Here is a 70,749-nt window from a genome sequence, read left to right as displayed (position 1 = left end):
TGCATTGAAATTCGTAATCAATTGAACGGCGTGATTCCCCGCATGCCACAATTTTTTCTTCAAAGCTGACCATTCAACAAGAATACATCGTCACGGCGTAATTCCGCATCCACCTAACAAACAGAGGTTTCCAACAAATTCATGGAAAACGTAAACAGTATTATATTATTATTCCCTATAGGAATTCAAATTTTCAATTAGATTTTCTAATTCTAATTCTGCGCAGTGATTAAGCACGATTCTAATTATTTATAGAAAAGCCAAAGCTACGAAACGAGGAGAAAGGTAATAACAGAGCCTAACGGAAACAGATGCAGATCTATTAATCAGAGATTATGGAAAGTGCCTAGCTAGTTAATTCGAATCCAAAGCGCCTAATCTATATTATCTATTCGCCGTTGTTGGCATTAGCGCGGTTGTTGCTCATCATACGCTTGAACTCCGAGAAGTTGACGTTGCCGTCACCGTCGGAATCCACGGATTTGATCATGTTGTGGCATTCATCGACGGAGCACCTCATTCCGAGGCGGTTCAGCACTTGGTAGAGCTCGGTGGCGGAGATGAGGCCGTTCTTGTCCTGGTCGTAGAGGTTAAAGGCGTCGCGGAGCTCGGTGTCTCCGCCGTCGGTGGTGTCGGAGCGGCAGAAGGCGGCGAACTCGGAGAGGTTAATGAAGCCGTCGTGGTCGGTGTCGAGGTCGTCCATGACGCGCTGGAGTTCCTCCGGCGGGACGCCGGATCCGAGCGTGCGGAGGACGTTGTCCAACTCGTTGACGGAGATCTTGCCGTCGCCGTTGGCGTCGAAGCGGCTGAAGACGCGCTTGAGCTCGTCCATGTCTTGGAGGTAGACGGAGGATTTGGTGGTCGAGTCGGTGTTGGGGGCGGCGGTGGCGTCGCCGTTATCCACTGCGGTTTGATTGGCAGCCATTGTTAGATAGATAGAAGGATTTGGTTTTATCGGTGAACGGTAATCGAAATGCGTGAGGTGAATAGAACGGTGCCATTTGGGGATTTATATATACACCCCTCACCCGTGTTGTTTGGATTGATCGCGTGCAGAGTGGAGTGGACCCACTATTGTGAGGGAAAGAAAAAACGTTGATTTTTCTAATTAAATTTTATATATTTATTCAGTTGTTTTTATAGATTTTTTTTTTAAGTGTGTTGGAGACGTGTGGTAAGAAGATAAAAATTTCTTGTAAAAAAAAGGGTAAAAAATAGTTTTTTTTTTAATTAAACAGATATGAAAAAGGAAAATATAGTACAGGACTTAATTTAAGAATTTTAGTAACGTATATTTATTAGATTAGTGCTATTTTCTTTTTCAAATTTTAAAATTTATAATTAAAGTTACCTAATGTTATAAAATTTATAATTTTAATTCTATCGTTAAAAATCCACAAGCCAATCATGACTTAACATTAAATATATAATTATATTTAAAGTAAATTATATATTTTTAAAATTTTATTTTATTCAATAAAAATAATAAAGATAGATCAAAATTAGTTTTAAAAAATAATATATATATATATATAACATTATTTATTTAATGACAAATATGATTAATATTATAATTTTAATTATACATGATAAATATTTAACAATAAAATAAAAATTATAAATTTTATAAAGTTAAATTACAACTTAAATACATGAGAATTAAAATGCACAGTTTGAATATTATGAGAGGATTAAAAGTATAATTCAATTAAAATTTTATAGTTTTCAAAACTATTATAATATGCATAAAATACTTATTCCACCAATTATTTATTTATTAAATTAAGAAAAATAACCTTAGTTAAACATACTTTTTCAACAAAAATAAAAATTACAGACTTAAAGTTTTGGGAAAATTGTAGGTTGAATAAACATGTAATGTAATTAAATTAATATTTTTTTTGAAAACTATCATAACATTGATGAGATATTTATTCCACTAACTATTTATTAATTAAATTAAAAAAAATAACTTTAATTAAATTTAGACTTTGTAACAAAAATAATTAATATAATAAATACTTTAAAATATACTCATACAATGTATGAAGTATTTATTAAATTAAAAAAAAAATTGTTTAACATAGTTTTTGTAAAAAGAAAATAATTAATACAAAAATTATTTTGAAATATACCCATGTACGAAAAAAATTCATGTGTAGAAAATTATTTTTTAAATTATTTTAAAAATTAAAGATAAATTTTAATTATCCTTAAATGTAGTTTATTTAATTTTCACTAAATTTATTAAATTTTTCTAAACAAAATAATTAATTTCATTATTTTCTGTCAATATAAGATGATTAATTAAATTTTAACAAATTTATATAACACGATTAGTTCTTATAAAAATAATTTAAAAGATTTTAAGTATTATAAAAAGGACTGATTTTTTTTCATCTTTATGCTCAATCAAACATAGCATAACAACTATATTCTTACCAGATAAAAAAAAAATTATATCGTAATATTAATAATTGTACACCGACCGACAGGAAATCGATTTCAAGGAGGGATTTTATGCCACGCAAATCCAATGGAAAATAAAACGTGAACCACAACAAAAACATAAGTATCGATGTTGTTTTTAAAATAAACGTACCAATTTTTTAAAAACCTGATGGGTTAAATACTGGTTTAATTTTAAATGATAAAAAAAATTAAAGTTGATATTAATAAAATAGTAATAATATATATATATATAATATTAAATATGTAAAACCTTAATTTTATAACATTAAATTTTAAAATAAAAAGCATTTTATAAGCTTTTGAATACACTTTTTTTTTTGTAAAAAAAAAAAGGTTTAAGTGAGTTTAGTGACTAAGACAAGTTTCAAGGCTCTATGAACACTTATAAAGATACTTTCAAATGTTTTACATAAATCATTCTTACATTCTTCTAAAATACAAGTTTGTTCCTAACTAATTATACCAATCTTTGTTGATTTTTAAATATACATAAAAGTTCAAATCAAATATACATTTATATTTGTATTTAAGTTTTAATAAAAATATATTAAGTTTGTAACAACCCGATAAGTCATTGCATTTATTATTGAACAATTACTGCATAGCAGAAAACTAAACAATATGCATTAGATTTAGAGTTTATAATATCGTTAGTACCTAATATTATGTACACAACAATTATATACAAAATATAATACTCAGAGTAAAATAAACCCAAGTGTCGATTGATATCTATGCAAAACCTGATTACATAAGAGTAGCATATAACAAAAGTAAAACTAGCCACATCTAGCATGACTATCCTCCATCTCTACAAATTATTTAGCTAATCTTGTCATGCTTTCATACTGAGTATGATCATTGCAATTCCTACCACAAGAAAAACACAAGGTAAGCTAGCGAAAAGAATTCAACATAATAGCTTATAAAAACATCATCATGTTGTAACAATTCAACTTAAAACAAGACAACATCATCATCATAGCAACTTAACATCTCGCAGCCTGTTCATCACGTCAATATATATATATATAATCATCTAATGTGTCATCATGCATACCGACTATAGGGGTCTCTTACATTTTATGGTGAGTAATTCAATTGGGTTGACCCTATCAAATCATAATGACTAGTATAATACTAGAAACAACAGTTGATATTAAGGTCGGGAACAACGACTAGCACAAGGCTAGAAACAATGGCTAACATAAGTAAGATTGATTTCTTATGTTTCACCACTTAAATAAGAAAGTATGGTACTATTTCATGATAGAACAGTTTGGATATGGGTCTATCATGACATTAATCTCCAACACTAGGCCACCTTTGGGACTAACCCACTAATTATCCTCCAAATACTACAATCCTTCGATGTTAGGTTAGAGACTAAATTCTCGACCTAGTACTTTACTCGGTTGGTTGTTTTATATACGTGTGTCTTGACCTTGCCCAACACAAATACCATATAGCACCTATAGGAGACAACTAATAAACAATTTACCCATTTTGAGGCTAGCTTACCTACTAAAAGATTTCAACCGGATTCTAAGAGCACCGCAACATATATCCACACAATGGGATATTAAGTTAAAAAACATATTTAATTCCCCTCTAATTTTTATATATAGTAGTTAAGATATGTATATAATCCACATACATGTAGCTTATCAACTTAACAACTTTATCATCTTTCAACATTCAACTTCTCAACCTTAATAATGTACAACTAATACAACATTCCAATTTCAACTTCACAGCATGTAAACTTAAACAACATAAACATCATGCATCTTTGCAACATTCACAACTTTAAAGGAACAACATCAGAAAATTAACTTAAGCAATAACTTACTACACAACAACTCATATCATTTGACATCATCATTCATATAACTATGTCCTCATGATTCAATCGCCAGCAATTTAAGCAAAACAACTTTACATCATACCATTCATTCACAGTTGATCAACTTTTAAACAACACTAACTAACAATTTCTCATTATATAGTTTGCGTCCGACATCAGCAAGACAATGAGTTCATTGTCTCGTCCACGCCCAACATCACATCACATGCGCTTGGTGGGATTGAGGCAAAGTATACCCTCAGTCTCGCGCTTGGTTTGGCAACATCCAGGCCTAACCCTAATCAAGCATAAAGCTCTCTACCTGATTCACGTTTGGTGGCACATACTTAACACCCAAAGTGAACCCAGGCAAAGACGAGCCTCTCATCTCATGTCTGACGCCTTTCAACTTACGTCTGACATGATTCTAATCCTAGACAAGTATTTCTCCTCACGTTCGACGCCACCAATATTGTGTCTAATGTGAGTAAGACAAGGACCTCTCTTTTAAAACCACGCCTGGTGCCTTAAAGGCACACCCAATGCGATATCAAATTTTACACTTGTGCAAAACCTGATTTCGCCCAATTTCCTAAAAATCAACAAATTCTAACAATATGCAACACAATGAACAACATTTATACAACATAATTTCATCATAAAAAATAACATGCGATTGGAATCAATCCTGGCTTCGAGCATGAGCCTCCACGAACACCCATGAACAAGAAAATCCATGGAAAACCACTTTCAACATCATCATTCAATCACTCAACACCTTTAGGTAATTAATCCTAAACATCACAGCCACAAAATGCACCCTTAAATTTAAAATCACAGCTTCCCTTACCTCTCGGAGAATGAATCCGCAAGAGGAGAAGGAAAAGAAAATGACTCCATGCTCCGATTGCTAGAGCTTTAACCTCGAAAACTCAAATCTTCACCACCCTAACTGGAACTAGCTGAGAAAGGAAGGAAGGAGAAGAAGGAGAGGAGTTGAGTTATGTGGCTTCTCTCTTGTAGTTATAGAAAACATAAATTATGAGTTTCCTTTTGAAAAAATTTCCTTTTATACCTTTCATAAATCAATTTCACTTATTTTTGATCCAACCCTCCAAAAATTAACATGACCTAAAGGTCTTCCAATCCCAAAAATCTCAGTAGCAACTATTAAATCAACAACATGGTTATGAGATGATAGTGTTACAAAGTTCTCTAACAATGACAAACTTATCTAAAGTTAAAAAAAAAAAGACATAATTAAAGTTCATAAATTAACATAAATAACTAAATTATATTTTTATATATATAAAAAAAACAATGAACAATATTCAAAACTACGGAACGTGTAAACTCACTCCTCTCGATAACAAACACAGCTATACATTAATACATGGCAAATTTAGAATACTTTATAACAATCTGTTGAAGTCCTTCTACTACAAAAGAGCTGGCAAATAAACTTATGTTATTATTTAAATTGTTTTAAATATATCATGTAAATTAAATAAAAAAATTTATACCCTCTTAGAATACACCAAACATAAATTCGAAATTGGACTGAATATAGACTTAAAATTGAATTGGTTTACCTCTTTAGCAACAACACATGGAGTCTCTCAAAATGCATTTAGTTCGCTTCAATAATGCAACAAATTCAGGTGAAGGACCTTAATGAGAATGTTTGTACCGGCAGCGGATTATGATACATTGTTTTTTCAAAAGTTATATTTTTATTTTTGGAAAATGTTTTTTAAGTTTATCTAATTATTTAAAATTATAAACATATGTTTTAATGAGAGGATTTGTTCAAATTGAGTAAAGTGGTCATAAATCTTAAAGAGTTAATTATTGTTATTAAAGAATTTGTTAAGAATTTTAAAATAATTTTTTATTTTGTATATTGAAATACATAACTTATTACAAATATTTTAAATTTCAAACAGGAACTTGTTTGTTACCTACTAGACCCAATACTAATGTTATTCACAGTACAAAAATTGTCTTTTAACTTAATAGCAATAATCAAACACAAATTTCTTACTATATAAATTATTTTCAGGTTATTTAAGCACGCGATGCTTATTGACTTAGCTAACCAACCGGATTATTGTTAGCTCTTTGAACCAGTCATTGTCGAACACTAACTTTTACTTTGTCTTCATTATCAATGGTTGTTTTATTGTTTTTTCCGGTTGATTTGAAGAATTGTCGTTTTCTATCCTCTTTTATTTGATACTATTTGTAGCATTAACACTATACTGTTAGAACAGGGGCTGGATTAAAAAGTTTCACCAGGGCAATTTATTGTAATAACTAAATTGATTTTACTAATAAAGAATAACGTGTTTGGTTATAAAATTATGTTGGATAAAATTAATTTCTTAGTGAGGAAGATTTTGTTATACAATTATTTTTTTAGCACCCACTGGGCAGGGGTGAAATTAAAGGAGCATGCACAAAGTTATATATTCTAGTTTTAATGTGGTCATTGTACGAAAAAAGAATATTCAGTTAAAAAATATCATAAAATATATTAATATTAGGAGAAATTGAGTATTAAAAAGTGGTGTGAGAGTTTTTTTTGTTGTTGACATTTTTCTACTAAGGACCTTCGGTCTGGTAGTTACTTGGATTAGTAAGAAGTACAAAAAATAAAAAATTATCTTCATTATCACCGTCTTTATAATTTTTTCATATTAAAAAAATCTTCTACAATAATAAATAATTAAATAATAATATATTTTCATCATTATATTAATAATTATTGATCGACAAAGTATATAGATCAATTAGTATGAAATTATTTTATTTAAATAAATAGTCTTAATTTGAATTTTTAGTATACAACCGTAATAAATATTAAAAAAGGATTTTTTTCTGTAATAATTGCTTTAAATTATTCCAATAATAGATAATAATTGAATAAAAAAATTAAAGTAAAAATATTTACTTAAAAATATTATAGTACCGTAAACTTTATACACTTTAATAAAAAAATACTCTTAATTTTTAAGCAAGACCTTTATCTAATTTCCCTTTTGATATTAAATTTAATGAAGTGTTAGTGAGAATCGTAATGGGTTAGTATAAGGTATTGACTTGAGGCCAGCAAAAATTTGGTTTGATTGCTAAAAACAATACTCAAATTTTCATGTCTTCTTTATATGATATGAATTTGAATCCTTTGTTAATGTTAAAAAGAAAAATGTTGATAGGTAATAATTTATAAGTATTTTTTTAGCCTTAAAATCTACCCTTATCATCTTGCTAATTTTTTAAACTCAATTTACATAAATTTTTAAATATTTAATTATATATATAATTATTTTAAAAAATATTAAAAAAATAATTTAATTTTATAAAATAAAAATTATTCCTCATTTATATACACTATTATAATTTTATTTTTATATATCTTTAATAAATTTTAAAAAGATAAAACCATAAAAGGGACGAATAGCCGACAAAGGGTGATGTGTGCATCTACGTTTTAATTTTGGGGGCAAACCTCATATCATAGTCATAATCATTTGCAAAGCGGGGCACGCGGTGTAAACAACACGGCTTCAACGCGGTTCAAACTTTAATACGCGAAAAATAAATACTATCGCCACTTGTTTTATTTTCATATTATATTACAAAAGAGTAACATTTGTTCGGGTTTTCAAAATCCACACCTTTGTTCTTTTCTCCCTTGCTTCCTTGAATTAAAAATGAATGAAAACAGTGTAAATTCAGTACGGATTATAGGTGTCAGAAAATGGTCGAACATGTCCGAGCCAGTTGATGATCTGTTGTGTCCGATTTAGAAAATATGGTCTAAAGAAAATTGGGCTAGAATAGGTTAGGTATTTGTATAAAATTTAATAAGAGTTTCTTTAGACATGGTATAAGATTTTAAAGAAATTTTCTATTAATTTTTTTAAAAATATATAAAAACTTTTATTTTTTATTTGTATTTAAACATGCTTTATATCTATTTGGTCAAAAAATAAAATAAAAAATATGACTTGTCACTATGTTCAAAAAAATGCAATCTTTTGATCTAGAGTTTGATTCATTTGACAATTTTATTATAAATAATATTTTTAATTTAATTGTGTTTTTATGATACTAAAAAATATTTATAATAATTAGAGTAATATTTGCTCACTAAAAGTTTTTTCAATAAAAAAAAATTATCTACAAAATTTAATATAAGTCAAAGGCTTTTTGTCTTAATGATGCAGGGTATCGGATAATTATTATTGGGCGTGAATCACTAAATGAAAAACGTTGAACATTGTGTGTATAAGTAGGAACACTCACGTGTTATGTGTGTGTGTTGTGTGATTTTAATTCTTTGTATACGATGTACATTAATGATTAAATTGTGAAAACTTATAAGTTGTTGAATGATGGAATGTAGTGAGAGTTGTGTGTTATGTGTAATGTTGAGCTATGTTGATTGACTTAAGATTAGATGAAAGATATTATTTTAAAAGTTGCATATCACATTATTGATAAGATTGTCCTACCCTGACATGAATACCAGTCTTTCCTATTTTAAGTGACAAAATCTAAAAAATCATGTGTTATGAATTTATTTCCAAATTTGTTATTGATATAACAAGTTTAAAAAAATTGCGTTGTTAAGTTAGTTTGGTATGATTAAGTCACTAGACTGTTCATTTGTGTTGTAAAAGATATTTTAGTTGAATGTGTAACAATGCATATAGTTATTGTGTTGCCTATGATGTGTTGTGTTGTTCACATGTTATGTTTAGGTGTTGATGAGTTGCATAGTTGTGTTGTAATTTGAACACATTGTAGTGTTGTGAAGTTGATGTGTTGTGAAATGATTGTTGTAGACTATTAAGTTGATTGCATGTTGTGTTAATAAATGATAGTATTCATATGCTAAGTAGAGGTGTTGTTGTGTTGGTAGTATAGTTGTAGTTTTCCCTTATACTTGTTATGTTGTTTTCTTATAAATTTACCCTTACATGTTTCTTTTGTAATTGAACTATGATGATTATATTTACTATAAGAATATGACAATGATAGGCTAGAGCAAACATTTTTCTTGTGGGCCATGTCAGAGGATGACAATGTTGATTTTTGAGCTACCCTGATGTAGTATTTATTTTATAATTGTTGTTTGACCGGTAACCTACATTTACATTTTCAATACTAAATTATTATGTATGTGTACATACACACATATATTATTACATGTATATCAAAATATTGATTGTATGTTAACCCTAACTAATAAATTTATGTTCTCAATACTAAATTAACTAAAAAGTTAACAATAAGGCAATAAAGATTAAAAACGAATGTTGAGAAAACACTAAAAATTAAAAATTAAAAAATTACAAAGACTAACACTTAAAATATATTTAAGTCATTCAAAAATATCAAATGTACATCACTTAATATTAGATATATTTTTTTTGTACTTACAAGACCGGAAAGTTTTACAGACTAGAATAAGATTAAAAAAAAAACTATGTTAATCGAAAATTAATCAATATTGCATACATTATTTTTATTTTCATGAATAATATATTATCTAGAATATAACTAAATGTCTATGTTGCTAAATAACATCAACGGATATTCAAATTATATGAAAAATAATATACATTACTGTATTTTTAAAAAATATTAAAAGATAAGATTAAATTTTGTATAATATACATTACTGTATTGGTTAATTTTGTTTTTTACAACAAGGTATTAAGTGATATAAGTATAAAATGAAAAAAAAAAAATTTGACGTGGTGCAACAAAAAACATTTATAAAAAATATATTAGAGATATAAGAGAGAAAAAAAAAAGAATATTTGATATTATAGCGAAAACTAAATGACACTTGCTTTATAATTTGTTTTTAAATATAAACTTTATTAAGAGATAAATAAATTATATAACTCTTAAACACAATTTATCCATTTTGTTATTCTAACTAAATAATAACCACTAGGTCAACTTGTGGGATATAACGTAAATGTAAATGTAAATGTTTGATTCTTATTGACCCCAATTTGATGACTTTTTCTTGATGAAACAAAAAAGAACAATCAAATGAAATTAAATTACGTATCAGAGTTAACAATTATATATTGACAATTTAATTACTAATCAAGTAATTATGTGTTATAATCACATTTAATTAAAGTAATTAATTATATTAATTGCATAAAAGTTAAATTACTATATTACCTTTAATTTGGACAATTTGATGTAGACTACATTTCTATTATTCTTAAGATTTTAAAATTTTTAATTGAATATTCAAATAAAATAAATATTTAATTTTACCCCTAATATATATTATTAAACGTATATATATTAAATGTAATCAATATCTAGAGTCAATTCAATAAAAGGATAGTTTTAAATACTCATTGATTCGAATATAGAACATGAGAGTCGATTGAGAAAGAAAGCAATAGTGCAAAGTCCTCCCACTTGTAGACTGATAACATTATCCATAACTTGGCCCAAAGGCCCACTTCTGGAGGCCTTTTTTGTAGAAGGCCCAAGGGTTTCCGTTCGAAATATACAGGTTCAGCTCTTCCAAGGATTTCCGATGGCATGATCCATGAATCATGATACATCATCATTCAGCACTTACGACAGGACTGAAGCCTTCAAGCACATTCTATTAAAGGCAGTCTCCAAATCAAATTTTGCATCAACAATATTAAGTAGCTTGATTATTTATCTATAAAAAACAGAGCAATTAAACTCTTTCTTGCATATTAGGCAGTAGATACTCATAAATACCTATTATGTTGGCATCAACCTATTTTCATCTAGAATAATCAACGATTTTCCCTTTCTTAGAAAATTTATCACTCGACTAGAATGAGTATTCATGAAAAAAAATAAATAATAAAATGTGGACTAGTTAGATGTATGTTTGGTTAGACACAACGTTGAATTTATCTCACGGTAGAACACGCTCCAATATAAGATCTATAATTGAGATTGGTTTGGACATACATCTCGATCAATTATATTTAATGATTTAAAATTAACTTTATGAAAGTTAATTTTATTTAACTTTAGAACAAACGGTCCTGCGTGTACCTACCCTTAATACCCATTATCCCCATTAAGCAACCTCCGCAGAAGATTTAAAATCGTCGTGTTTGTATACATCAAAACAACCGATACTAGTACAAAGATTGATATATTAGTGCAGAAGTACACAAAAATCACTACTATTTTAATTATGTATCACATTTTATGATGATAAATAGTTGTTTTTATATAGTTAAGGTTTATTATAAATAATCATTTTTAAATATACAAATTATATTATAATTAAAATTCATAATAGTAAGAAGGAGCAATCTGTTGAGACTAAATGTATGTTTGAAAACGCGTTTGAAAACAAAAAACCACATCAATTCATCTAAAAAAAATTGTAAAAGTTATAATTATTAGCTTTTGGTTAACCGTGAAAAATAACATAGACAAGGTGCAACCAAACTCACTATAAGTTAATTTTTTTTTTTTTTTGAATTTCTTTGTGTGCACTTAACGTGTATTTCATATATGAAGAGGACAATTTTGAAACAAAATTTTTATCTAAACCGGAATCGACTTTTGTTGATTAAACTTGATGACTTTTGAGTAATAAAAGTATATGATGTAATGTGTTTTAAAAATTAAAACAGTTTGTACAGAAGTTTAAAAAAAAAAAAAAAAAAAGTGTGAAATTTGAATGAACATCGGAGTTGTCATTGTAATATATTGCAGGAAACTCAATGCGATAAATGGTAAAACGTTATAAGAGATTGCTTCCATAGTTATTTTTTTCTTTTCATATTTACTAAAAGAAGACCCACTTTGGATTGATTAGAGTTGTATAGCTGAAATACTGTTTTTTTGGTGAATATATTGACATGAAACTTGAGAGAGGGGCCCGATCTGGAACCTTTTTGTAGAAAACCTTTAACTATTATGCAATCGAAAGAAAGTGAACTGAAGTATTCAGTGTTATTTATCATCAAAACCCAATGTGAATTGTCCAGTTGTCCAATTGAAGTATTCCACTCCCAACTCACTAGATTCTTACAACCTAACTTTGATTTCAAAGTTTGGAAGACATCATTCATATTCATATACACCTACAATTCCGCAAGTTCATTATCCAATTATGGAGGCAACTAAGGATAACTAGTCAATAAAAATCTAAAGCTAGATCAATAGAGTCCAAGTACTAGCGAGAGTGACATTTAATTAGCACGTTGTAAAATCCATGTACATCCATATCCAACAGACAAGTCATAGATCCAGCAATGCAAGGCAAGACAAGGCGGTGATAATGAAGAACTAAAGTTGAAGATGGAGTACAATAGAATACGATAGAATTGGCATACATAGGAGTAGAGCATAACCATTGAACAACATAAAAGTATGATACTAAAATGAGGAATATATAACATAAGGGTAAGGGTAGGTAGTTAACTAGAGTTGGAATGAGCGAGCATTCAGCGACGGTGAGGGCAGAAAGTGACCAAGTAATTAGCTTTAGTGCAAGTGGCAATGCTGGTGGGGTCGTCGTAGGCGTAGGAGTAGGCTTTAGGGCATGCGGTCTTGAAGATTCGGGAATAGACGGTGGGCTTGCAGGCCTGTGCGGTTCCGTAGGAGCCTGTGCAGCAGTATCTGGGGGAGTTAAAGGCGGAGCAGGCACTCTTACAGGCCACCACGCGCTTCTTGTCGCGTGACCGCACTTGCAGGCCCACAGGGCACATGGAGTTGAGGTCGCTCACGCATCCAGCGTAGCTGCATTTCCCAGATCCCTTGAAGGGAGTGATGGCTATTGGAAGGTTGTAACCGTCCACCAGGCTCACGTCGTAGAAGTCCTGCTCGTTGCCCAGTGTGAACTCCGCCAGGGTGGCCGGCGGGGCTCCACCCACGCCGTTGCAGAACAGGGACCCGCCGCAGTCCCCGGTCGCGCAGCGCCCGCGGCCCGAGCTGTCGAAGGCGCAGCCGTGGCGGCCCCAGAAGCGGCCCGACCAGAGGGCCGGAAGCTGGAGGGTGTAGGCCCGGTTAGGGGCCAGCTTGAAGCCACCGCGGGCCAAGACGGGCTTTCCTGCGCCGGGCTGGATCCCGGGCCACACTGGGTGCGAGCACTTGTTGTATAGTATCACTGAGGCTGCTGAAACTTTGAGCACTGGAATGCAGATGAGGAAGAAGAGAGTGATGAGATTGAGAAGGGGTGACATCATCGAGCCCGTGGCGGTAGAGATAGACTGGGCTGGGCTATGTTTGTGTTTGTCTATTGGTGCTGAGTAGAGAGTGGCTTTTATAGACTCAAAGGGTGGGTTTAAGAAGGATAAATGAAGGTGTTTAGGGTATGATGATTGAGACAAGTGAATGTAATTGGTCGAGATGCGGGCCCAATAGACATATACATACGTTAGGGGACGACAGCTTTTATAAAGTGTGAAAACGGGCTTCCTCACTCACATGGAAATGGTATTTTGGTTAGGTTAAGAACTAAGTAGGAAAGAAAGTGAGGTAAATGCTCGGGGCCCGAGGAAAGAGTGTCAGACAGAGAGAGAGAGTGAGTGGTGAAGGAGAGAGGCTTGGTTTGTCCGCATGAGAGCAGAAGAGAAATACAAAATTCACATGACTAAGAGAATCGTACTAGCTTTCTATCGTGGGTGGGTGTCCTCTAACTCTCAGACTGCACTATGCTAATTGCACAAGCCATCCCCAGCTCATAACTAAAGCCACATTTTTCCCCACAAATATCAATAAAAAAAATGCTGTTTCTGTCATATAATTGTACAATATTTTATATAAAAAATAGATAAAAACAACAAATACAAAATAAAATAAGGAATGTGATTATAAAAAAAAAAGATTACACATGTTTTTAAGCGTTTCAACAATTTGTATACTAATTTTAATTTTTCAATAGCCTCAATTTTTACTTTTAATCTTTAAATTTTTTTAACATTTTAGTATCAAACAAATTTATTTATAGACTAAAAATAAAAAATTGACAAAAATTTATAAATTAAAATTTTATTTAATTAGGAAAAGTGTGGAAAGAAAGGATGAGATTAAGTTAAAAATAATATTATAAAAATTAAATAAGTTTGCATTCATTATAAAATGAATGGATTTTAATTTTAATTTTATATATGTTTTATTAATGACTTATATATCGAAAATAATGTCAAGTAACTATGTAGAGTAATATCATTAGTAGTACTATCAAGTATTTACATTAAAAATTATCTTGTTTGAAATAAGTAAGATCACTACAAGTGATATAATTTTTTTTTCAATATTTAACATATGTATATGTTTTAGATTTAAACCATGATCACTGATTAACTTGAAATAATCTTGTAGTATTTGATCCTTTATATGTTATCTTTAAAATTTCTTATTATTTATATGTTATCTTCAAAAAAAAATTTACGTGTTATTTTTGTGCAGGATCATCTAATCTTTTTTATGTATCTTTTCAATTTTATTAGATGTCCTAAAGGGACACTAATGAATTTTTTGAGATACCTAAAATTTAAATTATTTATTTATTCATTTTACTAAAATTTTAAAATATTATTAAGATTGAAATTAATAATTGATTTAAATATATTTTTAATTCATTAAATATATAATAAATTTATTTTTGATCCTTTAAATTTTAAATTATTATTTTTAGTTTCTGTAATTTTAAAAAAAATTATGTTAATCTCTTAGATTAACAATAATATTTTTGAAAATAGTAAATTGAGACATTTATGCGTCATCAGTTAAGTTTAATATGATATTTTTATTAATAAAAATACCAGCAAGTAAATTTTATTTGACAATTTTTCTAATAAAATTTGAATATAAAAATTAAAAAGAGTAATTTTTAATTTAAACAAAATTAAAAATAAATTTACCTTAAATTTGAAAAATTAAAAATATATTTAAAACATAATAATTTCATATTTTAGAGAAATAAAAATTATTTTTTTATAAAAATCAAATTAAAATTAATGTATTTAATGATATTAAAAATAACAACATCAAATTTTAGAAAATTAAAATTCAGTCCTTATAACAACTGATATCATATTTAATTTTAAAAATAAATATTATATAAATAATACAATTTATGTTATATTAATATGTGCAAAATAATAATATTATTTACTCTTTTGAATCATTTCCAAGGGAATTCTGTAGCAGGAAGTGGAAACAAGATATTATCGTCTCATTGCCACACAACGTGGTAGCAATAGTATGATGTTCAGGTTGAAAAATAAAAAAGTATACCAGTATCGTAAGAATATTAATTAAAAAATATTAAATATCTTCACTTACTTTTTTTTTTATAGTAATATCTTTACTCACTTAAAAGTAAGTATTCAGGCGTAAAAAAAATATTAAATACCTTTATATTTTAACATAATTAATACTATTATATATATATACATATATAATTATATCAAATACATAATTATATGTAAAATAAGTTATATTCGTCCGTTGTGCAACTAAAAACAATTTGGTTACATCAAAGTAATCTAAAAAATATGAGTTACTACTGACATGACTTACTACTAAGGCATCTGAGTGAATATGTTAATTTTGATTTGATATCATATTAAGTATGATTACCATAATTCCAACTATAAAGAAATCATAGTATAAGTTTATGAAAAAAAAAATCAACAAAAATACATAATTGAATGACATACAACAATTATAGCGTAATTAACTTTATATAAAATAACATATCACTCATCAACTAACAACGTAATATACAACTTTCAACTTATGACAAGTCAAACAACTTAATCAATGTTAACACATTTAACACAACATATATATATATATATATATATATATATATATATATATATATATATAATGCGTCGTCACACGTATCAATTATGGATCCTTACAACATATGTGAGTAATTTAACTGGTTAGACCCTACCAAACTACAACATGTGACCTATCTCAATCAGGTCATCTAACAACTCAATTTGATTTCTTAGGTTTGTCACTTAAATTATGAAGTCTAGTACTACTATCAGAGTATAACTATTTAAGTGTAAGTTTCCACGACATTAATTTGCGTCACTAAGTCAACAATGAGATTAGTCCACTGACTACTCTCCAAATATTACGCCCCTTTAATACTCGATTAGGGATTAGTCCCTGACTTTGTACTTTAGTCAATTGGTCGCTCTATACATGTATGTATCAACTTTATCTACATACAGATATCACATAAAATTTAATGAAGACAACACAACAACTCACCATTCAAAAGTCAACTTACTTACTGAAGGTTTTTTAACATTTGGACTACCAGAGCACCATAATGTATATTCACACAATTAGATATTAATTTTCGAAAGCAACACTTACTCTCTTATAGTTTTTTTTTTTGTATCTTAGCAAATACATGTATCTCTACCACTTGCTAGCAGCTTAACAACTTAACAACTTGAGCAACTTAAACATCATACAGTTTAATAACTCATTCAATTATAACATCTCATAACTTGTATAACTTATTCATTAATCAACTTATAGCTTAACAAGATGAATCTCATCACATAATGTATCAACTCACAACACATAGATTCATCATCATACATCACCATCTATACAACATATTCATCATCATACAAATTTAATAAAATCAACTTTCATCATGCAACTCATGTCTAACGCCACTCACAGGATGCCCAATGCTATTAAGGCAAAGGGCTCCCTATCTCGTTCATGCTCGACACCAAACTACTTATGCTCGACGTAGTTGAGAGAGAGAGTTTCCCACACTTTCATGCTTAGCGTGGAAAAACCCACACTAGCCCCAATCAGGTAGAGGGCCTCTGTCTGACTCATGTCCGACGTTGTTCCATTGGGGCCCGACATGAATCCAGGCAGAAACAAGTCTCTCTTATGATGTTCGACGCCATTTAACTCACATCTAGCATGGTTAAGCCATAGATGATTATCTGTCATCACATTTGACGCCACTAATCATGTGTCTGACGTCCAAAGAATGAGAACCTCTAACTTCAAGCCATGACTAGCGCCATGAAGACATGCCTAACGTAATATTAGTTTTTGCATAGTTACATAACTGATTTTTGGTCCAATCTACCTTAAAACTTAGCGAATTCCAACATGCAACAAGCTAGACATCACATATACAACACTTTCAACACGAAAATGACCTTATAAGCAACATGCAACCAACCAATCACAAAATCAAACATTAACCTCCATGAACAAGCTTTTAGAAAACCACACAACTTCAACCATCACAACAATGAAAATCATCATCTCATTTTTATCAACAAAAACAAGATGAATCATACAGCACAATCCACGTAAAATTCACAAATAACACAAGTTTTTCTTACCTCTTGTAGATCTAAACCAAGGAGAGGAAGAAGAGAAGTCCCATACGACCCCGAAACGGGATTTCAATTCCACAAGCTTTAATCTTCAAGCCAACCAATTGAGTCAGCTACCAAGAAGAAAAAAGGGAAGATTTTCAAAAAAGAAGAAATGGAACAGGGTTTTGAGTATCTAGAGGTTTTCTCTCTAACTTCTTTTTAGAGTTTTTTAAAACATGAAATTATGAGTCCACTTCTTAAGAAAACCTTTACATACCTTCCTGAAGCTAACCCAGCTTAACTACATCACAGGCTCGCTCTCAAAGATAACTCAACTCTCAAAGCCCTCTAACTCCAGAGTCCATAATAAAAAAACAACTAAATAGTATTGTTAGAATAGTGGATTAAGCCTAACTCAACAATTGCAGAAGAAGTTACATACATGCCGACGCTGCGACTGCTCCATCAATATCCAAATATAATGAAGAAGTTGCAAGTTGACCGTGGTGCAATAAGATTTGTCTTGGCTGGTGCAAACATAATGTGCCCTGGTCTTACATCTCCTGGGGGTGCTTTGGATGAGGATGTAGGGGCAGAATGTCCTGTGGCCATCATGGCAGAAGGAAAACAGCATGCTCTCGCTATTGGCTTTACAAAAATGTCCGCAAAAGACATAAAAGCAATCAATAAGGGAATTGGGGTTGACAACTTGCATTATCTCAATGATGGTCTTTGGAAGATGGAGCGACTTGATTGAAGATGTAACAAGAGCTTCAATGCCTACAAATGATTGACGAGTTCCTGTTTTCTGGACCTTGATCCAGATCGTAGGGATCTTATGCAAACTTGTTTATTTGTTTTGTTATACCGTGTAAACAGTAAAGAAATGAATTTTGTTGCAGAGAGTGCTCTCTTTTAGTAAAAAAAAAAAAAAAAAAGTTAGGCTTAATCCACTATTCTAACATGGTATTAGAACCATTTAGATCCACTTTAAAAATGGGTCACCCACATTTGATGCATGACTCATAGCCATGAGGGGGTGTATTAGGAAAAACCCAAGTCCCGCCAATCCTAGATCATTAAAAAGGGCCACCCACCATTTATCCACGTACCAAGCCCAATAGTGCTGGACGTGAGGGGGTGTATTGGGAAAAACCCAAGTCCCACATCGACTAGAGATTAGACAATTGAATAGTATATAAGTGGAAAGCAACCTTCACCTTACAAGCTGATTTTGTAGGGTTGAGTTAGGCTTAATCCACTATTCTAACAAATATAATTTATATAATCACTCAAAAATTAAATTAAACCACACAAAACCATAGTGTTACACTAACCACATCATACTCTCATGTAAATATGATCATCGTAGTCCAATTGAAGAAAAAAAAATGCAATCGTAAGCTAAATTTTCCAAAGAATAAATATATACAAGTATAAATGATATACAAATACACCATCAACAAAAACATGTAAATCATCCAACATGTATACCATGGCTTACATCATACAACACCTAACATGACACCAACAAGTTTGAAAGGCAAACAAAACAAACTTACAATGCAACCATGCCACACAACCATATAATCACCAAAATCATATGAATATCAAGCACATCACATGCATATACCTCAACTAATGCGTCGTCACGTATTCACATGTAGAGATCTTCAACAATAGGGTGAACCGTTTAAGTGACTTGATCCTACCGAACCAATACGAGTCTTTTACACTTGCTAGGTCAACAGCCAAATTAGGATACCAATACCTAACAATATGATTTCTCGAGTGTCACCACTTAAATTAGGAAGTTTAATATTTCTATCATGATAGAATAATTTGGGTATAAGTCTATCACATTATTAGTTTGCAACACTAAGCTTCTTATAGAATTAGTTCACCAACTATTTTCCAAATACTACACCCTTTAGGTACTCGGTTAGGGACCAAGTCCCCGATTTTGTACTCAGTTGGCCACTTTATAAATGTATGTCTTGATCTTGCCCACATATGGATCAACATCCGTCACTTATAACCTACATGTCTCAACCTGACTTACATACCTCATCTATATGCATTGCCCCAAGTCAATGAGTATATGTCAAACAACATTATTCAATTTACAATACTAATGCACCTTAATGTTGTTCAACATATAATAATCCATATATAATTCAATATACATAGAACAAATATCACCCATCAACATATAATATATAATAGATTCATATAACCTATTCACATTCACTAAGTAATCATGAAAATGACAAGTTAAAATAAGGTAACTTGCACCCAATGCTACCCACCTTAAGTCTGGTGTCGTTAAGGTAGGAAGTCTTTTGTCTCACCCACGCCTGGCACCATACAACTTCTGCCCAATGTGGATTAGTCAGAGACCCCTAAGCTCTCACACTCGATGTGGCAAAGTCCCACGCCTGACCTCAAACCAAGTAGAGACGATTTCCTCTCCTCACGTTCGATGACACTTTTTTGGCACCCAATGCCAATCTAGGCAAATCCAATTCTTTCACCTTATGTTCAACGTCATTTAAATTACGCTTAACGCCATTTCAACTTGAGACAATTCTTTTTCCTCACGTCCAACACAACTGATCTTTCACCGAGCATGAGCAAGATAAAATACCCCTAGTCGAGGCCACCATGATGCCTTAAAGGCATGTCCAACGTGATGAAGGGTTTTGCACTTGAAGATTCATGAATTTGGTTCAAGCCACCTGAGAAATAAAAAAAAACCAAACTTGCAATATACTATTTTCTCTCTCTCTCTTTATCTATATATATATATATATATATATATATATATATATGTCAATCATCTAAAATATAAGCTCAAATTCAACATGCAACCACAAATTGACTAATATCATCAAATTCATCTCAAGAAGTCCAAAACCCCAAAAGTCCAACATTTTTATCATAAAATTAAAAATCCATCAACATAAACATGTTTGATCAAACAACATGCAACTCAACAAACAAATAACAAATCATGTTAGCTTCCGTTACCTTACCAAAATCTCTAAACCCAAGAAGAAGAGGAAGAAGGAAAAAGAAAGATCTTTAATTCACCCTAAAGCCTAAACTATGATTTACGATTCACCAACCTGAATCAACAAAATACAAATAAATTAAGGTTTTAGGAAAATAATCATCCTCTTAAAAGGTTTAGGGATGAAGAGAATTAATAAACTCAAAACACTTTTCTCTAGCTTATTTCTTTATATTCTCTCAATTATACCTCAAAATAACTCAATATAATTAATTGTAAAAAAACAATAATTAATCAAAACTTATAGTATTACATCAAGAATGTGTTTAATAATTAAACGTTCTCAATAATTTATAAATTTCTTTAACAAATTGAGAACTTATTATTGTTTTACCATAATATTATTTAATCTCTTGTTACATTCCTAGAATCTTTGTGTCTATAGTCATTTTATATTTCAATTTTAATTGAATATACATTAAGGTTAAAAAAGTTTCACTTTTATCCTTTCATTTTTCAAAATTTTAATAAAGTCTTACAGTCTTATTATTTATTTGACAAAAATTACATACAAAATCATATATTAAAACAAGCTGCCAAACTTTTGTAATTTGTAAAAATAGTTGAAATTAGGATTTTTTGCAAAGCATCCTAAGAAAATATAATCGTTGTGAATAGTGTACAAACAGAACAGAACCCTGAGAATCGAGCCTTATGTCTCACTCGAATGATTCAGATCGGAATGGCACGCGCTATTGTATGCCGGTTCATCCCACTCTCGGTGCAAAATCTCCATATCAGGTGCTGTACGGCTAAAATTGTTCCAGGACATGACTGTGTTTTACCAAAACAGGCCCAGGCCCAAATTGCACGTGAACATATACATTATATAGTTTTGTCGTTTCATAACTTTTAAATGTGATGCATAGTCATTAGTCTCTATTATATTGGACTTCTTGTTGTTTGTTTCACAGGGGTACATAGATCTAAGAAAGTGGATAGTAATTTAATTCGTAAAATATTTTTTATTTATTTGCTCTTTAATTTAAAATTTAAAATTATTGTCTCTTTTTATTTTCTGTTTTCTTAAAAATAAGAATAATTGTTTTACATCCTTTAACATAAAGGTTAATTATTAAGAAATAAAATGTGGATTAAGTTAAGAGACAATTAAATAGTTTTGATAATTTGAATAAGGTTTTATTGTAGAAAAAAAAAATTAAAGTAGAATTAGACTGTGCACAAGGCAAAAAGGCTGAATAACATCTACCCCACAATTTAAGGACAACCTCTTCTCTTCTTCTTCTATTTTGAGCCAGAAAGTCAAATATACCAGTTACATGTAACATTTTTTTTAATAATGATCTAAATTGAGATGTTCAATCTTTGTGCACTAATATAACAATTTTTATTTTTTTTCCTTTAATTTTCAATTAAATAACAATTAAAGAACATATATTATATATCTCTTAAAATTACAATGATAATAATCTTATTCAAGTTCAAACTAAAAAGTCATCAGTCAAAGAAAAATAGATCCAAGTTGTCAAAGTTACGCTATTCCGTTTTAAAGAACTTTTTTTCTTTTTATCAACGGTTACACATTTAGTAACTTTATAAACTTTAGCATTTGGTGTCATCATAACCTTTATCAAGCAGAAAACATGTTTTTATTCATAAACTTTGTCAAACAGAAAACATTTTTTATTAATGACTAAATATTAATTTTTATTCTTGTAATAAAAATAATTTTGAATAAAACGATGACAAAAAAAAGTAAATAATCAATTTTGTTGGTTTGTGTTTCCAACTTATGACAAGATAAACAATTTAAAGAATAAAAAATACTTTATAATTTCATTATTATATCATTAATATATACCGGGATGAGTTTCATCAAATAATTAATTTTATTATTTTTATTTTTTCATTGTTATTTAAAAAATTGGTCATAAAAAATGGTTCTTAATTCATATACAAAATGTTAGACTAATAAAGTTTATTTATCCGACCATCCGTTCAAGAATGGCCCAAATTGTTGTAAGTTACTCTAATAGGCCCAACTCAAAATGTGTGCTAATATATGGGCAAATAATTGTATATTCAAGCTCACAAATAAAAAGTGTTAACCATTTCAATCAAATCAGACATCATTGACAAATCATAATCCAATATTTTATGCATATAAAAAAGGAATAAGAAGAAAATAATTTTTAGTTTTAAAATTATAATTTTTATTTATTATTTTGTAATATTTTATTTTCTTTTTATTTATAAAATTTATTTTTTTTAAACAAATTGATAAAATACTTATATGGTGTACGGTATTTTTGTTAAAAACTAAAGTTAAATTCAAATTTTTATTCTTTATTTCAATTTTTGGATTTACTTCTCATCTAAGTTTATAAATATTTAATTTGACCTTCTAAATTTTAAAAATAAATTATATTTCCCATTTTTAAATTTTTTTTTATTAGATCAAATTGGTGTTTAAAATGTCATGGATAAACTTTTTTAATGATCATTTTAATGAATTAAAATAAAATTTTTGAACTTAAAGGATCAAATTAAAAAAATTAAACTTAAACTATCATTGAAACTAAAATTAAAATTTGAAACTAACCTAATTTCAACCTAAAATCTTTATTATTATTTTTTTAAATAAAGTGATCTTAAAATTAGTGTAACGTTACTAATGTTTCTAACTTTTTAGTTATTATAAAAGTTTTATTCTTATAAATTGTCTCGGTGTACATTTAAAAAATAAAATTAAATAAAAGTGAATAGTAGAATTAATAGAATTTAATAATTAAAAAATGTGAGAAATTTTTAATAATTATAATTATTAAGACAATTTTTAAATAATGACAAAATTAAGAATAATTTAACTATTTGAGACATAATTTTAATAAAAAAATAAACTAAATAAAATAATCTCCAATAACATATTTTTATAACTATTTTAACTTTTACAATGTTATATATATATATATATATATATATATATATATATATGTATATATGAGAGGTTATAATTATACCGGTGTAACTTTTACTAAGTATTATACCACTTAATAACTTTATATTAATTATGAATTTTGTAAATTCAACCGTTAGATTGAAAGCTCATATCACTTTATACGTGCATATCAAATTTTTCTAAAACTGAACAATAACTTAAAGGTAATCAAATTTGCATATTTTAGTGTATTTTGACATGAATATATTACGTTAATTTTGTTTTATAAAAATGAAGTATCAAATCATCTTGGATTAATATAAAATTTGTATATATGATTTAAGATATATGAACTTTCAATCTAACGATTGGATTTACAAATTCACATTTAATATAAAGTTATTGAGCGGTCTAATACTTAATAAAAATTATATCATGTAATTATAATACTCTCTATATACATAATATTTATATCACTTATCACGAGTCACTCTCTTCTTTAATTTTATATAAATAATTATATAAAGTTTAAAAAAAATTGTGATTTATCTTTTTTTGTAAAATGAGAATTATAATTTAAAAAATATGAAAAACACATTTCCAAAATACAAGGGCTGAATTTTTATTTTATTTTATTTTCTCTCTATATATATAAGTCATTTTTCTACATTACCTTAAACATAAAGTTAAATATAGTTTAAATTATGTTTTGATGTAAAAAATAGATAAAGAAATTGTACCATCTTAATATTATTGTCGATGACACAATTTTCCTCTTTCGGTAAAGAACATTCACCATGTATTAAATCTCTTATGTTTTGTTGTTTTCATAAAATTATTATAAATTTTATGGATTTATTTAGATTTTTTCACAAAATATTTCAAATACTAAAAGTTATTGAATGTCAAAGAAACTGATGAAAGCGCTGAGGGTTTAAACCCTCAAGTATGAAACTAAAATTAGTTTCGAACTATAATGTATATAGGCATTGTACTCCGGGGAGACTTGTCAGAAACTAGAAACTAATTTATTATTATTTATAGTTTCAGATATCTTATTGTAAGTTTAATTGGTTTCTGTTTTAGGGTTTAAAGTTTTAAATTATTTAGTTTAATAGACATTTGTAGATTCAATACTTCTCTAAATAAAATTTAAACTATTTAGTCATTAAATTTTATATATATATATATATATATAATTAATTAGTATAAATGGTTAGAATTAATTTATGTTTTATAGTACGTGTGTGCACATATATTTGCATAGACATATTTTTTTAAAGATTGATTTTACTCTTTTTGAATTTACCTATAAGAAAAGAAAATGAATTAATTTTTTTTAGATTTTAATATAAATAAATTTTAATTAATTTAATTTTATTATTTAAAAATATTTTTTAAATTAAATGTGATTATTATTTTTAATAAATATAGTTTAAAAAATAAAATTTAACTTTTTTATATAAAATAAATAATATTAAATAAATTTAACTAAATTTTTAATATATAAATTAAAATATAAATAATTTTACTTGTATATATTTTTTTTTTACGTTTTTCAATACAAGATTATAAGTCACATTAATGTTCTTGTTCTTTGAGTCCTATACAATTTTAAGAGAAAAATATTTATATATCAATAGATGTGTGTATATATATGTCAATCATCTAACAAATTTGAAAATAATTCAAGTCATATTATTAATTAACTAAAATAATCAAGAGATGCATTAAGTGTAATATCTTTTCTAGACTATAGTTTTTTGTTTAAGATTTTTTCATACTTTTAAAAATTATTTAATACGAATATGTTAAATTTAAAAATATTTTAGGTTAATATTTTAATTAAAAATAATTATAGAGAACAATTTTAAATAAGAGTATATGGAAAAATTAATTAATATCAAAATTTGAAAATAAAATTAATATAAGGCCGAAACTACTAGTTGACCAAAAAACATGTTTTGATAAGGCATAAGAATCGACCAATGTAGGATAGGCGTGGATTTTAATGTTTTTACGACGTGTTGGATTTGTCGGTAAAAATTGAATCTGCATAGACCTAAAAGAAATTTATTGTTTCAAGAAATGACACTGATCCAAATATGCATTTAATTGAGAGCAATTCCAAAATTTTGTGCACGACTCGAGTCGGTGAAAATCTTGTCTTTGCCGACAACCCTTTACGGCTTGCAGGCTGCCTTGAAATGTACTACAAAATCCAATTGGTGAGATTTCAACCCATTTTAATTAATTCAGAAGCTCTAGGACTCACCTAGAAAGTTTAAATACAATATACCCAGTCTTATATATAAAATTATTAATTACTTTAACATAATTTGTTTAAATATAGAGAGAACTATATATATTGTTTATAATTACCATCCCTTGATACAATATGCATTTCCTAAAAGAAAATATTAAATGCTTGAAAACTTTACTCAGCTGAGGACAAATATCCTGTATAGTTATATATCTCTTTTCAAGCCTCTGAAATATTTTAAAATAGTATGTAAGCAAGAATCATTATAAGTTTATCAAACTACTGAAATGGTAGATTTACTAGCAGTTGCATAATTTTAGAATGATTTTTTTTCGCTTATATTAATTTTATTTATTTTAAACAGTTTTGTTTTCTGAAAAAATACATATAATTTATACTTAAAAAAAATGTGTTTACGCCTTCTAAATATAGACATAGTAGAATCTTGTTTGAATGTTTATAAAATTCTTTTTTTTTTTATTTTTAAATCTTTTCCCGTAACATATATAAGATGGTAATTATAGAATAAGTAACTACATTTACTAAGCATTATTTATTGTTATTTTAAAGATGTACTTGTTTATAAATCTATCCTAATATATAAATAAGATAATTTTTTTTATAGAATTATTTATTATTTTCACTTTTAGTTAGATCATTATATAGAGTACTCCTTAATTGTTTAAAAATTTTAAAAAATTTAATGTCCTTTTATTTGCACACTCTTTCAATAATTATTCTTTATTATTTCTTTAATTTGAACTTTTTAATATAATATTATTTTAAATTTTATGACATAATTAACTGATATGTAAAACGTGAAATTTATAATATTAAATTTATTAATATGAAAATTATAAAATATAATTGATATTTGAATGAAAAGAACTATAAACACAATAAAAATTATATAAAAAAATATATATTATGAATAATTAGAAAATAATATGAAATTATTTATTTTAAAAATTATATTTTCATCATATTTATAATATATTTGGTTTGGATTTCAATTACAACCAATAATTTTCATATAAGTGAGTATTATAACAAATTTCAAGTATTGAATTAACCAAATAATATTCAAAAGGATTAAATTGACTTTAATTTAAAAGATAAAAGACAAAAATAATTTAACTAAAAAAATTACATAAATAAGTACTTTTGTCTTTGATGAAAGTTCTAAAATTAAATATCGCATATTTTGAAATTGAAACAAATTAGCCTTTAAGATTTCAAAATATGTAATCTATGGATAGTTTTGGTCCCAATGTTATAAGCACCACTTGATTTGATAATAACAAAATTTGCTTATGTGGAGCTTGAAGTACCACATTAGATATGCATACCTTGTAGATCAATATTTCTCCATGCAGAAAATGACATAAGAGAGATATATGCTATTCTTTCAGTATTTCACGTGATACAGAACATGATACTTTCATACATGCTCACGGATTGAATTCCATATTAAGATAAAATTAAACTTAAATTAATTATATTTTATAATAGTTTGATTTGGTTTGAATTAAAAAAATATAAAATCAATCAATTTAAAACAAACCAAACTGATTGAAATAAAGTTGACTTAGTTTAAGTTGTCTATTTATGATAAAAAAAATTATTATATTTTATGTAATATATATTTTTAGTTTTTTTTTAAGTTCTCGATATTTTGTCTTTCAAATAAATTGTAGTACTAATTTACTCATTTAATTTAAAAATATACTACTTTTTATGTTTAAATATTGGATGCAGTAGACATATATGAACACAAGAATTGTTTTTTTTAACCCATAATCAAACTTGATATTTATAACACTTTAGGCACTCAACTAATTGAATTACATATCCAATTGGTAAAATAGTTAAATATGATGAATTTTATACAGTAAAATAAAAAAATAATCTAAAAAAACTAAAGCTTATGCTGCCCCCGAATTAATGATTGAACTATGCACCACAGGAGCTTCAACTAAATTTCGAATGAAAATAAATTGCATTAAGCACATTTGGATTGGTTTTTAGATACCCGATATCCCTATATATATAATTATGAAAATAAAATGTCCTTGAAATTGTGATAAATATTCTCTTGTAAATAAAAGCCTAGGCTGACCTGGGCTCGATATAGAAGCTATTTTCATGGTAAGATACAGTTGAGTTGCATTGTGTAAATAATATAAATTAATGAAAGAGGAAGAAGAGAAAAGAAAATGGTTAAATGCATTATCTCTATCTAGTCCCAATTGTTGATTGAGTTGGGTTTTAAAGCGACGGATCCCTGGCTGGCTTGGATTTTTGTTACTGCAACTGTGAACTAGATGCTATAGCTAGGGACTAACAGAGTACCAAAAACGTAAGTGAGCAACAGTAGGAAACTACCTTATTTACAAACTTATTACCACCCGTGATCTCCCAACATATATACATATATATTTTTTAATTAATTCAATTCACACTCTTTCTGACTTTCTTTACCAATCACTGATCTGCAATGCATTTCCCTCTCCATCACTTCCCAACTTGCTCATTGCTGAATCAAATCAATACCAACAAAACTCACCGCTCCTTTCAATGAGGATCAAATCTTCCATCACTTTAAAATTTGATTTTTACTTTAAAAAGCTCAGCAAAAAACCACAAAAGGATTCCATTGTTTTATGTAGCCATGCCATACCATTGCTCACATATGCATAACATGCTTAATTTCGACCCTTCACAATTTTATTTTTCTAATGTTATTATGATGGATAAATCTATACATCTATCAATTAGCAATATATAACAAATGGTTCAGTGTTTCATTATTAGTCCCTACCCTAGAAAAACGAAACATGCAAATATATATGGTCCAAACTATTGAAACTTCTCGTGCATGCATAATGTTGTTTAAATTATATGGTCCCCCACTCACGGCTTCAATGGCTGCAGAGGGAATATTTTGGCCATCTTTTTACCCTGGTGATGCTTGACGCCTCTTGAGTGACACGTCCTAGTCTTAGCCCTTAAGATTTTTGAAAAGCTGGATCATACCCTAATGTAATAAACCCTAGCTACCTTTAAGATACAGCTAGCTTCTCCAAGGAGCTAGGTAAATGTGACAGGTTTTTTTTAGCCATACAAATTGGTGATCAAATTGAAACACGGATCACGACTTTATTTGATATTTATATATATATCTATTGAACTTTTCTTTGTTGTTCTTATAATAATATTAAATATTACAGGAACTCTTTATTTTCTATTTTTAAATAAATAAAACCAAAAAATATGTGGTGGCCGGTGTGTTAGTCTCTTGTGTTAAAAATGTTTCAGAATTTCACCTTAAAATGGTTAGCCTTAGCAGAGGTTTTGCAAATATAGACAAGTTAATTCAATCAAATCAGGAATATATATATAATAACTAGAAAATATCCTCACAAGTCAAATTCTTGCACTCAATATATTGTCGTTGTTGAAGGGTGATGGATGGATATTCTCTTCGTAAAACTCAAATTCTATTCTGACTATAACAGGATTATTTATTAAGCAAGAAATCTTTGAATTGAATTCATGAACGTTACTTTAAATGCGACCGCTCTGTTCCGTCTTGGTGCATTGATGTGATTTCTTTATTGTCATAAATTGGACGACAGTGTTCACACCATCAGAACATTGATTGTAATGTACAGCATTTTTTTTTCCAGGTATGCAACAAAAGAACAAAATAATTCTCCAACCCATGCTCATAGTTACTTCAACATCCTAGTCTGTCACATCTTATTCCCATTTCAGATACTATGTCTCAAATCAAACCCTCACATCAAATTCCTTATACATTCTCTATTTACGTTCTCCCTCCCTCCCCAACTCTCTTTCAATTTTTCTCTCTTCACATCAGAAGCAGCATGTATACATATATATCAAGTTACTCAAACAAGGCCTATGGAACACTAAACCCCTTAGACTTAAATACTGTGATTTTGATTCAACCAACATAGTCCAAATGCATTTTAAGGCAAAATACCTCATTCAAATTCAGTGTACCATTACAGCACCAAATTCTTGAAACATAACATCAATAACATTAAAAATAGTGCTATTTTGAAACAAAATACAATATCTAAACGCAGTCCCATCATTTTACATACACAGCAAGTTTTTGTTTTCTACGTTTCAAGTCAGTTCTTCAATGGAAGGAACTCAAAAAACTGGCTGGGCGCATTCATTGCTGAAGCTGATACATCTGTCTCTTTTTGCTGGTTAATGTTATCATCACTGCTTTCATCTCCATTCCTTATGGGGAAAAGTTGAAGGGTTTGAGATTCCACAAAATTATTATCATCCTGGGTGCTGATACTGCTTAAGTGGATAATACCGTTTTCTCTGTTAGGTGAAATAAAGAAGCTGAGATCATGGGCTTTAATGAGCTTTGGGTCCATTACTCTTGCTGTTACTGTGGTTGTAGTAGCCATGCTAGTTGTAGAGGTAATAGGAGGTGTGTTTAAGAGGTGGGGTGAAACTGTAGGAGGAGCAGGACAAGATAGCTGCATCATATGCCATGTGGCATTCCGCTCCATAAAGTTTTTCCTTTGTTGTAACTCTCCTTCATCGAATTGGAGCCATCCATCTGTTCTACACTCTGCAACCGCTGCTTTTGCTGCCCTTCGTATTGAAACAGATTCCTGAGGATTTTTAAAATAGGCATGCAGTGCAATGCAAACTCGTGAAAACCTCAACATGTGTGGTAAAAAAACCAAAGAGCACAGCTAACAGGTAAAAAAGTTGCACAGATTTCAAATGGCATGCACTACTCCTAGTTGGTATTTCAAATAAAGTTGCATGGTCTATGAGAAGTCAAATTAAAGTAGGGTGAGAGTTGTCTTTTCCATCATCAATATGGGTGCTCAATTCTATAGAATATTGTATGGAGTGTCCAAAAGCTACTGGCCTAAATGACATGAATAAGCACAAGCCCCAAAAGCCCAGCTAAGTTTCATAACAGCAGCCCCGACAGAAAGGAAGGAATGCAGCTTTTAGGCCCTTTTCATTTCCCAACAAACAAAGCTTTTGTTAGGGTCCTTTCCCTAGCCAGCTAGTGCATATCTTTCTATAACATCATTCTCTAGTAATCATATGCAAATAATTTTTTAATCACTGCTTAATGGACCCTTATAATTCCCTAAAGACTTTTGGTGATTAAGTACTGAAAATCCCAAAGTTGAGAAATAGAGAAAAAGGGTTAGACCATGAAGAAGGACAAAGACAAAGGAGGATGTAGAATAATAGACCTCTGCAAGAGTACTGCAGTTTGTAGAGGGTGCCCAGTTCTTGGTCTGTTCAACTTCAAACACTGTCCTACTTGCGCCTGTAGACAAAAAGAAAAACAAAAAAGAATATAACTTTATATCTCAAGCAACAATCCGAATGAGAGAAGAAGAGCAACAACACACATAATAACAAACAAAACTCAATTGGAAAAAATGAAAAAAAAAAAAAACAACAACAACAACAAAAGAAGCCATCAGCCATGCATTGTGAGAGCCTCTTATTATTTGTCTCTTGTGTGCAAAGAAACAAGTATGGAGGTAATTATGTTGCGTGGTTTTACCTAAGTCTTTCTTTTCAAGAGTACTATCAAAGTCACGGGTGTGATGTCCCTCAGCTGCTGACTCCATTTGACGGCGCCGTTTCTGTCTTTCTCTCGCTTTGTGATTCTGAAACCAATAGAAAACATTCTTCCCTTCAATTTTCCCAAACCTTCTAAGCTGTGCCGTGATTTGCTGGATTTGCTCCGCAGATGGTGTTCTTGTCCCTCTTCTATACAACTCCTCCAATGCTCTCAGCTGCTCCGGGGTTGGATTCCACCTTGAACTCACCACTACTGGTGGAGGGTTGAACTCTCTCTTTCCCTGATCTGCCACTGATGCTAATAAAACAAGAAACTCTTTATACATATACACTTACACACCATGTGTCACATGCATACATACGACAACAACCACATGCAAACACAACTATAGAGAGAGGGTAAAGAAAAAAGGTCTTTTTTTGGGGAGTAAAACAAAAACAGCTAGCTAGCGTACCCAGATTGTGATATTGTGAAAAGAAATCGTTGCCATGATGAATGCGGCTCAAGCATGGAGAGTTTGTGGTTGAAGTGTTGTTGGGAGAAGTCACTGGCCTTGGCATGAGGGGCCTCAGTTTCCTTCCATTGAATGCATAGTCAGCCATGTTGAAGTCTCCCCCTTCATTGTATCCAACCATCCACATTGCTGCAGTCTTATTAAAAACCAAAAGCTAGGGTTTGTGGTGGTGCTAGATGGTAAAAAGGTTTATAAATAGGAGAATGAAGGTAGTAGCTATATATAGTAGTCAAGAACAATGAAGTGTAATAATTAGGGGGAGTGGAAAGGAAAAGTGGGGGTGCTTTATGGTTGTGACAAGGGTAATGGAAATTGAAATGGAGGAGTGGAGTGGGAGAATGTAGTTGAAGTTGAGGAAACAAAAAAGGGTGTGTTGAGTAGTGTAGAACATGCAAGGTATTAGGTAGTGAGTGATGTGAAGGTGGCCCAGAAAATGGTAAGACCTAGCTAGATGAAATGAAAAGTAGAGAAGGGTTATATATGGCATAGGTTGAAGGTGGGAAAGAGGTGAAGGTGAGGGCCATTGTTGAAAGTGAGTAGTTAGTTGAAGGGTGAAACTAGTGTGAAGTATTTTGTGTCTGAGACATTCAGAGATGGGGATTGATCACTCTCTCTCTACTCTTCTAGTATAGATATGGGATGGGAGAGAGTGTTGGCTTAATATGGGACAAAGTGAGGGGGACATGAGGTTGACTAGGCTATTTAGAGAGAGAAAGTGGGAGAGAGGACAAAGGCAAAAAAGAAAAGCAAAGAAGGGAGTCAGTGAGGAAGAAGCGTGGAATTCTGGGAGATTTTTGGGAGTAGCGATTGAAAAACGACGTGACGATCATGAGGGTTATCATGAGCCTCATCACCCCTTCTCTTTTCCCCCCTCTCATTTATTGTTCCCTTCACGTCTCGTGCCTTTCACACTAATTCTCAATCCGAACTGCCCCTCTCTCCCTCTCTGCACACTGCTTAACCTTTTCTTTGTCTAATATGCTGTCCATGCACATACCCTCTTCCCTACTCTATGTACGGATCCATTTTCTCTTCCTCTTTCATTTTTTCACCACCTTACACATCTCCATTCTTTTATATATACCACTATTCTCATTCCCAATAACTCATAAACAAATATATAATATATGGTTTTTTAACTAAGCCATGACATATAGAATATCATATACTAATATGGAAGCGTCTTACATAGAAAACAAAGTGAGCATCTCCTCTTAGAATAAAATTGCCTGCATGCATGTTAACACATTTAATTTGGAATCTTTTTTGCATGGTCCAGGTCCATTTATTGGATTAAATTGATCGTGGGGGTTTGTCTTGTTGTAAAATAAGCAAAATCTGTCCATGTCCTCTCTGTGTGTGGCTTGATTTTGCTTTTCTTTCTCTCTCTATTTGCCTCTTAGGTATAACCCCTTGGTCATTATGAAGGAATGACTCAATTCTCGAGTTAGTGAGGAAGTCTGCCAGGCTGATATAGAATTTGAAAGCTATAATTGATTAATTATTTCTAGCTTTTCGTCGGGTGAAGGGCCTACATCCTGCAAATTCTGAATCCCTACTATTTGTATGTCTGTTATTTATGAGATGTGCATGCAAAATATGTAATGGGAGTACCATGCAAACTACTACAGCACAATGTATCTACACTGTGATTCTGTAATGTTGTGCATTTCCCTACTACTGCTGTGCCAATAAAAGCCCTAATCACTTGTCATTTCTGGCTAGGGAAAACCAGACCAAAACTACCTCCTAGCTAGGGTGGCCCCCTAAGCCTTCACCTGCAAAATGCAATTCAACTAGTCAATGGCATTTGTATGGGAATGTTTTCTTCTCCAAGGACCCCTCGTCGTTTAGTTCATTTAAACAATAATAAAACAAACCCCATAACTAACATACCATCAATCAACCAACTTGTCAAGTCATATATTTAATGTAATCTATTCTTGTCATACTCTACATACATAACGGATCGGTCGAATATCAAACACAATGATACCCGTGAATCTTGATGATTCACATATATACATTACATACTCAGCTTGATCGTCTTGGAGTATATATGCCAAGTTTCAAACATATATGTGCACGATTAATTCTTGCTTCAGTTGTGCACTATTGTTTTCCCCCCCAATTCCTCCAATCTGCATATTGTGCAGTTTGTTTAAGATTTAAAACAAATAACAATTAAATGTTTTGGTACATCTGTCGGGAAAAGGATAGAAAGGTTTCAGTGGAGAAAAAAGGTGAAAGACAAAACAAGTCTGTTTTACAGCATATATAGATAAACTTGGATGCCAGAAATGATGTGGAATTAACAAAAACAACTTTTAAATTCTTCGATATGTAGTATGGTCTTAAAAGTTAAACCAAAGGTGTGGTGTCATTATTATGTCCTTTTTTATATAGTAAATAATGTTATAATCAGCGAGTAACATGCACCTAAGCGTAAAAATTGCGACTACATTGTTGTTGTGTACACGTCTACATATAGACGCGTTGGCGTCCATTGTTTTCACAAAAATTCAGGTGACACTGGTCTTAGTCTTACTCAAGAATTTCTCTATTTCCCATAGTATAGTAAAACTCTCAATCTTGCAACGACAAAACATGATGAAAGCAATCACACTGGAAGGGACAAGAGTTCAGAGGGAACAGCTAGAGCTTTTCCCTCATAAAGGAAAAAGGACTAAAAAATTATACATATAACAATATATGATCGATGCTATTTTGCTTTTTCAGTCATGTAGGTGAAGGAAAAATGACAAAGAAATGGGGTGAAAGAAATAAGTGAACAATAAAAGGACTGTTTAGTAAAGAAGAATACATGCATAAATATTATAGTACCAACGAGAATTAACAAAAGTATATGATCATTACAGTAATTTTAAGGCAATCGATTAAAAGTTACGTAACTAATTTTTGAAAACATCAATCAATTATATTACTGTTTCTTTAGAATTGCAGCTTTATTAATGAATTAAGAGGTGAAAGGAAAAACAGGAAGTGAATGCGATGAAGGGGGAAAAGCGCTCAGATGATTAATTCGCATAATCAATTAAGGAGTGAGACAGAACAAAAGAGGTCAAAGGCCTTGCATAATGGATTGAGAAACTTTACATATAGTAATTGGTTATCATGCTAAGGAATGTGAAGCGCCGTACTAACTATGTTTTGTTTGTCACCTAATTAAGTTTGTGTTTCTCAACTTATAGAGATAGTAGATTTTAGTTTTCTTTTTATTTTTCATTTTTTATTGGTACAAATTTTCATGCCATTTGGATTTTGACATCACGTTGAAATGTGAAATGTGAATCGATAAGAAAGTGAGCACAAGAAAAAATTTGTATCAAGATATATAGGTGAATGTTCATTTATTCAAGGTTTAATTACTCTTTTTTATAATAATTTTACAAACTTTATATTTTAATATCTAGATATAGTTGATAACATTTCATTTCAATTGCTATATATATTATTTCTGTTCTCTTTTAGTCATCGTCATCTATTTTTATAAAGATTAAAATGAATTTTTTTTTACAATTATAGAGATTAAAGTAAAATATTTGTAATTATAGAAGTTAATTAAAAGGTAAAATCCATAAAATTATAAAAATTAAAAAGATAACTGAACCATTATTTAATGCATAACTTTATAGTTTTGGCAAAGTTTTTCTTTTTAATTTGTAATTTCCCTTACTATATTGTTAGAATTCCTCCTTTAGTCTTCTTATTTTAAAAATATTTTACGGTTTATATGTATCACTAGTACCCTCACTCTCATCAAGTGTTATTTATTTATAATGTAAAAAAAATCATTATTAGAATATAAATTTGTTTATCTTGGGAGTTTGCAGCATCCCTCTTTTTTTAAGTTATTTAGAGTCACATAATTGTATCTTTTAAATAATTAAGAGAGTTATTGTAGGAGTAAAGAAAATAAGAAGTGTTTGTTCAATCTCATGAAAATCCAAAGAATATTTATGTATTTACTCTTAATTAAATTTACTTATTAGATGAGATTTGCGGTGTTGGTGGTTAATGATTGTGGTATGGGTTGGTTCAACAATGTCAATGTCATATATAGAGGTTCATAAGTTGCCACAAACTTAACAATGACAATTGGACTTATAAGTGGAAACTTACAGGTCTGTTGCCTGATTGATGTATATAAAGTTTGGCTCATGTGACTCTTTTATCAAAAAGGTTCAACTTGGATTAAGTTTGAATATTTTTTTCCTAAAAATATTTATAAGAAGTAAAATAAGAAGATAAAATAAATTATAAATTTTCTTTTAGCTTAAATTTAATTTTTATACTTAGTTTTTGTCAAATACCTGTTATTTAATTTCTATTCAAAAATTAAATTGTATAGGTTTATTTTAATTTAAAGAAAAATTAATTCATTTTATCTTTGTATTTTTGTTCCTAACAAAGAAATTACTACTAACTCATTATATTCTAAAATAGAACTTAGCCCTTTTTAAGAGTTTATTTAAATTAAAAAAAATTCATATATATCTTATGCCTTAAAAAACATTCTAAGCTTATAAATATTCTACAATATAATATAAAAAAAATCACTAATCTACTTTTTACTCGTTAACCTAGTAGTCAACTTAAATTTGAAGGTTTATTAGTCTATTTATAATCTTATGTACTTACTATATAATTAAGTAAATTTTTCTTGTCAAATTAAACTTAAAACAATCAAATTGATCAAGGCAACACTCTTAAAAAAGATCGACCTAGCTATATCAAATAAAAAGGTTAAACTATGCTACATAATTAAAAATCAAATTGGATAAAAAAAATTAAGTACATTAGTACCTACTAAAAAAATAAACACAAATAATAAAATTGCTATCCTTGTAGGTATACATTTGGGTATGGGTTAATTTCTAAAATATAAGCATAGATACAAAGAGACTTCAATATCCTATAGTATTCTAAAATTTTGTTCATCATAAAAAACCTCATTAACAACAATATAATCTAAATTATGAATAGTAACACTAATAATTTTTATCTATAGCCAAATTACTCCATCTAAAGATGTTATTGCATTACATGGAAATTGGGTATTATTAATTGGTGGTAAAGTTGTAATTGGGATTTGTGTAGTGTACTAAGAAAAATGGCTGGTGAAGAGTTTGGTAAGTGATTGTGACATTGCCTTGTATAATAATTTCGATGGTTTCCAATTTGATGAAGAATGTTGCACTCTATGTTTGCATAAATTTGAAAACGGACAATCACCTTTTACTTTCTGGAATTATGGACACACATTTTTGTGGGGAGCTATCTGTCGACGTATTTGTCACGGTCTGTAATATGTTCGATCATCATCATCTACACCAAAAGCTTTTTGCTCCGAATGGATTCAGGTTGTTGTTATCGATTACTACTTTCGCTCCTTTATTACTAGATCTAAATTTTTAAGTTAGTTTAATTTCTTTTCTATAAAACACATGCAATTTATTATATTCCAAATATTACTTTTAGAAAATATTCTTATTAAATTCAATAAAAATTAAAATTATGAATTTATATTTTAAGAATATAAATAGTCTCATTCTTTTTTCTTAAAATGCATAAAGTCATTAAAACTTTCTCTTATTTCTAGAAGGGGAGCCGGTCTATATACCAAAAAAAAAAAATTAATGTATGGTCTATTTTTTTCTCTGTTTTGTTTATTTTTTATTCCATTCATAAAAATAAATGCAAAAACTTTGAAAAATTTACATTTCTCTTAAACTACTATTTAGATCCAAATTCTTTTAACAAATATCAAGAAGATTTTTAATCATCAAGGTCATCAACAACAGAATTGTTGTCTCAAATGGGAAGTATTTGCACCTTCTGCAATCAAAATCAATATTAATGACAATTCATTTAATAACTTAGGAAGGATGAGTTTTGGAGATTTGTTTAGAATCATATAAGGCCCAGGATTATATTGGTTTCTCTAGCTCATGTGAAAATTCAACTAGTACCGTAATTAAATTATTTGCTTCTTTCATGCTTTTAACAAAGTTTAGAAGGAAAGTTATCATATTATTTTGTATGCTACGGATTCTATACCATGACTTTGGAGTTAGTTCATAATAATATAGATTTATTTTTTATTCTCCTCTAGTTATTGTAATTAGAAAATTGTTACAATTATCTTTGAGTGTCGTCTTGTGACACACTTTGTGAAACTAATTCACGTGTCGATTGATTTGAAGAATATGGTAGAAGCCATGAGTTTTCTTTTTAACATTAAAATTACTTTCCACTTCAGCTAACTTCTCTAGTGGTATGTGATACTATGAGGATATTATACTTGAGATTGTTATTTTTGTTTATTGCTTGCCTTTTGTAATTCTTACTCATCATCAAAAAAAATGTGAGAAAATGTAATCTCATTGTCACCAAATAAACATTTAAAATTTCTAATTTTGTTTATATAATTTTTGGTTAAATTCTAAAAATATACTAAGTATCTCAATAACTCGAAGATAATATAAAAAATATTAAAAATTTAAGATATATTTATCGATGTTAAATTTTTTAAATTTCAAAGAATTAGTTAAGTTCTATAATAAAGACCATGACTAATAATTATGTATATTTCATGTTTATTATGCTTTTAGGAGATTGTAACATATTTGTTTTATTTTTTAAAGATATTTTTTTTAAGTTGATGATAATTTATTTATATACAAATAGACATATTTGTCTAACAAAATATAGTGTGTACTGTCTTGAAGTAATATAAGAGGGTATAGTTAATTAATTAAGACTTTTTAATTTAATTTAAAAAATAGTTTTTGGTTTTATTTTTACTATTACTAATAATTCATATTTTATTGTGTACATTATATAGATAAATAATTACATGTAATTAAAATTTATAATAAATAATAATTTAAAGTATATAAATTATATTATAATTAAAATTTAAATAAATAAATGATATTTAATATATAAATTAATTTCTATATTAAATGTGAATAACTATCTTGTATGAGAACATTTTTAAGAGTTATTTTTTATGAGATTCTCTAAGTGAAGAGAATATTATGCAACAAAAAGGAGGATTGAATTGACGTGTTCTATATGATTTTTTTTTTCATAAGGTAAAATTTTTAATTTTCAAACTTAGGACATTCTTTTGAAAATAGATTTTGAGCAAGCTTGTTTCCACAATAAATTATGCAATAAATATAAAATAAAGTAAATGCAACAAATAAAAAGATAGATCAAGTTAGAGAAATTTCACATGGTTTTATACTAGTTCATCCCAATTGGACTACATCCCGCCTTTACACAAATTTGTGAGATTTTTACTATTACAACTAACTGTTGTTCAAGAACAACTGAGTCACTTGTTGGTTCAATCAAACCACTATACAATCACCTAGTTGTTAATAACACACACTTAGCCAATTTCACACTCAACAACCTATTGAAACAACCAACCTCACAAACACATGCTTTTAGATGATACAACCATTGTTGTGACTTATTTCGTTTCTTCCTACACCTTTACAACTCATATCTGAGTACAAAATATTTTTTTTACAGAAATAGATTTTTGATGCTCATCTTATGGGCAATCAAGGCCTTAGTGTTAAATGATAGTTTAAGTAGATTAAATGATACCTTGTGAAACTTTTGACTTGCTCAACTTAAAAACACTTTTGACGACTACTTAGAAAAATAATTTGAAACACTTGAATAAAATTATTAGTATTTCACATAAGAGCTCTTTTATATTAAAATTTGAAATTAAGAATTTGTCATTATTAAAACATATATTTTGGCAAGATTTAACACTAAACACTTAATTCAATTTTATGTGTTTATGAATTAAATTTTAATTTTTTAAAATGAATTATCTACAAATAAAATTAATTTTGTGCTAATGTAAATTATTTATCTTAAATCTAAAATATACTTTATATATTTAAAAATATCTATTTATATAAATAGATATTAATTTTAAACAAACTGAATCCAATATTAATCTATTCTAAAGTAACACACTATTAACTATCAAGCGAATTAATACTTCAAGTAACACTACGGATCGACTATATTACTTTTGGATTGAAATGATTTGTTTGGTGGATTGAGCCTAAAACTAGTTATATTTTAAATTTATAATAAACATAATATTGTTTTTACTAGCTACTAGGTTAGTTTGAAATTCGCCTCTTTAGGCGAGAAGTTAGGGTATTCAGAATATTTAATTGAGAGAACGAGTCTCTAAAATGAGAATTTTTTAATTTATATAAAAGTAGGTACTATATTATAAAACATTACATGTTCCACTTTTTTTTTATACATTTAATAAACATGAAAATATTAATGCTAAAAAATTAAAAATAATGTAATGGTTATATAATCACTTATAATTAAAAAAATATTTTCAGTTTTAAATTTTTAAAATTACGATCAGGTTTTTGTTTTTAGTTTTGGTTTCTTCTTCTAGTTTTTTAATTATTTTCTTTAAGTTTGATATATTATCAAAATTAAGCTTAATTTACATATTTGATTCTCCTATAATTCAATTCATGATTTGAATCATCTAATTTTAATTTCTCAATCTTAATTCTCTAAATTTATAAAAATTATAATTTTGTCTCACTACTAATTATTCTTTCATTAATCATTAAAGAAATAATATTATAATTAACCAAATGATATGATGATTAATATTTTAGATTTTTTAAGATTATTTACTTCATTGTCATCTCTTTTTATCAATAATTGCATTAACAATAGTAATGTCAATATCAATAATAAAAATAATGTTAATAATGATGATAACAATAGTAATAATTGCAATGATTATAATGATAATAATAATAATAACATTGTAGATAATAGTACAAATATTAGTGATGATAATCATGATAGTGACAATTATAATAATGATGTGATGTATGTGATAATATTCATATTGGTGGTATCGATGATAATAACATTATGATAAAAGTATTAATGTTCATAATAATCTAGACATGAATGAATATTATTGAATGTAACAAAAGTATAATTACAAATAATTTTTATAAAATTCTAAAAAAATTAATGTAAAAATGTTTTGAAATTGAATTAAAAATGATTTCATCTCTATTTTAATTGACTACCTTCAAGTTTTCTCTTATTAACTTTTTTTCTGTAAAAAAAAAAATAAAAAACTCATTTTTACCTTTCTAACGATTATCCTGGTTATAATGGGCCCAGTCCGCAAAATGAATGGGCCGTTTGGAACGTAGAATGGTTAATAATGATTGATGGCTTTGACATGAAAGTTTTGCATTGTTAATGATGTGCAGAATCCGAATTTCCAAGCTTCATGGATTTCCCAGAAACCTTGTTCCTTCTCCTTCCACCAAACCCAAACCCATGACTCCATTTCGCACAAACCCAAAGAAACCCGAGAATTCAAAGAAGAAGGATGAACCCAGAGAGTACACGAGAAACGTAATTGGGAAAATCTACAACACGCTAAAGTATTCAACTTGGGAAACCGCTGAAGCAGAACTCAAGAATCTCCCATTGAAGTGGGACTCATACACGGTGAACCACGTTCTCAAGTCCCACCCTCCAATGGAGAAAGCTTGGTTGTTCTTCAACTGGGCCTCTGGGCTCAAAGGCTTCAAGCACGACCACTACACTTACACCACCATGCTCGATATTTTCGGAGAAGCTGGGAGAGTCTCTTCCATGAAGCATGTTTTCCTTCAGATGCAGGAGAAGGGTATCAAGGTCGATTCCGTTACCTACACTTCCATGATGCATTGGCTTTCGAGTTCGGGGAACGTGGATGAGGCTTTGCAAATGTGGGACCAAATGAAATCCAAGGGGTGTTACCCCACTGTTGTTTCCTACACTGCTTGTATCAAGATTCTGTTTGAAAACCAAAGAGTGAAGGAGGCAACTCGTGTTTACAAGGAGATGATTGCCTCTGGTGTTGCTCCAAATTGCCACACTTACACCGTTTTGATGGACTATCTGATTGGGTCTGGTTAGTGTGCCTTCAACCTGTTTGTTGTTTGGTCTACCTGGGCATTCAGGAATGGGGGTTGCTAAAAATGATATAAAAGTATAATTTGGTGTGTGTTAGTCATTCAGTTTAATTTTGATATATCGTGAGTGTAAAATGACAATTGATCGAAAATCATTTTAGGTATGACTTTAAATTAGGTTAAAATATTTTTTTTAAGCCCTCACTTTTCTTTTTATTTTTTATAATTTAAAATAGATATTTTTAGTTCTTATATTTATCTTTTTCAATTCTTTTTAATTCATATAATTTGAAATAAAACTTTTTAGTTTTTATATTTGCAATTTTTTAATTCCTTTAATTTTTATAGTTAATTTTTTTTTTGTCATTGTTGTATCAACATGATAAAGGTCTTCAATTTTGTTAGAGTAAAAAAAAAAATTCTTAATATTAGATCTCATAGGTGAGAGTATAAAAAAGGCTTACAAGCATCGAGAGACCTAATTTAAAATAAGTTCAACAAAATATAGAGACTAAAAAGAATTAAAAATATAAATATTAGGACTAAAAATATTTATTTTAAATTATAGAGGTAAAAAGGTAAAGTGAGGCAAATTAAAGGATTAAAAAAGTATTTTAACCTTAAAATAATTATTATAAATAAAACCAATCTAAATAATCTATGATTGGATGACAACATAAAAATTGGTGTATTTTTTGGATGGTGCCACCTTTTTATGGCTAAATGAACTTAAACTCTGGCTGAATTTGTCATGATTGTTTGCTTTAGATTTTGAGAGGAGCTGTCGGCTTGCGGAAAGCACAAGCTTAAGTGGCGTAATAACATTTGCATTAATGGACTCCCCCTTTGGACTTATTGAGAACCAAATGATCTCAGTGTTAATGAAAATTTTAAATGATGTATTTACTTTGATTGCATCATTTATATAGTGAAAGACACTGCTTGAGTTTGCAAAATTGTGCAGATCAGAATGATAGCTTCTATGTAGTGCACTTTCAGCACAGTTTCCTTTGGAAACTTCTAACTGCTTCTACTTCCTATCTTTCCTGACGTGTACTGTCTTTGTTTATTATGAAGTGGTAATAATGGTTATTTTTGTTTTTCTGTATTTTAGGAAAATGCAAAGAGGCCCTAGAGATTTTTGAAAAAATGCAAGAGGCTGGGGCGCACCCTGATAAAGCTGCGTGTAATATTTTGATTGAGAGGTGTTCTAAAGTTGGTGAGACTTTGTTCATGACCCATATCCTTCAGTACATGAAAGAAAACCGTCTTGTTCTTCGTTACCCTGTTTTTGTTGAAGCATTGGAAGCTTTAAAAATTGCTGGTGAGAGTGATACCCTTCTAAGGCAAGTCAATCCACAATTTTACATGGATTGTAGTATAAGGAAGAACGCAAGTGATGGTATCACGGTTGCTGCAGATTCTCCTACAAATATGGACAAAGAGCTTCTATGTGTTCTCTTGAAAAATAGAAATGTTGTTGCTATTGACCATTTACTTACAGGGATGATGGATAAGAAAATATCTTTAGATCATAAGGTTGTCTCAACCATTATTGAGGTAAATTGTAGTCATTGCCGACCTGAAGGTGCTTTGTTGGCTTTAAAGTACAGTGTTACGATGGGAATAAGTATTGAGAAAACAGGATATCTTTCCTTAATGGGCTTGTTGATCAGATCAAATATGTTTTCCAAGCTGGTGGGCATTGTTGAGGAAATGACTAGAGCCGGGCATTCCCTTGGAATCTACCTGGCTTCACTTTTGATCTTTAGGCTTGGTTGTGCTAGGAGGCACAGTTTTGCCATGAAGATTTTCAACTTATTACCTGATAACCATAAGTGCACTGCCACCTATACTGCCTTAATGAGTGTTTACTTCTCTGTTAGAAGAGTTAACAAGGCACTTGAGTTTTACAAAACCATGCGCAGCAAAGGATATTCTCCTGTGTCCGGTACTTATAATGTACTCATAGCCGGTTTGGAAAGAAATGGTAGATATGCTGAAGCAGAACATTATAGGAAGGCAAAGAAGAGCCTACATCCCAATAGTGTTTCTCAGGAAAGTGTTTGCATAGAGGGAAAGATATGTAATCTTCTGTTTTCTGTGGATGTAGTACTTTGATTTTGGTACACTGGGAGTTTTATTTTTTATTCAAGTTGAAGGCATGCTGAATAGTTTTTACTGGAGAGTGGAGGTATGCAGGTTATGCTGCGTGGCACTTGCTCCTTATCTATCGAGAGAAGAAGAGATATTTAAAGATGCGAACAAGGTCTAACTGTCATGTTCCATCTATCTGCAATTGCAAGATCTTGCAGAAAATGCTATGAATATGGAATGGATGAGCTCCAGCTTTTTTCAAGCAACCATATGATGGATAAAACAAGAAATTTTGAAGTGTGTTCACATGCAGATAGATGTTCATGACTTTGTTGTCCTAGTCAAAGACGAACAGGAGGAGTGGTTAATAGAATGTGGGATGACAGCTAAAATATACACGTACCGAAAAGTCCTTACATTAAGCATAATCACTTTTAAATTATCTCTTCTCCTGTTCAAGTATCTTTGGTGATTTGGACACCAGTCTAATCTATACATACACATAAAAGGACCTGTCTAGCATTTTTACCGTGTAAATTCTAACCTTTTGACTTTTGTCACGTGAATTTTGACAGTCAGATGATATACTTTTTAATTGTGTCATTAATTCTTCTTAAATTCTCAGGACTAGTATTTATTATATTTCTTACTCTGTACGTTTTATCTTTTTATTAAATGCAGCACTTCTTTTGGTTTGTCTCTTTCTTATATAATGTACATGCATATTTATTATATAATTTAAATTTATAATAAATTATATATAAAAATAAATATTGTATTTAAATATATAAATTATATTTAAAATTTATAAAAATAGATATTTTTAAACAAATTATTTTTATTTATTAATAATTTATTTTAAATATTAATATTTAATTCATAAATTATTAAAATAAATAAAAATCAAATTAAATATGAAGTTTAAAGAATCTTTATAAATTCTCTTATTAAAAATAGTTCCTAAAAACACTCTTATACAAGATAGAAGTTTGTGTTTGATATATAAGAGTTGAAATTTTAATCATTTAAAAATAAATATTACATATTTTTAAATATAGTAAACATTTTTCAATAAAAATTATACAGTCATTTACTTAACATTTACTCTTCATGTATAAGATAAAACTTGTTAACAAATTTTGACTAGGGTAAAAATGAACAATATTTGATTTCTTTTACATAGAAGTTAAAAATATGTTATAAATTTTCATGTTAAAATATGGTATAAAATACTCATTCTAAAGAAACCAAATATTATATTTTTTTATTACTTATATTTTAATTATTAATTCTTTTACATTATATCTATTTATAAATGAAATATTTTTCATTATATATATATATATATATATATATATTCATATTTTATTAAATACTTTATGATAGTATCTTTTTATTAAATTTTAAAGGAAATGTTATTTGACATTTATGTTTTAAGTTATTTTTACTTTAAGTTTATTGTGTAAGGCATGGGTAATATACTAGTTTAATGATAAATTTTCAGCGGATCTGGTGGCAATTACTTCAATGAGCGAGATCAAAGTCTCCAAGGTGCCTTGTAGTCTTTAGGAAGATTAGGATTTACATTTTTTCTATCGTGCAAAAATGAACATTAGAGGATGCACTTCTCCTTTTTATTTCTCTTGTTAATTGTTATCCTTCTTTTAAAATTGCAATAGCATCGAAAGTTGTCACCACATATATCCGATGCTTATACTTATGTTTTAATTTCTTAATTAAAAATTGAGATTTGATTCTATCTTAAATATAAAGTTATAATTAGAAATTTTATTTTATTTTTTAAATTAATTGATCCCATAAAAAAGAATTATACTTCTTAATTATATATATATATATATATATATATATATATATATATATATATATATATATATATATATATATATATATATAATGCAATAGCAACAATGATACAATTTTTTCGTATGATCTTTCAGGTGAGCAGGAGCTGCTACTAGTAGAGATACTGGTCAATGAACTTATGTCCAATTATTTTTCAATTTTTTGGGCTAGATCAGTTATTTCTAGAATTTTATCACTTATTCAAAAATAGCTGGTCTGATTTATTTTGGTGTAATAAAAAGTCGACTAATTCAAGTTTTTGCCCTAACTCTTAGTTATAATGTGCATATAAGCAACAATAAATAAGGTATTTTTTTTTATCAGAATTTGATATTTTGAAAAGAAAAAAAATTGGGAAGGAACATTTTGCAACGGGGAGTTTGTGACCAAATAGTATTAAATTAGTTTCGTTTCTAGATGGGGTGATGCTAATAAGGTGGAGCAACATTTGTTGCAAGAAAAGGAAATATTACTGCATATACATCATTGAACAGAACTTGCCGGCCTTAGCCTTAGCATACGAATCAGAGTGTATTTTCTGGTCTTTGATCGTGTCAACCAAACTTAAACTCTCCCATCCCCATTTTCTTTTAGTTGCAGTCAATTTCGAGTGTAAAGACAATAAAAAAATCTCATTCAGGTCTCCCAGGCCCTTGATAATGTAAAAATAGATGCTGATGTTCTATTAAGAAAACCAAAACTCAAAAGAGTGAGCACTAAGTTCTAACTTACTATATGATTGCTATTAAGTATGTGATGTTTGCACATGTCATTCGTATAATAAATAAATATGAATTCTGAAGCCGGCGGGGTTGCAAGTAGTACTTTACAAATGGCATTCACCCATTCATACAAGTCCAACGTAACCATTACTTCGCATTCATTTTCAAAGGGCAGTCGTGTAATTAACTCCATTAACACTTCTCTATAAATGTAACTTATCTATGGTTCTTCGTTCCAAGTCCAAGCCTGCGTAGACAGTTAAAAAAAGAGTTGGTTTAGTTCCCATTTTGTTCTTGTCCAAGCCAGAGAATGCGTGAGATTCTTCACATTCAGGGAGGGCAATGCGGGAACCAAATAGGAACAAAGTTCTGGGAAGTGGTGTGTGATGAGCATGGGATTGATCCCACAGGACAGTACGTGGGCAACTCCGAACTTCAGCTTGAAAGAGTGAATGTTTATTATAATGAGGGTAGCAATGGACGTTACGTGCCACGGGCTGTGCTGATGGACCTGGAGCCCGGCACCATGGATGCTGCTCGCACCGGCCCTTATGGCCAGATTTTCCGGCCAGACAACTTTGTTTTTGGCCAGTCCGGTGCCGGAAACAACTTTGCAAAGGGCCATTACACCGAGGGTGCTGAGCTTATTGATTTCGTCCTTGATGTTGTTAGGAAGGAGGTTGAGAATTGTGACTGCTTGCAAGGTAAACAAAAAGCAACCAAACGTCATAAGACGCTTGAGCTGAACATGAAACATGTTTGAGCAACTGGGAATCTGTTTAGTTTCAAAATATTTGATAGGGAGATAATTATTAAGCAATAACATAATTTACAGCAGAAGAATGATTTGTGGTCATATATATAGATATTTTTTTAATATGAGGAATTTATTTATTTTATGGTTTTGGGTTTGAATATAGGATTTCAAGTGTGTCACTCCTTGGGAGGGGGAACAGGTTCTGGAATGGGAACTCTGCTGATTTCGAAGATCAGAGAGGAATATCCTGATCGAATGATGCTTACCTTCTCTGTATTTCCATCTCCAAAGGTGTCAGACACTGTTGTTGAGCCTTATAATGCTACACTTTCTGTTCACCAGTTGGTGGAGAATGCTGATGAGTGTATGGTCCTTGATAATGAAGCACTATATGACATCTGCTTGAGGACCCTCAAGCTCACCACGCCAAGCTGTAAGCATAATAGCAGTAGTCTTAATTAGCACCTTCCCTCATGTTAATGAAGTTTCTATTTTCTTAATATATGTTTTCTCAATTAATTGTTTGCAGTTGGAGACCTGAATCACTTGATATCAGCAACAATGAGTGGAGTTACTTGTTGCTTAAGATTCCCGGGTCAGCTCAACTCAGACCTGCGGAAGCTAGCAGTGAACTTGATCCCATTTCCAAGACTCCACTTCTTCATGGTGGGATTTGCTCCCCTGACATCTCGTGGATCACAGAACTACCGTGCACTTTCTGTTCCAGAACTGACACAACAGATGTGGGATGCCAAGAACATGATGTGTGCAGCTGATCCGCGCCATGGTCGATACTTGACTGCCTCAGCAGTGTTCAGAGGCAAAATGAGCACAAAAGAGGTAGATGAGCAAATGCTGAGCGTGCAGAACAAGAACTCTTCCTACTTTGTTGAGTGGATTCCCAACAATGTCAAGTCTAGTGTCTGTGACATCCCTCCCAGAGGCCTTTCTATGGCTTCAACTTTTGTTGGTAACTCAACTTCTATACAGGAGATGTTCAGGAGAGTGAGTGAGCAGTTCACAGCCATGTTCAGAAGGAAAGCCTTCTTGCACTGGTACACTGGAGAAGGAATGGATGAGATGGAGTTTACTGAAGCAGAAAGTAACATGAATGATCTTGTTGCTGAGTATCAACAGTACCAGGAAGCCCCTGCTGATGAAGATGATTCTGAAGATGAGGATGCTGAGAACTGAAGATGTTCGACCAACTTGATGCTTCGCATGTTACAAGCAGTATTTAATCGATAATTTTCAGTTCTTTGGTCTTTGAAGTTTCTGGTTAGCTGCAGTGACTGCAGTTCTACAATATTTCTGTTCACCTTTATAGAAGGGTACCCCTTCAATAACAGTTTTCCTTTCTTGGTATTTTTATCGAAAAACTTGAATTACCACAAAATGATTATTTCATAAGCTAATTTGTTAAAATCTTATAATATTTCAACACTGTCACTCATCATGATATTGGACACTACCTAGCACCTGTAGCGCAAGCATGCAACGGTATTTGAAGTGGGAATACTCAAATCAATCTAATTCAAACTTAAATAGTGAAGTTATCTTCTTATAACAAGTAATATATAGATAATGTTTGGATATTGTGAATCACGGGAAAGAAGTAGAAGAGAAGACCTCAGTTCTGATGAGATATGCATCTTCTATCAGTAAATTTTCTACTCTAGGCAAATTCAAGAGATAACATCTGCGTAATCATGTTAATAAAAATAATTGAAGCTGAATACGTAAAATATACATTGTAAACTTCATATAAACAGCACTCATAGAGACAGACAGGTTGATGTTGGTTGACTGCTTTTGCAGTCTTGAAACGTTTCCAACAGCCTTTCCCTATGTTTCAACTAACCCAATACCGATCTAAAAATTTGAAAAAATGGAGAGTTAAATTTACAAAATGGCAGCAGTGCATATCAATTCTAAAATTCACCGCTAAGTAAAGGAAGAATTTAATTTAAGGACCTAAAAATCAAGTTTACCATGTTCAAAAATCGAACTATGGTTTGGTTCCTAGAACCATGCCTTTGGCCATCGTGTCCAAAAGTTTGTTCATTGTGTTATGGTCCTAGAGACCGAACTTTTAAATTAACAGCCACAGTATTCATTTTATATGATAACTACGACTTTTAAGGTCCCAAAATGCAATTCTCCCTTTAAAAAACCACCATACTTTTGGACATGATAAATGTGATTATTTATTGAACTAGAGTTTGATTTAAAGTTTATAGAACAAATAGCTTCCGCTATCATGTCCAAAAGTATGTTTATTGTGTTATGATCCTTCAGACCAAACCTTGGAAATGAACAGGCATAATATTCATTCTAGATGGTGAATATGCCTTGTTTAGGTTATGCATTGCTCCCTTACCATTCATTTAAAAACTTTTTGATTTGTTTCATGATAGTGACTCTGGCTAGTTGAGATACGGTTCAGCTGATCATATCCAGCAAGCACCCCAGCTCCGGCCACACCAAGAAGCATATTTGCAGTAACTCCTCGAAATAGAGCTAAGAAACCCTCTTGTCGAACAATCTCACGAAAAGCATGTATTGCGTTACAGTACTTGTTTGGATGTCCAGAGGTAAGCATCATTCGCCGGCGCAATGTGTCAAAAGGGTATGCACAAACCCCTGAAAATGTTGTGATGCTCCAACCTAACAAGAAACTAGCAAGAAATTTCCCCTGCAGAAAATAAATCAAGAGACTCACATTGGAATGCCAGGGCATAAGAGAACAGAACCAACACTCTGAATTAATCGAAGTGCCACACAATCAAGAGATGCAAATGTGAAAAGTTAAACTCAGTAATTTCTTTTCTAAAACAATGTTATGACTTTTGCCTTGAAGATTAATGTTCAAACTCAAGGGTTCAATTATCAATGTAAATTTGTAGAATGTACGTGAACTTCAATGATTGGCTCACATACCACTGTGGAACAGACCAAAGAGATTACTGGTCCAGACGTCCAGTAGAAATAGAAGGCAAATTTTCTCAGTTAAAAGTATCAAGAATCAACTATATATTTTCTCATTGACTAAATTAAAAATACTTAGTTGCTTACCTCAAAAGGCCCAACTAAAACAATAGGCTTCATGGTGTCGTAGATCCCAAAGTACATCCCTCGATACATGGTGATTCCCCATATTGAAATCCCAAATCCCCTGTATAATCCAGTAATTCCATCACTTGATAAGGTCTTCTGGTATACATCAATTAGTCCTTTAAACTGGCGTTGACCGTTAACACGGCACTCTATTGCATCAGTGCCCAATCGTGTACGTGCATAATCTAAATGGTACAGAAGCAGTGAAGTAGTCGCTCCTGCAGCACTGCCTGAAGCCACATTCCCAGCAAACCACTTAATGTACCCGTCTCTCTCTTGGGAATACCCAAAAATGCTTTTGAAGTAACCTTTGAATGCAAAATTGAAAGCCTATAGACCAATTAACTGTTTGCTCAAACATTATTTTAATATGAAAAAACTATATTATTTGAGACACGTGATTCCAGGAATTGATGGGAACACAAAGCATTAAAAGAAAACTGACTCTCTTCAACATGTATGAGCCATTATTTTATGTGAATGCCAAGACTCAGCTAATAATATTTATCATACATTAACAATTTGACATGAAAAGCACAAAGCAAGCTCAAGGGGTAACATAACAAAGAACAAACTAGAGATGATCATATATCAAAGACTGAGATTGCATGCAGGGTGTAAATGTTGCAACATGGCATGAAAAAATTTTGGATAAGAAAATGAGACTAGTCGGGGCTATGAGATATATATTGATTTGATTGAGAAAAGAGGGAAACAAAGGATTAAAGGGAAACAAATCAACATATATTCCCTCTAATTTGAATATCTAAAGTCCATAGATGACATAGAATACAAAATTCATGAAAAAAAAAAGATATATTATTTGGTTTGATTTCTTATAGAGTAGCACGAGAAGTAATTACCCTGATATATTTAATGGCTAAGTTACTATGCATCACTCGGCAGCCCTGATAACTTTCCATGCTCACTCTTTTGTTTTCTTATTCTCTTCCCTTGCTATCATTTTGTCGAAGTTGCATTAAAAAGAAAAGAAAAAAAAAAAAGAAAAAAACTAGAAAGTTATAACAGGCAATAGTCCATTTAACTCATACGTGTGACAACTTGAAAACAAGTGGTGATACTGATACATACTGGTCTTCTACATTAATCAGGATGACAGTGAAGTGAATAACTCACCTGTGTGGGGAAATATCGGATAACATTGGCCTGGTGACCTCTCCAAAAGGCAATCAAACCCTCTTCCATGAAGACCCTCTTAAAGCCATCAGACACACCCAAGTATGGTTTTTTGAGTTGTCCTCTTTTAATCATTTCGCCTTGGTTTTGCAATAAAAGCTTCACTCTCTCAATTGGCGCCGCAGCAGTCCTTGATATGATGGCCGCTACTCCTCCCATTACAAAATCCTTTGAAAATCTTTCATATGTTGATTTTACCATTTTTCTTCTCCTCCCTCCAACCCTGACAGATATATTGAAAGCTCAGTCAACGAGACATGAAATCAGTGCAATTCTAAATTTGATGCAAAAAGGTTAACTGTTACGAAAAAAGTTAATGAAATGCAGAATCTGGGTTATGGTCGGGAAAGAATGGGTGAGAAGAAAAGTAATCGATTATTATTGAGGGCAAGAAATGTCGTTGAGATAGAAATGAATTGTTGTATAAAATTATGAGATGGGGTAAAAAAGCGTGCAAATAATAAGGGAATAGAGGGAACCTGAAGAAGAGTTGAAGTAGATGAGATGTCTGAATTTGTTTTTATATGGGAAATGGAGGGTCGGGAATTGCCTCCTACTCCTTCTCACATAAAATTCTAATTCAAAATCCAAAATAAAGTTTATCACAAATAACCGCACGTCATTTAAAGAATATATTATTTTTAACGTCCTTCATTTTACTTACTTTTCTCTCTTTATTATAAAAAAAATCTAATTTCATTTCTTAATTCTTTAAAATGATAATATGATCATTTTTACCCAATTATTCATCGTGTGTATATATGATAAAAATAAATAAAATAAAATGACATGTATCTGTGTTTAAAAATTTAACACTGTTAGTTCCAGTTGAATCACAGTGCATTATCTTAAAAAAATGAAGGATTAAATTAAATAAATTATGGACAAATAAAATAATTAAACTTCAATTAAAATAAGGTAAGTTGTTTAAGGAGTGCAGACCCAATTTCTTTTATTTTTTTAAATATATTTATAATCCTTATAAAACAAATAAAATTTTACTTTGGTTTTAATATAAACTTTTCTTTGTTTTTTATTATTTTAAAATTTAAAATTATTAGCATTATATTAATGAGTTTTAATTATAATTATGTATTTTATGAATTAATAGGTTAAAATTCAACTAGATTTTAACAATAAACGTATGTTTGATTGAAGAAAGAAAATGAAAGAAAAAGCAAGTGAAAATGAAAATAATATATATATGGAAGGGTGTTAGGAGGGGAGATGGATTAATAGGACGCTGAGGCTGAGGCGGCGAGTGTAGAGAGAATCCTATCTTGTTCTTCGTCTAGTGTGGTTTGGGCGAATCAATGACGTCATCTCATTCAGCGAACCTTTGGGTTTTGTTGGGGCTGAGTTTAGCCGGAATAGTTCTGATAACCAGAAAGCTGAAGAAGAGTGTGAAAGAGGATTTAGGAGCTTTCATCCACAAGTTTCAGCTTCTTCCTCCTCCCCAGCCTGCTCCTCCCAAAGCTCCTCATCCTCTTACCGCTCTCACTTTCGCACTTTCCGACCTGTATAATCCTCTAAACCTAAACCTAACAACAATTCCTCTCTCTCTCTTCTTATTTCAATCATTTTTATGTGCCTCTGTGTTACCAGATTTGACATCCAAGGATACGTGGCCACCTTTGGCCATCCCGACTGGGCTAGGACTCACGAACCTGCTTCTTCCACTTCTCCCGCAGTCTCTGCCCTCGTCCAAGGAGGTGCCACCTGCGTTGGAACTACTCTTGTCGACGACCTCGCTCTAGGGTTCGTTCCTTTTCTTTTTCCGATACAATTCTTTCTCTGCTTGGTTAGACACTGGTGTTCCGTCAAAACAGTTTCACGCATGCCTTTGCTAAGCTCAAACTAAAATTGCCTTGAAAGACCTTATAGAAAAGTAAAATGCATAAATTAATTTTAGCTTAAGCCAGAAATAATCTCCTGGTTAAGTTTAGGCTAAAATATATTTTTAGTATTCTATTCTATCTTATCATAAAAATTTATTTTAGTCCTTTATGCTATTCTTTATTTCCAGTATCGGTGGCGAAAATAAGCATTATGGAACACCAACTAACCCTGCTGTGCCTGCTCGAGTACCGGGTGGCTCCTCTAGTGGTGCAGCTGTGGCTGTTGCTGCCGATTTTGTGGACTTTGCATTGGGTGAGCTTCTTGATAATTGATATCTTGTTAATTGCTTATGATCCTCTTTGGATTTTATATTAAAGACAAACGTGAGTCCATTACCACTCATTGATGGCAGTAAAAAGGTTCATGGGCGAATATACTTGTATAAAATTATCTTTCTGGTAATGTTAGAGGGTTATGCATACTCATTCTCATTCATATGATGCAATGGAGTTGCCTTCCTCCAGGAGTGGTTGCTTTCAAGTCTGTATTCTTTATATATCTACTGGATTTTGTTTGAGGGGTAACTTAATTCAGTCCACAGGAATATAGTTAATGCTAACTACAATCTGGCCAATTTTTCCTCATGGGAAATCCAATGGATTCCCACGAACTCGGTTGTCACTTTGTCATGTGATTTACACCATATAAGATGATAGCAAAGGAAATCTAACCATCTATTATTTTAAGTTGTTGACATGCTGAATTGGATCATTAAAGATCAAATGGATGGTTGGTAAAGATGAAAAGACATCATTTCTTATTTTGATTTGAGCTTTTACCACCAACAGTGTTGTCTGGTTTTCTTCTTGATACGCACTTTACAATCAAGTATAGGCATGATCTCAGTTTGCAGTTTAAATTAATTCAAGCCATAACACAGAAAGACATTTAAAGCATACAGAATAATTTTGGAGATTTCAGCTGGTTTTTTAGTAAAATTTTCTTTTGTTTTTCTTTTGAAAAATAAGTTGTTTTCATGCATTTAAAATTTTGAAGCTTATGATCATTTTTCTACCGTTTTTTTCTCTCTCTAAGGAATGTTATTCCCAAATTTCTCTATTTTTTTCCCTTTCACCAATGTAAATATCTTTTTTGTAATTTACTATATAAAAACTGTTTTTTTTTGGTATCCAAACAAAATTAAATATCTTAAAATTGTTTTTTAGCAAACGTATCCAAACAAAAATTATTCTAATTATAATTGATTATGACAATAATTGATCATACATATAATCGATTATTGAAATAATCTAATTTACATGGCTGTCCTGAACACTTGTTTAACTATGTCAACAGCACACTTTTGTTGATGGGAAATACAATATCCTTGCTTTGACATGTTCTGTGGATTAAGATATTAATGAAGGTATATCTGTAACTTCAATTCCTTGTTTTACTGTCATGTAAATTTGTCTTGCCACATCACTGTAAAATATTTCAATTTTAATGACTATAATTTTATTTTATATATATTTACATATTTATGCTTTTCTGTTTCTGATACTATTGCACCATCATGTACAACAGGTATTGATACTATTGGCGGGGTGAGAGTACCTGCTGGATTTTGTGGGATTATAGGATTTCGACCTTCGCATGGTGCTGTTTCTCATAAGGGAATAATACCTATTTCAACAAGTCTGGACACTGTTGGTATGTATGATTCATTTATTTAATGTGGTTTGATTTGTGAGCTTGTGGGTTCAAGTGGCTGTTTTATTAATTTATTTAGAATGATTAAGATGTGGTATAAGCATCAAGTGGTTGGTTGCATTTGCTTATTATTTAGGGCCTCTGTTTTTTTTTTCTGAGCAAGATTTTAATTATAAGCTATTTTGGACAAAATTAAACTAATCCAAATACACACCAAGAAGAGGGAAGACAGATGTTCTCTTACAATTGTTTCATATTCAGAATTTTTTTGTATAGTTTCTAGCACTGTCTTAGTTTTTGCATATGGATGCTATTACTACCCCACCTGCTGCATTTTAAAATTCTTTTTAACTCTGAAATGCCCTTTTCAGGTTGGTTTGCAAAGGATCCCAATATATTGCGTCGAGTTGGCCATATACTTTTACAAGCACCATTTGTAACACAGCGCAATCCTCGGCAGATAATTATAGCTGATGATTGTTTTCAACATATAAATGTTCCTCTTGACAGGAGTTCTCAAGTGGTGGTCAAAGCCACTGAGAAGCTTTTGGGAAGTATGAATTTTTTTTTTTTTGGCATTTTAATATGACCCCTCTTGTTTCAATTATTATTAAAAGCTTTTATCGCATTATGTCAGTGTGTCTGTGTTTGTGCTACTACTTTATTCATGAAATTGCACTCCATTAATTTTTGTTCGACATCAATTGTCCTCAGGGCAAGTATTGAAGCATATAAATCTGGGGGACTATATAAGTTCTAGAGTTCCAAGCTTGAAAGGGTGGTCTGGTCAGCAAACAAACGGTGAACTGAAAGCTTCTTCATTAAAATTACTTGCCAACATTACGCAATTCCTACAAAGGTTAGACAGATTCTTTGTAATATGGCAATACTATCATAATTTGCAAATTGTTGTTAACACTGGTTGGGAAAGAATACTGTACTTACCATTCTGTCATTTGGTTGACTTTTCTTTGGAACTGTTTTACATACACAGCTGCTTTGCTACTAATGTTTGATTAACCACAGCTATTGATGTCATAACTTGTTTTTTCAATTATTATTTCTCATTTTGGGTGTGCATAATTAATATTTGTTGTGTCTATGGAAGTCTTCAATTATATGGTGACTATTTTCTGAATCTATTTGTGCAGGCATGAATTCAGACTTGTGCATGATGAGTGGATGAACATAGTAAAACCTGATCTTCATCCTGCTGTTTCAGCACAATTGCATGAAAAGTTTGAGGTATCTGATGTAGAGATTGAAAACTCTAAAGCTGTTAGAAATGAGATGCGTGCTGCCGTAAATTCACTTTTGAAGGTATTGATTTGGCCGTTCTGCATCCTACTTTCCTCAAGTCGTTATTTAATGACAATCTTCGTGCTGTCTCGTTTCAATTTGAGTTGCTTCTTCTAAAGTATTTTATCTTAACAGTGATTCAATAGTATAATAATTTTTGCTATAGGAGTTTTAGGGAGGTGTATTGGATTCAGATTTCATAAGATTTTTTTAGCACAAAAAAGTCCATGTGGATTTTAAAAGGCTTAGTAGGAATTTTATGTCTTTTAAGATTTTTTCAAAAGATTTTGTACGAATTTAATGACTTTTAAGATTTTTTTAAGACTTTTTTAATCAGGATTTTGTAATATGGATTTGTATCTTAAAAATTTATAAGATTTTGAAAGGATTTTATTAGATTTCAAAGGACAATAGGGATTTTTAAAAAACAATACAATTAATAAAAAAAAAGTAACAAATGACTAGATTTGAACAAAGAAGATAAAATCAATAAATTTTTCAATCTTTTAATAAACAATTGATTTTGGTTTCATATCTTCTTAAGTAACATTTCTCTACATACAACCCTCTATGTATTTATATTTTGTCATTCATACTACTAAACTTAAACAATATGTTCAAATTTATAATATTCATTAACATGTAGGATTATTAAAATATATTTTTGATGTTTCAATGTTAAATTTTATTAAAAATAAACATTTTAAATATTTAATAATTAAAAAATAAATATTGATAAATTATATATCGGTATTGATAGATAAAAATGTAATAAAAAAATATTGATAGATAAAAGAAAGATGGGAGAAAAAATAGAGAAGAAGAAATAAATGAGAGAGAGAAAAAAAAGAGAAAGAGAATATGAGATAGAGAAGACATGAAAAAAGAAAAAAAAGGAGAAATAAATAAGGAGTTTGGTGATATATATATATAAATAAATAAGGAGTTTGGTGATATATATATATATATTCTGAATTTCTGATGAACTGGACATTATTGTGCTGACTGCTGAGTTTAATATTTTTTTTTATGCTTTCAAGGATGAAGGAATTTTGGTGATCCCCACTGTAGCTGATCCTCCTCCAAAATTAGGTGGGAAGGAGATCCTATCAGAGGATTATCAGAGCCGTGCACTTAGTCTATTAAGTATTGCAAGCATATCAGGTTGTTGTCAGGTAAAATTCTCTCCCTCATGAAACTTGTATAATGTTATCTGGTTATATCTATATATTTAGATTTTTTTACAGAAAATTGTTTCCTAAATCAATATTACACTTGCACTGTTTAATTTTTATTAGGATAGAATTATAACTTTATGAACCTTGTTGGAAAATGCTTTGGTGGTGGTTGTTATGCATCTTTCATTCATATTTTCTTGATTCAACCTTTCAGGTCTCAATACCACTAGGGTTTTATGACAAATATCCTGTTTCAGTGTCCTTGATAGCTAGGCACGGTGGAGATCGATTTTTACTTGACACACTACAGACTGTGTACACAACTCTCCAAGAGCAGGCTGATATTGCTTCCAAAAGCAAATCATCTGGAAACATTGTCAGTAAGGAGCAATCTGCTGAAATTGCCAAAGAGAAGGTTTGACTTTAAATAAATTATGCACTTAACCTGCTTTAGATTGTAATTGTGCAATCTAACAAGCTTGGTTTTACTTCTAAAACACCATTGATTTTGAAAACTGAAAATTGTTATAAATGACAAATTATTTTTTATTTGTAGTATTTAAACTTCTCAACATACATTTTGGATTTAGGTGTCAAGTTTGTTTTTCCTTTCTTTGTGCTCAGTGTGTATTTCATTCTAATATTGATTCATATATATGGATAGATTTTTACAACTCTCATTTGGTATATGCATTACAAGCTTATATTATCTTGTCCTTCACATCTCATGCATGGGGATGGTAACATTGCAAGTAACTAATGAATTGTAATATTGGTTCTTTTAGTTTTTACATGTTGGACAAATCCTTGTATCTGGGATAATATAATAGTTTCTTCACGAGGATACCGTATGCGAGAATTGTGTAAAGTGAATGTCAACTTTTGTCTGTTCATCATTGTCAAATATACATTTGACCTTTTTTGGGACATTATAATTTTGCTTTGATAGACAGTCCCCAATATTGTCCTTTGTCCATCTATTCTAATGGAGGTGTAATTGTATTGAAGTTGTTCTGTTACTGGTGAAGCTGCAGTCATCATAAAACTTGTATATTTTGTGCCCGTTTTGCATTTTTTTTAGTTCCCTGGATTTTTTTTAATGAATAATCTTCCATTTTTTCACTCAAGTATCATCCAGTTGTCCCTAAAGTAATAAAACTATATAAATAATCCCTCAAGTATTGAATATTGAATATCAATCAGTTTAGTCTTTAAGTTGATATATTTAAGTAAAGTTCAGGGACCAATTTGAATGATTTTTTAAGTATTTTTGGGACTACTTGGCATGATTTTTAATATGGGTGTGTTACTTATATAGTTTATTGACATTTGAGAGATCATTTAGGAGAGAGGATAATGCTTCAATGATGAAATTGATGGTTTATTCTTTTATTAAACTGCATATTGTAAATTTGGTTGTTCAATTCTCAGTTTCGCAAGTGCTTTTCTCCTCAACCCTACTTTATCTATTGGTTTGTCACCTAATGATTCAGGGAAATCAAGCCTATAAAGAAAAGCAATGGCAGAAAGCCATTGGATTCTATACAGAAGCTATCAAACTCTGCGGTGATAATGCAACATACTACAGTAACAGGGCTCAAGCATATCTAGAACTTGGAAGGTAGTATTTCATTCTTGCTACTTGACTTATCAAAAGTGTCTGGCAAACATCTTGATTTGTTCTCTGTTGATCCAGTTTCCTTCAAGCTGAGACAGATTGTACAAAAGCAATTGGTCTTGACAAACAGGTGATTTCTTTCTTCGAAAAGCTTTTTCCTTAGAAGTATATAGATTTTGCCATCATAGAATGACGAAAGCTTGTCTTCATTCCAAATATACGTGGGTGTTGAAAATCAAGACTTTTTAATTGAAAATAAAGCTGTTATGTATAATTAGAAAAACTTTGAGGTGTTTAATTGGGTGCATCAGTTTACATCCTTGGATTTTTAAACCTTCTCTACTTGGCTCTTGTGAGAATAATAAAATAAGGTGAGAAAGAGAAAGAGGGTCTTATGGGATGAAGCAGGAAAAAGATATTTCATACTATTGCTTAATCTGTAGACTATATGATGTTCCTTGAATGAGATAGTCATGAGCATTTTGCAGTAACATTGCTTTGTTATCTGTTTCCCCAGAATGTGAAAGCCTATTTTCGTAGGGGTACAGCTAGAGAGATGCTAGGCTACTACAAGGAAGCAATTGATGGTAAGATCTTTTAATTCTTTCTGGCATTTGTGTGCATCTTGTCAATTCATTAATGAAACTATTTTGTTCAGTGTAGTTTTTTAAAACTGCTTTCAAAACTTTTTTTTTTTTTCAGTTTTTAAAATAAAAACTATTTTCTTTGCATTGTCTCTTCTATCTCCACTCACTTTCTTAAAATTAGTTTTTGAAAATTCTTTTTAAAATATTTTTTCGAAAACCAAGACACACACTGGGTGGATTAGGAATTAAATTTGTCCCCAATGCCCATATTTGCTAGAATGTGCATTAATTGTGCTTTCAATACTTTTTTCCCTTTTAATTTGATATAGAAATTCAAATACTATATTTTTATGAAGACTGGACTCAGGGCCCGTCCTGGGTCTCATTTAGAGGTGGGCCACCTTAGGCATAAGAGAGACACAATTTTTTTTTAAAATAATAAAAATTGTGAGATAATTCTGTATGTTATTTTAAAAAAATTATCTCATTTGTTTTTATATATAAATATAAAATTGTGATATGGTTATGACGTTTTGTTATTTTTATTATTAGCTTTATAATGTATTATATTCATATAAAAGGGTAAAATATGTTTCTGGTCTCCAAAATTTTCAAGTTTGGTTTTAGTAGTTCAAAATTTGACATATTTTGGTCCTTTTAATTTAGAGATGCACTATTTTTGGTCCTTTATTTAATAGCACTTTATAATAAACAATAATATAGAAGTAAACTTAATGAAGAATATAGTACATTTTTTTTTATATTTGTTAACATTTTTTGTTTAATGTAATAAAACATGTCATTTGTCATTTTTAATTAAATCACATATCTATTTTTATGTTATAATTGTTTATATGTAAGGGCTTATACCTCCAAGTCGTTAATTTAAGTGATATTAGACTTAATTTTCATAAGCGGGTATCACGATAACCAATTAAGTTCTTCGTCAGAAATTAGTCATCATAGAAGTCGATTTAGTCATCATAGAAGTCGATTAATACTTCGTACTAATAAGATGTAAGATTCCGCATTTATCATTTCATCTAGGACCTATAAAATGTCTGGACCACTCCTTATTCTGGACTTTTGCCGGTGTATATAGCTTAAAATTATTTGTGATGAAATTTGGGGTTACTTTCAAATTAGACAAGTACATATTAACAGGGTTCGTCTTTTTATTATTAACGTTTTTCTAAATTTTACGTAGTGTCTGCTAACAAAGGTTTTGGTTTGCAGATTTTAAACATGCCCTTGTGCTTGAGCCAACCAACAAAAGGGCAGCTGCAGCTGTTGAAAGGTTGAGGAAGCTATTCCAGTAGGTACATACATAATTGTGGCACGAGATATGATGGCTGAAAATGGTATTCGTTGGTGGTGACCTATACGCACCGAGACGATTAATGAGTTAGTTCCTAGTTACAATAAGTATACAAGAGTAATTTGACATTTGATTTCTTGAAAATGATAATGATTCTTTTGTCCTTCGAGGCATGGCAATTTTTAGACATTAAAAGCATGTAGTAATTGTACTTCTTTTTCTTCTGCTTCTGTGACCTTAGTTACGTGCTATTGCCAGAATGAGTCCCAATTTTGCACGAGGTAAATATATTCGGATTGTAATGTCAGTGAGTCAAGTGAGGCGGTGCTTATGACCATAGCTAGGTATTTTTCTTTTAAGTAGACTTTTTTATAATCTGTTATCCGATGAAGTACTTCATTTGTTGGTGCAGTGTTTATGATTTCAGCTAACAGGCCTTTTATTCTTTTCCCACTTCAAGTATGTCTAAGTTGTTATTTACTACCGACTTTAAGAGGCTAGTCTTTTGTATAAGAAATAAGTCAAATAACAAGTGTCTTATAAGAAGAGACCGATGATAAAATAGTCTTTTGAATAAGAAATAAGAATGGATGCAGTAGGCTTTACATTTTGTAATTTGAGTAAAATACATGAATAGATATATCTGAATAAAAGTAAGGGTTTTTGCGAATTGATTTTGCAAATCTATAGATCAAAGCAACTTTTAATTCTAAATGTTCAATTTCCCAATACTGGATGTCTTCACTTTAGAGCTTAATCAACACGTGTCGAGAATAGTTTTATACTTATTTAGTGGATTGATGGGTGTTCCAGGACAAAAATACTAAATGTGAAAACTTACGAGTTACGAAACACAAATCGACTAAATTTACTATGACATGAAGCACATACAACCTACGCGTGAAATGCAACATAAAATGTATAAAAAAAATGATTGTTTAGATTATGAACACAATCTAAAATTCCATCTGATCTGATCCGTTATATAAAAAATTATCCTAAATGTCGGTTTGTTGTTTTTCTTTTAATCAAATTGGATTTGAACACCCTAATAACTAAAATAAATAGTATAATGTAAAAATATTTTGAAACATTTAAAATATAATAATTAAAATAATTCATCTTTATTCGTTTACTTGTATTTCTACTTCTGAATTGTAATCATCTATATTTTGCTTCTTTTTTCCCCATAAATAAGCTATACATTATTTTTGCCTTTTAGTGATCATTTGTACCCATAAAATTGTATATTAGGTTTTGGGCATTGCATGGAACGTCATTATTGAGAATTCGAAGGAATATATAAACAAATCATGTGAACTAAAAGATCGTTTAAATTAGATAATACAAATAGCTAAAGGATAGAAATTGTACTAAAATATTACTAATATATGATAAAAAATAATAATAATAAACCATCAGCTATTAGTTATATAGAGAAAAAAAATGTAAAATTAAATTAAATCAATTTAATTTTGAATGAATTTTAAACTTGAAGATGATTTCCAAAGCAATATAAACTTTATAATTTTAACGAGTTCAATTCATATTCATTTTCGGAATCAAATCAAATTATCCCAAGAATAATCTTATGTTACTGACTTCAACAAAACTTTATCCTTTTTGGTTTTAGACAAATTGTTATACTCCCATTAATATGGTTCAATCTATCTAAAATCGGGATTACTTTATCCCCTTGATGTGAAGACATGAAATTTAGATCCTCTCATGTAATATTCTCTATCCAGCCTCTCTCCTGTAACAATAATAATCATTGGATATATCTAATGACTCAAATTTAATCATTTAAAAAATTATATTAATTATAAGATTAAATTTGAGCTATTAAATATATTTAATGATTATTAATGTTGCAAGAAAGAAGCTGGAGAGAGAATATTATAGGAAAGAATCAAAATTGGAAGACATGACGCATGTGATATGACCCTAGGTTTGAAAGGTTGTTAGTACATACCTATTGGAAAATTTAGTGATACGATATTGTGAGTTCAAACAGCGCTTACTTCTACCATGAATGGTGGGAATATGTTTAGACTATAATCACATTATGAATTATTTAGGTGGATTCTGACTTCTATATTCTAACTTTGCAATTGGTTGAGTCGGTCAGCCTCTAGTAGGGATATGTATATTGGGAATGGAGGATATGCTTTCAAGAAGCTGTTGTTGAATTTCAATATCCAACACACTTCATCCACGCAAAGAAGGCATTTTCTTTTTCTAGCTTCTTGTATAACCCATTCAGATTTCTCCATGTTTGTCAATGAGAGTTGGGCGTCTACGGGGGACTGGAATCATAATCTTAAGCCCCGCGTATGTCATTCCATGAGGGTTTGGGTCTACGCTCTTAAGCCCCGCGTATGTTCAAACAATGAAGCTCTATGGGTCCAAATGATTAAATCCGAATACAATTGTGGGAACGGTATTCTCCCTCACATTAATCCTAATAGGCCATGTTCAAATCTCTGGAGGGGTATTTGTAAATCTTGGGAAGATGTTTTGAAGAATTTGAGATGGATGATTGGTGATGGGGCCCCATCAGTTTCTGGAACCATAACTGGGTGCATTCCCAAGGCCCTCTGTTGAACAAAGCTAGCAACCCAATCCTGCCTGAGCATCTATCTGAAAGGATCTATGATTATATCTAAAATATTTACTAAACCCGTGTAGCTTCAAAATGCTAAAAATTACACCACTAAGATACATGAAAACTAGGTACACATCGGCATCATCTTGTCCTGTATACTTTGCTTTGACTAAAAGAAATTGTTATCTCAATCAAACGCTAAAAGCTCATCCAGCTGTTCCTCTGTCCAACTCGGTATTGAACTTCTTGGATTTGCCATGTGCTTCTGTCTTTCTAACTGATTTTCCATCCCAGTTTTTTCACCTTGAGATGTGTGAACCGAGTTTGTAGATCTATTGCTTTGAGCAATCCAAGCTAGACTATCTCCTTCATCCAATTTAGGAGGGTTGGGTTGATCTTCCATTTCAGTTTCAAGCTCACCACCACAGTTAACTTCCCCAGGTCCAACATTATCCAGACTCGCTATTAAATTCTCTCCTTCCAAAACAGTTTCTCGGTTCTGATCGCTTCCATTATCATTGTGACTACCCAACACTTGTTTAAAGCTTGAGCTTAATCTGAGACTAGACATGATTCCTTCAGTCCTTCCCTGTGGCATAGAGAATGTACTACTGCCTGGCGTCTCATGTATTTCTGTTGCAATGAATGTCAAATATGAATTTTCAAGAAATCAATATTGTCGTTTAGGCATAAAAGTAGACCCCGAGAACACCTAATAATAGAACTTAATCATATATGTGCACATACCTATATTAGGTGTAGTGCGTATCGTTGTGAGTGCAGGATACATTAGTTGATCTGACGGAGGGCCACTGTCCTTGGCAAAGACCTGTGCACCATATTAACAAGAAATGGGCACACAAACAAATATCTCTCAAAAACAAACATATATGGTGACACTGATTCAATTAGAAATTGACATTACATTATTGACTTTTTTACAATAACCAGAACAATCAACCGGTGCTTTGCACAGCCAGTAGAAGCAATTTAATTTTCATGAAAACAAAAATGTAAAATTCAAAAAAGAGAAAGAGAGAGGGTACAGGGAAAAGATTGAGTTAAAACAAAAGTGTGCCTGTACTGTAAAAATGGACGCAGAATCAACATATGGCTGGATTGTTTCTACAATACTATTGACTACCTTAAAAAATATTCCTGTAATGGTTTCCAATTGGATAAAAGTATAAAAAAAATATATATATTTACAGTGCACAGAACTTAACCTTTATATATAAATAAATGGACCTTACTCATCTAGAATTTTCTATTTCTAATCAGAAAAATTGGGCTAACCTGAAATGCAAAAGAGAGATGATCCGATGCCATACATACATACATACCTTGACAACGTTGTTTAACGTTATATTGAGAAAAGAGGTAGAGCGATTGGGGGAAAACACAGCAACCTGTAGTAAAGGATATATTCCAAGTGAAGCAAGCAAAACGTGGTCAGGTGTGTCGCACAACACAAACAAACAGCAGATTAAGAGAAAGACCTTTTGCAGAACTAAAACCGAACCAACAGTTACATCCTTCCCAAATTCTGCATGTGCCAAGACTTTGCGATGGACACTGGCACCAACAGTGCCTGTAGGATCCTGAAATGCAAACACCCGTATATATGAAGGCACACATAAAAAAGTTATTTTAACTTGAATAAGTTAGTTTTAATTTATTTAAATTTTTCTTCCTATTTTTTTTCTCAAAGTACTTCAAAGTTTTGAAGAAACTTATCCAAACAACACTAAGGGCTTGTTTGGTTAAATTTATCCAGAAACACTTCTAAGTGAACAAAATAGGTAGGAAAAATGAAATAAACTTATCCATAACCTAAAATAAGCTTATGCATGGGTTATTTTATGAAACCCTCTCGTATTAATGTTTCAAAAATTTTATTTTTAACTCATACATAAACTAATTTTATCTAATGGAGAAGTTTATTTTGTTTTTAGAGCATGTTTGGATACAAACTTAGAAACGACCTTTTCTTCTAAAAAATTATCTTTATTTCCGGTAGAAAAACTATGAAAAGCGCTTCTAACATGTGTCCAAACAGACTTTGACTTTCTACATTTCTATTGAAGAAGCGGTCATGGAAAAGCTTATTCAATAAATGCAAAGTAACATTATACTACCTTGACGGTAATCGTCATGTCTCCGAAACCATTGGGGGTGCAGGATTTAACAAGGACCACGACCAGAGGCACTCTCTCAGTGTTGTTGATTGAGCTCAACGGCGTGCCGTGCGCCACGTCATCACCGCCCACCAAGCCTACAACAATAATAATAACAAGTTATTAGGGCACGAGAGGGAAATTCAGCGATAAGTGTGGGGAACGTCACTTACCCTGCGAGCGAACGTATTGGAGGGCACAGAGCCAGGGATTGGTGCTGAAATCGCGGTCACTTTCGCTGTCAATACGCCTCAGGAATTCTTGAGTCGGGAGGGGCTCGTCGCGGCGCCGGTTCCTCATTACGGCCTGGACGGCGCCGGCGGGACCGGGAATGACGGTGGAGGAACTGGACTTGCACGGGCGGAGGAAGGCGGAGAGATCGGAGTCGTCGACGTCGAGTGCTTCCCACGGTTCCGACTCCATCTCTTACTTCATTACACACAAATCTTCCAACACTACTCGCTCGCGCGGGAACTCCTTACTTACCTTTTTGTTTTCTTGGGTTCGGTTCGGCTTCTCATGGGCTAGGCCCAACTCTCAACGCTGGCCTCACTAACCCAAGGTTTGATGTTAATGTTGTAACTATTGCTACTCAAATATAATTAATGATCGTATAAACCAAATTATATATAATTTTTAAATTTGTAAATATGTAATATAAAAATAAAAATTTACTTAGGCTTAATTACATTATAAATGGTGCAATAAATTATTAATTAAGTTTTTTAAATTATATGAATTTTTGTAGAAATAATATACTTTATTAAAACTTATACTGATGAAATTCATTATTTGAAAAAGTTATTATAAATTTCATTCCGCTAAAAACGGTATTAAAATTTATTTTTTATATATATAATTTTTACATTTTCCCCCAATATTACAGTTTTTATTTAATATAATAATTCTATAAAGTTTCTTAAACTCAACCATTACTATCTGATATTGCTGTTAGGGGTGTTCATGGATCGGTTTTTTGAAAAATCCGAACCGAACCGACCGAACTGTTTTATAAAAGTGGCTCGGTTAACTAATCTATTTTTTATAAAGTGGATCGGTTTGATTTTTTTAAAATATGGATTGGCTTTTTTAAAAATGAATCGACTCGGTGCGGTGCGGTTATCCACTTTTTACTTACATATGGATCGGTTTTTTTAAAAAATCAAACCGATCCACTTTGTAAAAATGGATTAGATAACTGAACCGGTTTTACAAAGTGGTTCGGTTCAGATTTTTTTTCAAGATCGAATTTTTTAAAACGGATCGGATCGATTATAGATCGATTCGGATCAATTTAAATTTTTTGCACATTCTAATTGCTGTCTTATTGTTGGGAGTTGCTATTTAAAGAACAATTATTGTTAGAAGTATCTCGCCCGTGTCAAATAAGTTTAACCATCATATCTAAGCATGGTGTCGTAAAAATAAATGAATTAGAAAGGAGAAAAATGTTGTTGTGAAAAGTAGAAAGGTTGGGACCATTGTGGCCACAAAATTGGAGGGTGAAGAGTGTTATGGGCAGAGTAGAAGGGAGGATCGTACACGTTGACGGTGGCATGCCATTGTGAATACCCTCACCTATCTTCTACAAAACAAAACCAACCTTTCTATCTCTCATATCCCATCACACACACACTCTCTCTTCCTCTTCTTGCATTAGATTCTAACAACCAACTTCCAACTAATTAATTATATATATACAATCATCTGAAATAACCCAATTCTGGTGGGGGCTCGTTAACCTAATCATTCTCAAATTTTTTTAATTTTTTTTTTTCCATTAATGACACAAAATAAATAACAACCTAAATTTGATTGTGGCATATTAAAGGGAGGGGGAGGTAGACAACCTTTTAAGGATTGAAGTCAAAGTCATGGAAGATTTACTCGGCCTTTTAAGGATTCACATCAAGCGCGGGGTCAACCTCGCCGTTCGTGATGTCAGCACTAGCGATCCATACGTGGTCGTTAAGATGGGCAAGCAGGTAACCTTTTAAAGTTGTGAAATACAAACAAACAAAAAATGCAACATTTGCATGGCATCTTTTGAATTATGTTGAATCGTTGTTTCTTCAGAAGCTCAAGACTCGTGTGATTAAAAAGGATGTTAATCCTGAGTGGAATGAAGAGCTCACACTCTCTGTTACAGATCCCATTCGTTCATTTATACTGGTTAGTTAATGCATTGATTTTGTTTAATTAAAACCCTCTAATCCAATGTTTTTGTTGATGAAATTAATGAAGTGGTGATTGGTTAATTGCAGACTGTGTATGACCATGACACATTCAGCAAGGATGACAAAATGGGGGATGCAGAATTTGACATCTCACCGTATATAGAGGCCATAAAGATGAACCTAGAAGACCTCCCGAGTGGAACTATAATCACAAGAATAAAACCATGCAGGACAAACTGCCTGGCAGAGGAAAGTTGCATCACTTATGAAAATGACAAAGTTGTCCAAGATGTTGTCCTCAGATTGCGAAATGTGGAATGCGGTGAAGTGGAGATCCAATTGCAGTGGATTAAACTTCCTGGCTCCAAGGGTGTATCATGATTTTATTATTTGCATGCTTTAATTCAAGAATGCTGTGTGCCTAACAATTATACTCACTGTGTATGCCTATTGCCTATTGCCTATTGCCTATTGCCTACCTATATATATATATTTATTTATTTTTATAATCCCACTTCTTGTGCATTAGTAGGCTTCAATTCTTTCATTTCTTCTCTTCACACCTTTCTCAATTTTCGGGGACTCAATATTGTGTTTTGTTGAGTCTGCCAACAGGCCAATGTATCATGTTGTTGAGTCATAAGATAAACTTCATGTTATTTCTTGCACATTTTTCCAAGTTCTAACTTATTTTTAATCATCAAATTAAAATGACAGTTTACAATAGGTAACATATATTTTAATCATGTTTGTTGATTAACTTGTATGCTAATTACCGGAACCAACAGAGGATTCAGCAGGTTGATTGTTGAATAAAATTTGATATCCATTGCTTGCATGAAAATTGATTTGTTAAGAGAGATTGTAGTACTCGCTTCGGCTAATCGAGAAACACTTTTGAATTGTTTGGTGTGGAATAATTAATAATTCGATTTAGCTATATCATAAAATGCTTGTGAAATAGATGATGCCACTGATGTGCACCTCCATACAGTTTGACCGCAAGGGATGAACATGAATGTGAAAGTGTTTAGTGGATTTTCAAATTCATTTTTGATTCTCAAGGATTTTTTATTTTAAATCAATTCCTCTAAAATTATAATGGAAGGAAAAAAATAGAGAAATTAAAAATAACATTTTATTTGCCACATGTATTTCTTTTTTATATGTAGGATATGATCATTGGCAAAGTTAAAAAACAGACCAATTTTAACATGTTATAATTTTAGAGACATTAATTTTCATGTAAAAATAATAAAGTAACTTTTATCCAAAATAATAAATAGATAAGAACCTTACTATTAAGGGTATAAATGAAAAATAATAATAGCACCTTGAAAAGTTAAAATAATAGATATTTTGGATTTGAAGAAGTAACATCCATTTTGTTTATTCTCTTCATAAGAAGTGTTGTATTTGAAAAAAAAATAGAATAAGTATCATGTGGAAGAAAATATGCACAAAGTTTTGATGATGCCAAAGCATTGAAGAAAATAAAGGTCAAGTTAAAGCAAGCTGATCAAGAAGTAAGATCTCAAGTAATAACTAGATAAGTCTTGACTGCTTAGCTTAGTATGTAAAATGAACTTTTAGAATTTGCAAATTTGACTTGGCCATTAAAATAAGAATTTCAAGAAAACCTAAACTTAATACTTTTGAATATAAGAATAAGTTGTTTGAAAAGAAAGCAAAAAGAGTATTCAAAAGATTAAACAAAAATATTTTTAACTGACATGTTTCTGGTAATCGATTACCAGTGATTGTAATCGATTACCAGAGAAAGAAGTTTTCAAAATTCGAATTTGAACTATACAACGTTTCAAACATTTTGAACTTAAATCGTTATAATCGATTACCAAGTCTTGTAATCGATTACCAGGGCCTATTTTCTGAAAAATTATAGAGAGTTACAACTCTTCATGAAAAGACATAACTCAAGATACAATTGTCTATAAATACCTATAATTTTTCAGAGAAAGGTGACGAACTCTATTGTGAAAATGATTTAAAAAATCTACTTGGCCAAAGTCATTTGCAAAATATCTAAAGAGTTCATCAAAGATCGTGAAAGTGTAATATCCACTCTTTAAGAGAGTCATTCTGTAATACTTAATAGATCATTGGATCTGTAAAGGAGAAAGGGTTTTTCTGCTTGTTGGTGTTTGAATCTCAACACAAGGAAAGAGAGTTCCGAGGTGTTGGAGGATTCATTTTCTTGTAAGGTTTACAAGAGTAGTGGAAATCTCAAGTGGGAGACTTGAGGACTGGATGTAGGCAGGATTGGCCGAACCAGTATAAAATCAAGTTTGCAATTTTTCTTTCTCTACACTTTTAATTTCTTGTTATTAATTATAATTGTGTAGTTTGCATCATCAATCATTCTTTACATGCAAATTTGTC

General features: G+C 30.8%; 10 protein-coding genes across 14 annotated transcripts; 5 read left to right on the top strand and 5 right to left on the bottom strand.

Annotated features, from left to right (window-relative positions):
- Positions 1-138: 138 nt before the first annotated feature.
- LOC109799622 (Calcium-binding EF-hand family protein) lies at positions 139-997 on the bottom strand. The gene has a single exon (XM_020360217.3). It carries the CDS (start codon positions 923-925, stop codon positions 389-391), a length of 537 nt encoding a protein of 178 aa, XP_020215806.1. The 5' UTR covers positions 926-997; the 3' UTR covers positions 139-388.
- Positions 998-12,529: 11,532 nt separating this feature from the next.
- ATLP-1 (Pathogenesis-related thaumatin superfamily protein) lies at positions 12,530-13,720 on the bottom strand. Its single transcript, XM_083068956.1, has one exon. It carries the CDS (start codon positions 13,552-13,554, stop codon positions 12,814-12,816), a length of 741 nt encoding a protein of 246 aa, XP_082925082.1. The 5' UTR covers positions 13,555-13,720; the 3' UTR covers positions 12,530-12,813.
- A 4,399-nt stretch (positions 13,721-18,119) lies between these two features.
- On the top strand, positions 18,120-18,600 carry LOC109799764 (uncharacterized). The gene has a single exon (XM_020360386.3). It carries the CDS (start codon positions 18,140-18,142, stop codon positions 18,452-18,454), a length of 315 nt encoding a protein of 104 aa, XP_020215975.1. The 5' UTR covers positions 18,120-18,139; the 3' UTR covers positions 18,455-18,600.
- Positions 18,601-29,927: 11,327 nt separating this feature from the next.
- LOC109799611 (WUSCHEL-related homeobox 1) lies at positions 29,928-32,954 on the bottom strand. 2 transcript variants are annotated; one of them, XM_083068955.1, is made up of 4 exons: positions 32,001-32,954; positions 31,526-31,837; positions 31,206-31,282; positions 29,928-30,599 (listed from the first exon to the last, which is right to left on the bottom strand). In XM_083068955.1, the coding sequence occupies exons 1-4, from the start codon at positions 32,185-32,187 to the stop codon at positions 30,096-30,098; spliced, it is 1,080 nt and encodes a 359-aa protein (XP_082925081.1). In that variant the 5' UTR covers positions 32,188-32,954; the 3' UTR covers positions 29,928-30,095. The 2 variants fall into 2 exon arrangements, with proteins under 2 accessions (XP_082925081.1, XP_020215790.2); XM_020360201.3 differs by having other exon boundaries at positions 31,526-31,843; positions 32,001-32,949.
- An 8,398-nt stretch (positions 32,955-41,352) lies between these two features.
- Positions 41,353-44,874, top strand: EMB3111 (Tetratricopeptide repeat (TPR)-like superfamily protein). The gene is made up of 2 exons (XM_029271452.2): positions 41,353-42,081; positions 43,197-44,874. The coding sequence occupies exons 1-2, from the start codon at positions 41,379-41,381 to the stop codon at positions 44,201-44,203; spliced, it is 1,710 nt and encodes a 569-aa protein (XP_029127285.2). The 5' UTR covers positions 41,353-41,378; the 3' UTR covers positions 44,204-44,874.
- A 2,094-nt stretch (positions 44,875-46,968) lies between these two features.
- LOC109799706 (tubulin beta-6 chain) lies at positions 46,969-48,957 on the top strand. The gene is made up of 3 exons (XM_020360318.3): positions 46,969-47,468; positions 47,685-47,954; positions 48,051-48,957. The coding sequence occupies exons 1-3, from the start codon at positions 47,075-47,077 to the stop codon at positions 48,713-48,715; spliced, it is 1,329 nt and encodes a 442-aa protein (XP_020215907.1). The 5' UTR covers positions 46,969-47,074; the 3' UTR covers positions 48,716-48,957.
- A 264-nt stretch (positions 48,958-49,221) lies between these two features.
- ER-ANT1 (endoplasmic reticulum-adenine nucleotide transporter 1) lies at positions 49,222-52,431 on the bottom strand. Of its 3 annotated transcripts, none has more exons than XM_020360321.3 (4): positions 52,315-52,431; positions 51,776-52,058; positions 50,597-50,968; positions 49,222-50,216 (listed from the first exon to the last, which is right to left on the bottom strand). In XM_020360321.3, exons 2-4 carry the CDS (start codon positions 52,034-52,036, stop codon positions 49,905-49,907), a joined length of 945 nt encoding a protein of 314 aa, XP_020215910.1. In that variant the 5' UTR covers positions 52,037-52,058; positions 52,315-52,431; the 3' UTR covers positions 49,222-49,904. The 3 variants fall into 3 exon arrangements, with proteins under 3 accessions (XP_020215910.1, XP_082925080.1, XP_020215909.1); XM_083068954.1 differs by lacking the exon at positions 52,315-52,431 and adding an exon at positions 51,502-51,595 and having other exon boundaries at positions 51,776-51,916; XM_020360320.3 differs by lacking the exon at positions 52,315-52,431 and having other exon boundaries at positions 51,776-52,304.
- Positions 52,432-53,058: 627 nt separating this feature from the next.
- Positions 53,059-61,818, top strand: TOC64-III (translocon at the outer membrane of chloroplasts 64-III). Its single transcript, XM_083068953.1, has 13 exons — positions 53,059-53,354; positions 53,441-53,593; positions 53,862-53,986; positions 55,262-55,387; positions 55,759-55,941; positions 56,102-56,246; positions 56,539-56,707; positions 57,727-57,861; positions 58,079-58,279; positions 59,358-59,485; positions 59,561-59,612; positions 60,000-60,069; positions 61,306-61,818. Exons 1-13 carry the CDS (start codon positions 53,149-53,151, stop codon positions 61,386-61,388), a joined length of 1,776 nt encoding a protein of 591 aa, XP_082925079.1. The 5' UTR covers positions 53,059-53,148; the 3' UTR covers positions 61,389-61,818.
- Positions 61,819-63,597: 1,779 nt separating this feature from the next.
- Positions 63,598-66,628, bottom strand: LOC109799707 (nuclear localized protein). The gene is made up of 6 exons (XM_020360319.3): positions 66,346-66,628; positions 66,134-66,270; positions 65,495-65,596; positions 65,339-65,404; positions 64,743-64,824; positions 63,598-64,628 (listed from the first exon to the last, which is right to left on the bottom strand). The coding sequence occupies exons 1-6, from the start codon at positions 66,593-66,595 to the stop codon at positions 64,183-64,185; spliced, it is 1,083 nt and encodes a 360-aa protein (XP_020215908.1). The 5' UTR covers positions 66,596-66,628; the 3' UTR covers positions 63,598-64,182.
- A 1,110-nt stretch (positions 66,629-67,738) lies between these two features.
- Positions 67,739-69,017, top strand: C2 (Calcium-dependent lipid-binding (CaLB domain) family protein). Of its 2 annotated transcripts, XM_020360325.3 has the most exons (4): positions 67,739-67,898; positions 68,004-68,157; positions 68,249-68,344; positions 68,437-69,017. In XM_020360325.3, exons 2-4 carry the CDS (start codon positions 68,047-68,049, stop codon positions 68,728-68,730), a joined length of 501 nt encoding a protein of 166 aa, XP_020215914.1. In that variant the 5' UTR covers positions 67,739-67,898; positions 68,004-68,046; the 3' UTR covers positions 68,731-69,017. The 2 variants fall into 2 exon arrangements, with proteins under 2 accessions (XP_020215914.1, XP_029127284.1); XM_029271451.2 differs by having other exon boundaries at positions 67,772-68,157.
- Positions 69,018-70,749: the final 1,732 nt, after the last annotated feature.

Source organism: Cajanus cajan, chromosome 2 (genome assembly GCF_000230855.2).
Source record: "Cajanus cajan strain Asha chromosome 2, NIPB_CcT2T_4, whole genome shotgun sequence".
Classification (NCBI taxonomy): Eukaryota; Viridiplantae; Streptophyta; class Magnoliopsida; order Fabales; family Fabaceae; genus Cajanus; species Cajanus cajan.
This window is presented reverse-complemented; position numbering and strand designations above follow the sequence as displayed.

Coding starts and splice junctions, on each gene's coding strand:
- LOC109799622 (XM_020360217.3), bottom strand. CDS start 925: ATGGCTGCCAATCAAACCGCAGTGGATAACGGCGACGCCACCGCCGCC.
- ATLP-1 (XM_083068956.1), bottom strand. CDS start 13,554: ATGATGTCACCCCTTCTCAATCTCATCACTCTCTTCTTCCTCATCTGC.
- LOC109799764 (XM_020360386.3), top strand. CDS start 18,140: ATGCCGACGCTGCGACTGCTCCATCAATATCCAAATATAATGAAGAAG.
- LOC109799611 (XM_020360201.3), bottom strand. CDS start 32,187: ATGTGGATGGTTGGATACAATGAAGGGGGAGACTTCAACATGGCTGAC. Junction 31,283..31,525: donor TCTTGAAAAGAAAGACTTAG/GTAAAACCACGC, acceptor TTTTGTCTACAG/GCGCAAGTAGGACAGTGTTT. Junction 30,600..31,205: donor ACTGCAGTACTCTTGCAGAG/GTCTATTATTCT, acceptor AAAAATCCTCAG/GAATCTGTTTCAATACGAAG.
- EMB3111 (XM_029271452.2), top strand. CDS start 41,379: ATGATGTGCAGAATCCGAATTTCCAAGCTTCATGGATTTCCCAGAAAC. Junction 42,082..43,196: donor GGACTATCTGATTGGGTCTG/GTTAGTGTGCCT, acceptor TCTGTATTTTAG/GAAAATGCAAAGAGGCCCTA.
- LOC109799706 (XM_020360318.3), top strand. CDS start 47,075: ATGCGTGAGATTCTTCACATTCAGGGAGGGCAATGCGGGAACCAAATA. Junction 47,469..47,684: donor GAATTGTGACTGCTTGCAAG/GTAAACAAAAAG, acceptor GTTTGAATATAG/GATTTCAAGTGTGTCACTCC. Junction 47,955..48,050: donor CAAGCTCACCACGCCAAGCT/GTAAGCATAATA, acceptor AATTGTTTGCAG/TTGGAGACCTGAATCACTTG.
- ER-ANT1 (XM_020360321.3), bottom strand. CDS start 52,036: ATGGTAAAATCAACATATGAAAGATTTTCAAAGGATTTTGTAATGGGA. Junction 50,969..51,775: donor TCCGATATTTCCCCACACAG/GTGAGTTATTCA, acceptor ATTGGTCTATAG/GCTTTCAATTTTGCATTCAA. Junction 50,217..50,596: donor TTTTAGTTGGGCCTTTTGAG/GTAAGCAACTAA, acceptor TATTTTCTGCAG/GGGAAATTTCTTGCTAGTTT.
- TOC64-III (XM_083068953.1), top strand. CDS start 53,149: ATGACGTCATCTCATTCAGCGAACCTTTGGGTTTTGTTGGGGCTGAGT. Junction 56,247..56,538: donor ATTACGCAATTCCTACAAAG/GTTAGACAGATT, acceptor CTATTTGTGCAG/GCATGAATTCAGACTTGTGC. Junction 59,486..59,560: donor GCATATCTAGAACTTGGAAG/GTAGTATTTCAT, acceptor CTGTTGATCCAG/TTTCCTTCAAGCTGAGACAG.
- LOC109799707 (XM_020360319.3), bottom strand. CDS start 66,595: ATGGAGTCGGAACCGTGGGAAGCACTCGACGTCGACGACTCCGATCTC. Junction 65,597..66,133: donor ACATGACGATTACCGTCAAG/GTAGTATAATGT, acceptor TTTGCATTTCAG/GATCCTACAGGCACTGTTGG. Junction 64,629..64,742: donor ACGCACTACACCTAATATAG/GTATGTGCACAT, acceptor TCATTGCAACAG/AAATACATGAGACGCCAGGC.
- C2 (XM_020360325.3), top strand. CDS start 68,047: ATGGAAGATTTACTCGGCCTTTTAAGGATTCACATCAAGCGCGGGGTC. Junction 68,158..68,248: donor TCGTTAAGATGGGCAAGCAG/GTAACCTTTTAA, acceptor TTGTTTCTTCAG/AAGCTCAAGACTCGTGTGAT. Junction 68,345..68,436: donor CCATTCGTTCATTTATACTG/GTTAGTTAATGC, acceptor GGTTAATTGCAG/ACTGTGTATGACCATGACAC.